This window comes from Arvicola amphibius, chromosome 14, assembly GCF_903992535.2.
Source record: "Arvicola amphibius chromosome 14, mArvAmp1.2, whole genome shotgun sequence".
NCBI lineage: Eukaryota > Metazoa > Chordata > Mammalia > Rodentia > Cricetidae > Arvicola > Arvicola amphibius.
Genome location: NC_052060.1, coordinates 16,028,157 through 16,100,245, shown reverse-complemented (window position 1 = coordinate 16,100,245; position 72,089 = coordinate 16,028,157). Strand labels below are relative to the sequence as shown.

General features: G+C 44.9%; 1 protein-coding gene across 1 annotated transcript; it reads right to left on the bottom strand.

Moving 5' to 3' along the window:
• Positions 1 to 22,721: 22,721 nt before the first annotated feature.
• On the bottom strand, positions 22,722 to 44,039 carry Slc16a1 (solute carrier family 16 member 1). Its single transcript, XM_038311430.1, has 5 exons — positions 43,905 to 44,039; positions 32,669 to 32,928; positions 28,867 to 29,010; positions 26,903 to 27,748; positions 22,722 to 24,602 (listed from the first exon to the last, which is right to left on the bottom strand). The coding sequence occupies exons 2-5, from the start codon at positions 32,883 to 32,885 to the stop codon at positions 24,328 to 24,330; spliced, it is 1,482 nt and encodes a 493-aa protein (XP_038167358.1). The 5' UTR covers positions 32,886 to 32,928; positions 43,905 to 44,039; the 3' UTR covers positions 22,722 to 24,327.
• Between the last annotated feature and the right edge of the window lie 28,050 nt (positions 44,040 to 72,089).

Genomic DNA, 72,089 nt, shown 5'->3' with positions numbered 1-72,089 from the left:
CAGCTCCAGAAACTGCTTCTCCATTTGCTCTCTGAGTTATCCCCCCCCCGTCCCCCACCACACCCCAGACCATACACGAAGCATCTAAATGGCCTGTACTTTGGCTACAGGGATGCTACCCCTGCCCCCCTCTCTCCTGCTCAAAGCCAGGAGGCTCTTGAAGAAGATGCGTTTCTTTCCTCGCTAATCTCCTGCTCGGTTGTGGTTTCTGGTAATTGACTCTCACTGGATCCTAATTAGGGAACCGACTTCATCACTCTCCATCCTTTCCCCAAAATGGCATCAAAAGAGTTTCTTCCCAACAAATGCAGCCTCCTGCTTGCTCAAGCATGCAGCATTGTGTCTTAATTGGAGTCCTGGGACCCAGATCCTTCCCCTCCCAGCACTGACCACCACCCCACCCCAGGGCAAGTCATGCTTTGTGTCCCGTGACCTTGACTTCACCTTCATCTCAGTACTCACACTGGCTTTGAAGTTGCTGAAGTCCCTGGGGTTGGGATCCAGGAACCCAGCGCAGCACTCACTCTGTAGTGAACTCACTCTGTAGACTTGACTCTAACTCCTTAGTACTCAGATTAAGGTGTGCACCCCGACATCTGGCTGATAGTCTTCTGAGGTCATCTCAGCTGGCCAGTGGCAGAGAAGCAACAGAGAGCCGATGGCCTGCCCCATGCCCTCCTCAGATCAAGTTCCAGGTGGCTAGTCTGTCCTGGGCCAGAATATCTTTTTTTATATATATCAACAGAATGTTCTGAGACATGACAGCTCTCTCTCATTCCCACCACACTGGGATTTTAGTCAAATATTAAACTCACGTTGCCTTTTTGTCCTGTTCTGAACTTCTATGTTTGAATCAAAAGGGAAAATCTCGCCCCTGTTGTGTGACCTAAAAACAGTAGGTCGTTTCTTGAGCACAGAAGAACTTGTTTGGGATGGAAGTGAGTTGTGAAAGGATCTCACTGTATAGCTCAGGCTAGTCTCAAACTCATGACTCCCATCTTAGCCTCCCACCTGCTAGGATTCCAAGTATATACCATGACGCCCAGGTTTACATAGGAACTTGTAATATAAAAAGAGAGAAATGGTCCTGGGCTCTGCTTTCCTGCCAAGTGTTCCTCTAGCCTGCATGGCTCACCTCGGGTGCAGGAGGTAGCTCCATCTCTTGGGACTAAAGAGTTGGGCTTTTCAAGTCTGAAAACACTGCTTGCCTGTCAGGAAGCCAAGACACACAGGCTGTGGTGCCATGTGAATTTACATTTATGTTTATTCAGGAGAGGCAGGAAAATGTCACTCAGGGAGGCCTGAACCTTGACCACTACATCCTGGATTCTGAAAACCACCAAGGGTGTTCTAGATCAAATCAGTAGCTCCTCCTGCTCACTGGGTGGCAACACTCCTCAGGCCTCTTGCAGAGGCCGCCTAGGGCCTAGTGGCTTGGTCTACCAGAGGAAGGCCTCCTTGGGGACACCTCTGGGTCAGGACCGGGCTAGGGACAACATGCAGTATGAGCTTATCCTACCAGCTGCTTTACAGAAGCAGTAGCTAGGCGGTTGGTTGGGTCGGGGCCATCATACTGTGCATAGATGTCCCATGACCAGGGCAAAGTGTGTGCCCTGGGCCTGCTGAAGTGGCCAAAAGCCTGAGCCCGCTCTTTGGACCCTGGCTGTCTGGATCTCCTCAGCAGAGCCTGGCACAGGTTCTGTCCGAAAAAGCTGAGTAACAGAAAAACCTGTAGCAGTCAGACAGAGCTACGTGGGCACCAGGAAGGCTGTGCTGAGGGAAGGTGGTCTCCTCACTGTCAGCACTGCCCAGGCCCAGTCCCTGGGCCTGACGCTGACCTGGGGCTGCCCTGTGGGAGGGAGATTGGCCTAGATGCCTTCTGTGAGCTGTCACTCACTTAACATGCTTCTCTTCCCACGGGTCTCTTCAGTGGAATCTCAGGTGCTACTCAGGGGAGGAGAGAGGTCTTTGTTTCTAATAGCCCAGGAACACCTTGATAGTCTTTAGTCTTTTTATTTTTTTAATTTAATTCAATTTTATTTTTTGAGACAAGGTCTCACTATGTAGCTCTGGCTGTCCTGGAACTCACTCTGTAGACCTGCCTCTAACTCCTTAGTACTCAGATTAAGGTGTGCACCCCGACATCTGGCTGATAGTCTTCTGAGGTCATCTCAGCTGGCCAGTGGCAGAGAAGCAACAGAGAGCCGATGGCCTGCCCCATGCCCTCCTCAGATCAAAGTTCCAGGTGGCAATACAGTGAAGGGTGTCCTGGGCCAGAATATCTTTTTTTTTATATATCAACAGAATGTTCTGAGACATGACAGCTCTCTCTCATTCCCACCACACTGGGATTTTAGTCAAATATTAAACTCACGTTGCCTTTTTGTCCTGTTCTGAACTTCTATGTTTGAATCAAAAGGGAAAATCTCGCCCCTGTTGTGTGACCTAAAAACAGTAGGTCGTTTCTTGAGCACAGAAGAACTTGTTTGGGATGGAAGTGAGTTGTGAAAGGATCTCACTGTATAGCTCAGGCTAGTCTCAAACTCATGACTCCCATCTTAGCCTCCCACCTGCTAGGATTCCAAGTATATACCATGACGCCCAGGTTTGCATAGGAACTTGTAATATAAAAAGAGAGAGAAGCATGGGACAGGGGGTATAGATTTTATCCCAGTCGGAACAGAAGTCACTGAGAAAATGAGTAGCAACGGAAGGCTGTGGACAGAAGGGGAACTTACCTACTGCTGGTGAGAATGTGAACACTATGGAAATCAGCGTGGAGGTTCCTCACAAAACTCAAAATAGACCTACCCTTCAGACCAGCTATCCCACTCCTGGGTATTAACCCAGAGGACTACAAGTCAGCACAGCACAGAGATGCGTGCAGATCAGTGCTTACTACGGCAAGCCACCCTTGGCAAGTTATCGAACCAACCTGGGTGGCCATCTACAGAGGAATGGGCAAAGAAACCCTGTATTGAAAAACCAAACCAAACCAAATCAAACCAAACCATAACCCCACAAAAAATAAGTTAACCTGTACAGGTTAACCCAAAGGGGATTTCCTGTCCACACTAAACTAGTCTACTTGGGATTGTAGTTATGTCTCCTTGCTTTTAATTTTATTTTGGTTTTAAGAGACAGGGTCTCTCTGTGTAGCCCTGGCTGTCCTGGAACTTGCTCTGTAAACCAGGTTGGCCTCAAACTTAGAGATCTTCGTGTCTCTGTCTCCCGAGTACTCGGATTGTAGACATGCACCACTACTGCCCTGCTCTCTTTTATTATTGTTGTTGCATTATTTTTATTGTTGTTATATTATTATTATTACTATTACTATTACTATTGTTATTATTATAGGTCGGTGAACAGCTCGGTTTTGGCTCCATAGTGTGCAGACTCAGCATGAGTGACTTACATTTTGGCTTAGTTGTGTGCCCGGTACAAGGACTCGATCCAAACCAACAGCCTCCCATAAATTTAATACTTGAAAAGCAATTCATATTCCCACCTGGGGATAAACTGTTTAAAGTTCAGTTAATGATGAGCCATTCCGGTTTTCTTGGGAACTTGTAATGTTGTTTTGCTTTCCTTTCTTTCACTTCCTAAAGGAAGGATTTCAGTGTGGGCAGGGAGACAGATGAGACAGATGAGGGAATTCACTGCAACAGAATTGCTAAGTATCTCGGGATTCCTGCTCAGGGTTCGCGTCAATGGAAACAACGGGTTATCCCAGTCTGACCCACGAAAGCCTCGGTTGGAGGAATGGGTGGAGCCCTGACATCCGGTGGGGACAGCTGGGGGAAGTGGATGGGGGAAAGAGGAATGCCCAGGTGCGCGAGGGGAATCGAGGTTAAGTGCAGAGCTGAGGTCCAGGTGGCCAGCTTGCAGGGTGACCCTGGGCCACACGAGGGCGCCCCACACTGCCACGTAAGAGCCCGAGTGGCTGTAAGGCGTTATGTCAGAGGAAAGACCTAGACGGGAAAGAGGGTGGGAAGAGACCATCCTAGGTGCCCAGCGTGCCCAGAGACAGGCCCCTCTCTTCCTGTTTCTTGAAGGCTTGAAGGTCGGCACGAGGTCTCTCTAGAGACCTCGTTCAGGTCCTGAGGAATTAATGCCTCTGTAGATCAGGTCCATCTGTGTGTGGGAGGGAGGATGTTTGCGGCTAGCTGGGCTGGGTTGTGTTGGGAATGACTGCAGGACTGGGGTGTGAGGGTGGGCGCGTTTCTACAGGGATGTAGGTGGGAGGGAGTGGACGTTTCTAACCCAGGGAGCTGAGACTAGAGTCTTCTAAGAGCAGTACTTGATGCAGAATGTAACCACCGGTAGAATCACAGGCTTTCCCATCCCTGTTGGAAACAGCAAGGATGAATGGCTGCTTTAGCCAAAATGCTGGGATAAATGCCTCCCTCCAGCCAGCATCAAGCCCCGGAGCCTGTCCAGCCGTGCAGCACAAGGACCTGGTGTCACCGAGATTTGCCCAGGAGCACAGCAGAGATCTTGTGACCCAGGAAATAACACTGGTCTTAGTTTAGATCAGGACATTTTTCCCTGAAAGCTGCGTGGGGCAGTGGCCTGGAGCCCAGACTGGAGTATGGGAGGGGCAGCTGGAGGCTTCTGCCCACAATCACCTTTGCCACCCAACAGCTACTTCACATGAATCGGCTCTGCAGGCCGTACCCTGGCCCGGAGGCTCAGCCGGGGATTTGAAGGCATTAGCTTTGGTAGATATTAAACCCAGGATGTGAGCTGCAGGTCAGTAGGCTGAGGCCCTGGACAGTGTCCCCTCACATGGGAAGAGGAAATACTGAGGACCGGGTATCAACAAGCCCCGGGGGTCCCAGATGCTGAAAAATGGGGAGAACAGACTCTGCAGGGCCCAGGAAACCTCCCAGTTGGCCAGAGAGCAACAGGAAAGGTTAGTTCCTTGACTAGACACCTCTCCGGCCCAGCCCCTTCACTCATCAGCCTGGCCCAGGCAGCTGCAATTCCTGACCAGAGGGACTGAGAAGTGAGAGGAAGCAGCTTTCTGGAGGTGGCCTCTAGGGGAAAGAGAGAACTGCAGGGAGCCAGGACCCAAGGTCATCTGGGAGTAGGCTCAAGAGTCAGGCCTGAGGGGATTGAAATTTCAGGTCAGGGTCTGGAGAGAGGGAGTATAGCAAGCATTTGCTTAGGAGGTCCTGGGCTCAAGCATGAACACCAGCAACCTTCCTCTCAGCAGACCCGCAACGGGTCATGTGACCTTGATAAACAAGAATGACTTAACCCAGCTCAACCTCAGTTTCACCAGCTGCAGAGTAACTAACTACCCTGCAGGTGTTTGAAGGGCCAGGCATCAGGAAGGGGAGAGCAGCTGATTTGTAATATGTACTGTCAGGGCATGCTGGCTAGCACCTGTGATCCCAGCACTTGAGAAGGATAAGGGAGGAGAAACAAGGAGCTTTCGGACCAGCCTGAACTACAGAGCTCCAGGTTAGCCTGAGCTAAGGTGAGCCTGCGAATAAAAGATAAAGAAAACAAAAACTCTGTTGGTTTAGTTGTTGTCTTGGCAATGCCCAGAACCCTAGGAGGGCTTGGCTTCTCTCCTTTTTAAACAGTTTGCCTGGGCTTCACAGAAAGCAGCCCTACAATTTGCCTGCATAAGTCAGATAATACGAGGTCAATAGTAAATTGGGTGTGGTGATTCACACCCAAAGTCCCTGCCTCTCGGGAGGGAGAAATGAGAGCTCAGAAGTATAAGGCCATCTTAGGCAACACCCTGAGACCGTGAAGGGAAGAGGAGATGGAAGAGAAAACATCATTAAGTGTAAGCCAGGTGTTGTATCACATGCCTGTAATCCCAACACGTCCAAGACTGAGGCAGGAGGATGTCTAATTTAAAGAGAAGCCTGGGCTACATAGTCAGATCCTGCCTCAAAAATCAAACAGGGCTAGAGAGATGGCTCAGTGGCTAAGAGCACTGGCTGCTCTTCTAGAGGATCTCAGTTCAACTCCCAGCAACCACATGGTGACTCACAACCATCTAAAACTGTAGTATCATGAATTTCAATGCTCCCTTCTGGTGTATTGATACACATGCAGACAAAGAACAATATACATACATACATACATACATACATACATACATACATAAATGAATGAATGAATCTTTAAATTTTTATTTTTTATTTTTGGTTTTTCGAGACAGAGTTTCTCTGTGTAGCTTTGGAGCTTGTTCTGGAACTCACTTTGTAGACCCCTCGAACTCACAGAGATCCGCCTGCCTCTGCCTCCCAAGTGCTGAAATTAAAGGTGTTCGCCACCACCGCCAGGCTAAATAAATACATCTTTTTTTTTTTAAGATTTATTTATTTATTATGTATACAACATTCTGCCTCCATGTATGCCCGCCCGCCAGAAGAGGGCACCAGATCTCATTACAGATGGTTGTGAGCCACCATGTGGTTGCTGGGAATTGAACTCAGGACCTTTGGAAGAACAGGCAGTGCTCTTAACCACTGAGCCATCTCTCCAGCCCCTAAATAAATCTTTAAAAAGAAAACAAGAGGACTGAAGAGAGAGCTAAGCAGTTAAGAGCACTGACTGCTCTTCCAGAGGACCTGAGTTCAAATCCCAGCACCCACATTGCCGCTCACAACTGTCTGTAACTCCAAGACCCAAAACCCTCACATAAACATAATGCAGGCCAGGCAAAACACATAAAAATAAATGAAATGTAAAAATGAAATGTAAACAACCAAGAACAGAAACAAAACAAATAAAGGAACAGAAGCAAAGGTAAAATACATTTGATGCCGAGCCAGCCTGATTTGATGCCCAGATCAATATGATAGACGAAGAAAATCAGCACTGTCAGGGTGTCCTCTGATCTCCATATGCATTCCCCCCCGCACAAGTGAATAACTGTAATTAATTTAAAAATAAATAAATGAAATATTTGCCCAGTGGGAGGCTAGGGCAGAGGATTGGAAGTTCAAAGCCTGCCTGGATGGCAGAGTGAGTTCAGTTCAGTTTGAGTAACTTAGCAAGATATCATCTTAAAATAGATAAAGGTAGAATTATTTTTTATTTATTTTTTAAAATATTTATTTATTATGTATACAATATTCTGTCTGCATCTATGCCAGAAGGCCAGAAGAGGGCACCAGATCTCATTACAGATGGCTGTGAGCCACCATGTAGTTGCTGGGAATTGAACTCAAGACCTTTGGAAGAGCAGGCAATGCTCTTAACCACTGAGCCATCTCTCCAGCCCTAGAATTATTTTTTTTTAAAAAAGAAACATTTAAAACAATATTTTTTAAATATTTATTTATTTATTATGTATACAATATTCTGTCTGTGTGTATGTCTGCTGGCCAGAAGAGGACACCAGACCTCATTACAGATGGTTGTGAGCCGCCATGTGGTTGCTGGGAATTGAACGCAGAACCTTTGGAAGAGCAGGCAATGCTCTTAACCTCTGAGCCATCTCTCGAGCCCCCAAAACACAAATTTTTTATTTTAGTTTGTGTGTATATCTGTGTTGGGGGTTACCCATGGAGACCAAAAGGCCTCTTGGAGCTGGGGCTACCAGTGAGAGTGAGCTGGGCATGGGTGCTAGGAACCGAACTTGGGTTTCCTGGAAGAAGAGCAAGCATTCTTAAGCACCATGCCATCACAAGATCTAAAGGCCTGGAAATATATCTCCATCGTAGAGCACTTTGCCTAGTGTGTGTGAGACCCTAGGGTCAATTCCCAGGGCTGCAGAAAAAAGAAAAAATAAGTGAAAGAAATTGTCCGTTTACTCTAACTTGGCTTGAAGTGCAGTTCCTGGTAGATGTGCAAGGCTCTGAGTTCAATCCCAGCAATAAAAATGAAAAGTTAAAGAAGTTGCTTCTAGGGGGCTGGAGAGATGGCTCAGTGGTTAAGAGCACTGACTGCTCTTCCAGAGGACCCGGGTTCAATTCCCAGCACCCACATGGCAGCTCACAACTGTGAAGATCCAGTTGCAGGGGATCTGACACCTTCACACCAATGCACATAAAATAAAGTTAAATAAACCATAAAATATGTTTAAAAAATAAAATAAAAAAGAAGAAGAAGAAGTTGTTGTTTCTAAGTCACCCCCGGCAATGGGGTTCTTATCTCTGGTAGCAGGAGGCTTCTGGAGAACGCCTGGGTCTGTAGGGGTGGATTCATTGGCTAGAGTCTGGGTCTAGATCACATGGGATGTGTCTCTGCTGGACCTCACCACAGGAGGACATAGGACATTCAGGTCGTCTAATCACGAAGAGGCTGGGGGCTTCCTATTACAGTGGGGCTTGAGGCGACCTCTTTGTGTTTCCATCAGGGGAGTGCAAAGCCTAGTGTCCTCTATGAAAGAGGGCCTGCCGGAAGAGCAAGGGATCACAGCTCTCTTCTCCGCGGCTCACCCTGCCCTCCCATCTTTCCTTTAGCTTCTGCTCAGCAGAACCCCACTAGGTGAATCTGGAGAGATGTCTCTTGGGCTCCTGGCTCGGAATGGCGTGGTTGGTGGGATGGAATTCCCTTCAGATTACCAAGCAGGGCGGGGTGGAGGGAAGGGGCTTTCTGTGAACCCAGTCCAGGACAGGGAGTTGTGAGTGGGCACCTCCCTGGGATCGAGTGTTGGTAGATGGGTGCCCACCCTATCAGTCGGCACCTGCTGCCTAACCTGGCAGGCACCCCGAGTTTCTACCAGACCCCACCCTTCATCCCTGCTGTTCAGCCTCCTCTATCCGCCTCAGGCTCACTCTGCCCGCCTCCCTCGCCCCCCCCCCCTCGCGCCCATCTCCCAGCCCCATCCTCCTCTAGGCTACCATTGTTTCCAGACCAGATGGCCCAATTTTAAATGAAATCTTGCACGCAGTCCTGCCTCCTGCCAGTCTGGTGCGCAAACCACTTCAGAGAGATATGGCTGAAAACAGAACGGTGTCCCACCCCACCCCCAGCTTAAAGGCCTCCCCTGGGACCCCGTTGCCCATCAGCTAAAGCCCAGGTTCTCCAGAATGACCTGCTGTGCCCCCATGTGGTCACCTTGCCCTGCTTTCCTCTCTGGCCTCATCTTGTGCCCGCTCCCTTTATCTCACTGGGCCCCCACTGAGATGGGCCTGTCCACACCTGGCAAATGTCAGGCCTCCTTGTCTTCCAGCACCGGCACACATGGATATGTCCCTGAAGGTGGAAGTGAGTATTGTCACGTTGCCACATTAGGGGTCCCTTCTTCAGGAAGGACATCATTGGCCTCCTCATCTGTCCCATTTAAGACAGGAGGCAGAGTCACCTTTAATACTGAGTATTTCAGGCTTTTATGACACCACATTTAAGCTTACTAATTTACTTTATGGTCTGCCTCCCCTTTAGCCTATATGCTACTACAACGAACGACTTATTTGCTGTCGAATCCCCTGAGCCTAGCACAGTGCTTACCCACGGCTGGCACGGAGCAGTAACAACAGGAATGTGGACAGGAGCCCACACTTACTCAGCACCTGTGGCTGAGAGCCAGGACCTGTTCAGGGTCCCTCCAGGCACAACGCTGTCCACTCTAGGCTGAGCAGCAGATCCCACCCACCCCCACCTGTTTCCTGTCTCTCCCTGACAGAAGGCTTTTCACAACCGCCCTTCCCAGGCCTTCGCTATGCAGGCCCCTACAGATAGGATCAACATGGGGACCCTCACATGGGATCTGGAAGTAGGGGGAGGGACAGAGCTAACTTCCTGCTGCTGTGGCTGGTTCTCTGGCAAGCAGGGCCAGGCAGACGTGAGTTCTGGTACCCAGTTACCACCCCGGGAGCCAGAGGGCAGTTGGCATCTGCAATGAGGCTGTGTCTTCTGGAACGCAGCCAGATGGGTGGAGCCCCGACCTCAGCGGGGCCAGTGGTAGCTTCGGACGCTCAGACAGCCCTGCCTCTGCCTCCTGCCCCACCCCTACCTCAAATCACTTTCTGTTCAAAACTCCTCCAGCGGCCGCGGGGTGCTGAGTGCCGCTGACTCGTCCCGCTCTTCTTACCCTCATTTTAGAGACCCAGAACCACGTGGCCAGGAGTGCCAGGCTTGACCCCAAGTTTTCCTGACCTCAGGGCACCAGTCCATCTTCTCACTGTATTGTGGGCTGTGCCATACTCAATGCCAAGTGACAGAAACGTCGCAAAGGGATCCTGTGCAAAGGGCTGGGCTGACCCCATAAAGGCAGGTGCCCAAGGGCACCTCCTGGGCAGCACGTTCAGCTCAGCATCCTGGGATAGTCTCCAGACTGGCCTGACCCAGATGGGATGTGTGGGGTGCCTGGGAGAGCCGGGCTGACAGGTCCTGACGTCATGCTCATGGGAGAGAGATCCCTTTGTTCGTCTCATTGTTGTTGCCTAATTGCAGTGACCCAATCTGTGTACCGTGGATGCCTTGACCACGCGGTTTAGACCTTGAAAACCTCAGGGAGACGACTACACACATCAGAAGGAGGAAGCCGACAAGGGAGAGTGTGTTTTTCAGTCTGAGTCCTCGAGAGCTAAAGCAATTGGAGCAGAAACAAACTGAAGGCCAATAACTCAGTCTACGGAAGGAAAATAAGCCTGACGAGAATTCCTGGGCTGGGGAGATGCTTGGGGGTAAGGCGTCAGCCATGCAAACAGGAGGACCGGAGTTCAGATCTCCGGCACCCGTGTAAGGAGCCAGCAGGGTCTACGGCTGCTACCGTGATACAGGAAGGCAAGCAGAGACAGGCGGGTCCCTAGAGTTCAGTGGTCAGGCAGTCTGACCAAACCTGTAAGCTCAGGGTTTAGTGACAGAGAGGAGGGAAGGAATTAGAGGGAGGGGGAGAGGGACTGAGGAAGGAGGAGGGAGAGAGACATAAACCAAATACATAAATGTAGTTACAAATAAGTAAGTAAATAAATAAAGCCAGGTGGTATCTTTAATCTGAGCACTCAGGAGGCAGAGACAGGTGGATCTCTCTGTCAGTTTGAGGCCAGCCTGGTCTAAGAGCAACATTTGATCCCTAGCACTAAACCACACACACACACACACACACACACACACACACACACGAGAGAGAGAGAGAGAGAGAGAGAGAGAGAGAGAGAGAGAGAGAGAGAGAGAGAGAGATTTTGTTCCTTTTAGGCAGATGATTTAAAAGGTTAGGAAACTGTGTGTGTCAGGGGGTGATGGTGTACACCTTTAATCCCAGAATTTGGGAGGCAGAAGCAGGTGGATCTTGGTGAATTTGAGACCAACCTGATCTACAGAGTGAGTTTCAGGACAGCTAGGGATATTACACAGAGAGACCTATCTCAAAAAACAAAACAGACCAAAAAGAAAAGGGGGGGTGGTGTTATTCCCCATAAGTCTCTTATCAAGCCAGGTAATGGTGTTGAACACCTTTAATCACAGCAGAGGTTGGAGGATTTCTGTGAGTCCAAGGCCAACCTGGTCTACAGATCGAGTTCCAGGACAGTGGGGCCTACATAGAGAAACCCAGTGTCAAAAAAACAGCCAGAAAAAGAAACCTCTTATTAATACTTCAAGGAAACTATCGGTTACCAAATCATTGTTATCTGTATGTGTAAAATATGCATGTACATGTGTGTATGAGTATGAACACGTGCATATTGAGGTCAGAAGACAATGTCAAGTGTCTTCTTCAATATTTGTTCTTCTTTAGACTAGGGTCTCTCTACCTTCTCTAATCTATGCTTTATTTTATGATTTTTTTTACATGCAGAATCTCAAGTATCAGATACTGACCTTGAACTCGCTATGCAGCTGAAGGTGACCTTGAATTCCTGATCATTTTGCCTCGAGAGTGTTGGCATCACAGGTGTGTACTGCCACACCTGGTTTATGTTGCGAGATGGAACCCAGGTGTTGTGGACTATTAGTTGAAGATGTGTTACATTTGTTTCTGCGGTGGAACATTTGTTTAATGATACAAAGATGTGTTGCATTCTTTTATGTTACATTTGTTTAACTGTGTTACTTTGCCTGTCTAAAACACCTGATTGTTCTAATAGAGTTTAACGGCCAATAGCTAGGCAGGAGAGAGAAACAGGTGGGGCTGGCAGGCGGAGAGAATAAATAGGAGGAGAACTCTGGGAAGATCAAGGAGCAAGAGAAGGCAGAGGGGAGGACTTCAGGGGCCAGCCACCCAGCTACGCAGCAAGTCATGGAGTAAGTTAAGAAACATCCATAGAATAGAGAAAGACAAAAGAAGTAGACAGGATCATTTAAGTTAAGAAAAGCTGGCTAGAAACAAGCCAAGCTGAGGTAGGGCATTCATAAGCAAGAATAAGCCTCCATGTATTTATTTGGGAACTGGGTTACAGGCCCCCCAAAAAAGCAAAAAGTCAAAGGAGAGGGGGAAAACCCCAAAAATAAACAAAACCCTACATCCAGTTATTCCTGCACACTAGCTAAACTCTCGACCAACTGAGCTATATCCCAATCCCAGCCGCCTAATTCTAGATTTGACATTAAGACTTTAAAAACCGAGCTGGATACAGTGACATACCTTTAATCCCAACACTAGGGAGGCAAAAGGAGGTGAATCTCTGTAAATTCAAGGACACTCTGTTTTCCATCAAGAGCGCCAGGCCAGGCTAGCCAGAGCCACATAGTAAGACTTTGTCTCAAAATAACAGCAACAAGCCTGTGACTTATCTTTTCAAAGCCACCAGGCTGTCACAGGATAAGTAGATGATCAGGAGAGCCACATGAACCTCTTTCTCCTCGTCCAGATCCAGGTCACCTGGGGTCACAGGGAGCCCATGACCTGAAAGTCTAGCAGAGCAAAGAAGAAATTGCTGCATCCGCCCACCCAAGGCATCTCACTGGGCCTCTGCTGAGGATGCGTCTGTGGGAGCCACTGTCCTTCTCAGAACAGCTTTCCGCAGAGAGAGAAAAGCATCCCTGACCTTCAGAGAACCAGACACACCTGGATTTTCACTTCTGTGAAGCAACAGAAGGAGGTATCAGAAGTAAACCAAAAAAGATAAAATAATTCCAGAGGAGCAGGCAGGAGAAACTGTCGCTAAGAGGCATATGGAATTCATGTCTCCAAGAAAGAAAAATGAAGGAGATAAAATAAACAGCTGAAGCCTGGGAAGGACTGGAGACCTAACAGGGCCATTGAGTAAGGAAGTGAATGAGATTCTGATCGGGAGGCACAGCCACGTGCGATCGTAGAAATGCGTCATCAACTTCTGTGGCAGAAGAACTGTTGCTAGCACTTGGGAAATAGTTGCTAGGAAATATGTCGAAAATCTGACTCATGGACACCACCTACCAATTCCTTCTTGGCAGATACTAAACTCTGGGAGGCTCAGACTCTGCTGCTACAACCGAATGTTCACCTAGAATAATTCTTTTCAAGCAACAATTGTTTTTATTAACTTCAGATTATGTTATATGTAATCCATGTACAATGCCATAAAAGATTATACAAGACCTAAATGAAATGGTACTATAAGGGACTGACTTGCTTTTGAAGCAAGATTGTATACAAAATATTTTACTTAACTATTTAAGATACATTATTTTTGTTTGTTTCTTTTCAAGACAGGGTTTCTCTGTGTAACAGCTCTGGCTGTCCTGAAACTCACTCTGTAGACCAGGTTGGCCTTAAACTCAAGCGATCTGCCTGCCTCGGCCTCCTGAGTGCTGGAATTAAAGGCATGTGCCACCATTCCCTGGCTATAAGATACATTCTTAAAACAAACAAACAAACAAACCCCACTTTGTAATAACAATCATATGTGCATGCATGTGCATTCATGCATGTAGAGGCCAGAAGCTGATGTCAGAATCTTTATGGGTTTTTTTGTTTTGTTTTGTTTTGTTTGTTTGTTTTTTGAGACAGGGTTTCTCAGTAACTATGGAACCAGTCCTGGAACTCATTCTGAAGACCAGGCTGGTCTCAGCCTCATAGAGATCCGCCTGCCTCTGCCTCCCGAGTGTTGGAATTAAAGGTGTGCACCACCACTGTCTACTTGAGAGGCAGAGGCAGGTGTATCTCTGTGAGTTCGAAACCAGCCTGGTCTACAGAGCAAGTTCCAGGACAGCCAGGGGCTATACAGAGAAACCCTGTCTCAAAACAGAACAATAAAACCAAAACATTATTTCTTCTGTATATTTTACATGCTGAGTTCTTTACTGTTTTTAATAGTTTTTAAATACTATTTATTAATTAGAATTCCTATTTATTTAGCTGGTTTTGAGGCAGGGTCTCACTGTGTAGTCCTGACTGTCCTGGAATTCAATATGTAAACCAGGCTGAGTATGAACTCAGAGATCTACCTGACTCCTCCTCCCTTCAGCCCTAACTTCCTCCCTCCCCCAGGACTGGGATTAAAGGCGTGCACCACTCCACCACACTGCCTCTTAATATTTTTGTTTGTTTTTTGTTTATTTGTTTGTTTTCAAGAAAGGTTTTACTCCGTAACCCTGGCTGTCCTGGAACTCACACTATAGACCAGGCTGGCCTCAGACTCACAGAGACCCACCTGCCTCTGCTGGGATTACCACCACTACCCAACTATTAATATTCTTGACATATATGCTTGAATAGCTCATGAAAATTGAGAGACATTAAATGAACCTCGCCAACAGTTTAAGTTAATTTGGTTTTGGTGCCCAATCCATCCAGTATTAGAAATTCCACAGATGTGTGCCTGAGGATGCAGGCTCAGTTGGTAGAGTGCTTGCCCAGCCCTCACGGCATGAACGAGGTGTGATAGAACACTGGGCAAGCTCAGCAACCAGAGGTGGTGAGAGGAGCACGCCACATTTAACACGTGTAGGCAGCAATGACCCTCCTTCCCCTCCTAGTCTTGGGGCCGCAGTGCACACCACTGTACCTGACCTTGGCAGGGATGACGATCAACCCAGCACTTCATGCTCGCTAGTCCGGCACTCTGACAACTGCGCAACATCCCCAGACAGTCAAAACATTGTCTCTATCAAGAGCAAGCATGAGTTTAAACCCTAACTACAGGCTGGGATGTGACAAAACCACAGGGCTCCATCCCTAGAACTGCTGGGAAGGATGGAGGGGAGGTGGGAGAGGAAGGGGAGAATAAAAACATTTCCACCTAGGGTAGGAAAGTGATTAAAAAAGCAAACATAGTTGATCTGAGGACTTAGCTGACATGGGATGTCCTTCTGTATATGTATTGGTTGATGAATAAGGTTTTTTTTTTTTTTTTTTTTTTTTTTTTTTTTTTTTTTTTTTTTGGCCAATAGCTTGGCAGAGTAAAGCCAGGTGGGAAATCTGAACAGAGACAGAGAAAGTAGGTGGAGTCAGAGAGACGCCATGTAGTTGCTGAAGAAGAAAGATGCATGAACCTTACCAGTAGACCGCAGCCTCGTGGTGATACACAGATTAATAGAAATGAGTTAATGTAAGATATAAGAGCTAGCTAGGAATACGCCTAAGCTATTGACCAAGCAGTGCTGTAATTAATATAGTTTCTGTGTGATTATTCGGGTCTGGGCGGCGGGGAAACAAACATGCAGCCTCCACTAACACTTAGCTTTTGGATTCAACCCAGGACCTTACCCATTTGAGATGAGCACTCCATCTCCAGCCAGCAGGCTCTTTCTTTTCCTACTTCCCTATTCTGTTCTTCCTCACACTTCCTCCCCCACCCTCCCTGGTTGGCTTCAAATGACCTCTCCACCCCCACCCCAGAGCTAGGACTAGGCAGCTGGGGCTAGAGCTACAGCTCCATTACCTAGCCGCTCTAGGGGTTCAGGGTGAGTAGGTCAACTGGGAAAATTCATTTTTTTCCAGCCAAATTAGTTGCATAAACTTTTCGTTTATCTTTTGGAAGAAGTCTCAAGTAGGCTTTCTTGAGGTCTTTTTAGGAGCTTCCTCACGACCAAAAACAGGCCTCTAACTTGGGAGCATTTACTGTTACCTCTTTCTGTCTCTCTCTTGTCAATCAGAGAAGTTGAGGGTAAGCCTACCACCTACAGTGGACTCTCAGGCCGTGGGTCTATACAGTAGCTGGTGTGGGGAATAAGTTCTTTGCAGGACTCCAATTGGAAATATGGGGAAAAGGAACTCCACATATTTGGTCAGAGTCATTTTGTATTGAGTATGAACATGCAGAACTATAGTCTGTTTTTCCTATGGAGCAGCCCACAAGCCTCCAGCAACTCGTTGATCTGTCCATGGCTCTCACTGCTTGTTGAGTTTGGCCTATGTAGACTTTATGGTCCTCACCATGCAGTTTTGTGGTCATTTCCTTTTATTGCTCCCCACAGACTGAAAGCTGCTGCAGAACAGAGACCAGGCTAGCCCAGGGTATAGCCTCTGAGTAGCGGATTTGCCAATCACTTCCACTACTGGTCTACACTTGATTGCTCTGCAAGCTTTTCTCTTGCCTGTTGTTGGAGGCCGAGTTCGTTCCCCGCCTCTTAGACCCGAAATAATCACTCAGAAACTATATTATTTGCAATAGTTTGTCCAATAGCTTAACCGTATTGCTAGCTAGCTCTTACATTTAGAATTAACCAATTTCTATTTTATATTTTATCATGAGGCTTGTGGCCTACCAGCAAGGTTCCAACTAGACTTGCGTCTTTCCCCTCTGGCGGTTCCATGGTGTCTCTTGACTCCGCCTTCTTTCTCCCAGCATTCAGTTTAGTCGTCCCCCCACCCCTCCAGCACTACTCTACAAAGCCACTGGCCGAAACAGCTTCTGTATTCACCAATGGTATTCACAGCATACAGAGGGGAATCCCACATCTCCTGCCTTTTCTGTAAGCATGACCCTCCTGCAGAAACCTCCTTAGACTCTAAAAACCAAAAAGCAACTCTCATTTTGCATGTTGTTCCTTGCTCCTCATCTCAGGCTGGTCCGGTAGAGATCTGGTGGTTCACCTTGCAGCACCAGCAAAGGGCACACTGGAGGTGTTGTGGGACAGAGGGCAGGGCGTTCTGGAACAGGTCTTGTGGAATGGGGCAGTTAGGGTGGAGAACAGGCTAAGGATTGGCACTGGAATACGGCCAGTAGACAGGAGCTATCAGGGAGGGGCCCTATGGAGCGGGCCAAGGAGTTTGGACTTTATCCTCAAGCAGTAGGGTTTTATTTAGGTAGAGGAGTGACATGATTTTTATTATTTTTATCTTTATTGCATTTGTTTAAAGTTATAAAAGTTGAATAGTTTTTTTAAAACATTTTAATTTAAAGTAACAATGCTAAGAAATGTCCTTTTAGAAAAAATCTTTTTGGCAACGGTGTTGGAAGGGGATAAAGTACAGAGTTAGGAGGAGTTGGGGAGGTTATTAGGAAGCAGGCCAACTGCGGGGAGAGCAGATGGGGTGGGCTATCAAACCTGGAAGATGATAGGTATGTGGGGGCGGTTAGGGGAGATAAGGCTTTAGGGAGCTTCTGCTGCAGGCCTGTGAACTTACCCAAACCATTTGAGAAACAAAATAGTACGTAGAGTTTTATTTACTTGTTTATTTTTGAGATAGGGACTCATTTTGTAGCTCTGGTTGTCCTAGAACTCTGTAAAACAGGCTGGCCTCAAACTCACAGAGATCTGCCTGCCTTTGCCTCTCAAGTACTGGGACTAAGGAGAACTTAGTTTTGTAAATTTACATTTATTGTGTGTGTGTGTGTGTGGTGTGTATGTGTATGAGAAAGAGAGACACACACACACACACAGAGAGAGAGAGAGAGAGAGAGAGAGAGAGAGAGAGATGTGTGGAGGTCAGAGGACAATTTACAATTATTTTCGGGAATCAGTTCTGTCCTACCGTGTGGGTTCTGGGATTTGAACTCAGGTTGTCAGGCTGGGCAAGCACCTTCACCAACTGAGCCACCTCACTGGCCCAGCACTTGGAATTTAAAAGGAAAAATGTTATCTACCACCCCGAGTCTCCCATTCTAAAAGCCCATACAAACAGCCTGGTGAAAGCACCCAGGCCTTAAAGAGGAATGAGAGAGGTAAGGGAAGATAAACCAAGAGCCACAGCAATCACAGGCCTCTTAATAATTATAACATCCAGTCTGTGAGCACACCAGGGAACATACAGACTGTGAGCACACCAGATGACATACAGAGTGAACACACCAGGTAACATACAGACTGTGAGCACACCAGGGGACACAAAGACTGTGAGCACACCAGGTGACACAGACTGTGAGCACACCAGGGGACATACAGACTGAACACACCAAGTGACATACAGATTGTCAGCATACCAGGTGACTTTTAATCCCAGTCCAGTTTCTCCTTGGTTCTCTTAATGGCTTCTAGCTATTTCCTCTTGGGATCTGGCCAGCATAAGCTCAGGAAATGCTAAGTTTTAATTCTGGAATCAGCAAAGCATATTAGCAAAGGAAATCCACAAATAAAAAACAATCACATCATGAATTTCAAAGCCAAGGGAAAGGATCACAAACCAGTCTGTGAATTGCTGGGGACAGAAGTCACTTCATTCTTTGTGTGGGGTGCTTAAGATTGGCCCTGGATCCCCAGGATTTGGCCCCTCTTGTTCCTGTTTATTTCCAGAACCTCTGGCACAACCTTTGGCTCTTGTTCTGGCCTCTTCTGACAAGGGAGATGCTTGACTGGGATGCAGACTCGGCACTTTTCAGAGGGTGAATAGATTTGGAAAGCCATTGCTAACCAATGAGCTTCACCCTTACCAGCTGCTCTTTATTCATTGCTGCTACCCTGCCCTGCAGAATATCCAAGCACATTCCGATTTACATATACTTTTTCTCCCTTCCTTTTTTAAAGGAATGATTGTTTTGTGTATGGGGTAAGCACCCATGCACGTGGATGCCCGGACAGCCTCAAGCAGCATCCTCAGGAACACCATCTCCTCTTGAGATAGGGTCTCTCATGAGCCTTCACCAGGCTGCGAGCCCAGGGATCCTCCTGTCTCTGCCTCCCAGGCACTGCAGATTACAAACAGGCCAGTAGGGATGTTCTGGGGCTCAAACTCTGGTCCTATTTGCGAGGCAAGCACTTCAATAATTTTATTCTGCAGCTTCCTGGCTTCAAACTGATGAAAATCCTCCACACAAAACCTCCTAAATGCTGGATTTACAGGCATGAGTCATCGTGCCCAGCACCTAGATTTGTAAAACTTCCTTACACTCGACATGCGTTCACACTCCTCCCAGCAATATCCTGTTTGGGCGACTTTGCTCAAAAGCACCTTTGGGCAGATATAGCTCAGTCGGTAGAGTGCTAACCCAGCACCTCTCAGGTTCTGGGTTCAAACCCCAGTGCTACCTAAACCAGACATAGCAAATGCCTGTAATCCAGGTAAGGATTAGAGAAAGGAAGATCTGAAGTTCCAAGGTTAACCTCAACTACACAGTGAATTTGAGTTCACCAGCCTGTGATACATGAGATCCTCTCACAATTTAAAAAAAAAAAAAAAAAAAAAAAAAGGGCGGGAGTAGGCTGTAGGATACCGGTGAAGATATTTGTTTGTCCTAGGGACTGGGCCCGTCGCCTGCTGCATGCAAGGAAGGCATGCAACTCTATCACCGACTGAGCTATTCTCAGCCCTACCCTTGTGTCATTAGTGTTTATTTCTGACGCTGATCTCAGGATAGTGACGCTGATCTCCACACCAGCTCTGTGAGGGGGTGAGTGTGGGCCTCTGGCTTCCTGAGTTAATCATTCAACTGGGCTGGCTGCTCAGAAAGGAAGCACAGGAATGCAGCCTCTAAGACATCAGCCTGCAGGAAGGAGGCCTTGGGGTTGGTAATACACTCAACTCCACAGCCTTCATCCATTCCAGCAATGTGCTGTCCTGAGTAACATGTTCACCTCCATCTCCCCAGACTGCAATTCCTGAAGTAGGGAAACACCCCGACTGAGTTCCAGGACAGCTAGGGCTGCAGGGTTTTATGTAGCCTAGGCTGACCTCTAGCTTTTCTCTTCAATACAGGATTTTTCTGTGTAGCCCAAGGCTGTCCTGGAACTCAGTCGGGGAGATCTGCCTGCCTCTGCCTCCCAAGTGTTGTGATTAAAGCCAGTGCCTGGCTGATCTCCAGCTTTTTAGTATTTTATTTTAAATTATGTATTATAAGTACAAGTGCCCTCAGAACCAGAAGTGTAGGCTATCCCCTGGACCTGGAGTTAAAGAGTTATGAGCTACCGGACCTGGGTGCTGGGAACCAAACCTGGAATCTCAAAGCGCATAAGCGTTTTTTAGCCCTGAGCTATCTCTTTAGTTCCCCTGCTCAAACTCTTTATCCCCCTTCTCCTGCCTCAAGCACACTCAGTTCTGGCTTCATTTGCCCAGAGACAACGGTTTTCTTGTTGCAAATGCATTAGTTTTCTTCTTTTTAATCCCCTCTTGAAAGTGAGGGCCATTTAAGGGTAGGATTAGTGCACAGTGATAAACATGCAAAACCAACCAACCTCCACGCTATATACCCACAGATGCTACTGTTTGCGATTTAAGTTTGTCATCAAAGTCCAGAGTATGAAGTAAACAGTCACTGAATCTAAAGTTCCATGGCAAAGCCTTTAATCTCAAAGCAGGTATCGCTGTGATTTTAAGGCCAGCCTGGTCTGACTACATGGGGACCCTGTGTCGCAGAGTAATGTACTTAAGCTGCATGCCTGCACGCCACCCCCAATCACTTTAGCCCAGATACAGCCTGGCTTCGGGCCAGGCAAGCGTGGGCTGTCATTTCCCATAAGTACTCAAACATTCAGTTACCCAAGTCTATCATTAACTTCTTTCTTCACGTCTTCCAGGCACTCTGCCTGACTTGATTTGTTGTAAGCTACGTGCTGGGGAGGGTGAAACTCAGACACTCGGGTTTTCAGATAGACGTGCAGCCAATACCTAGTTAGTTGCTCTGACGTTCAGCACAAGATGGTGTACACTCTACTGTCAGCACTCGGGAGGCAGATCTGAGTTCCTGGACATGCCTGTCTACATAGTGCGACTCTGGTCTACAAGGACACCACACGAATGTGGAAGAGCACAAGAACTGGCTATTCAATACCGAATGGTCACCCATGTAAACAAAGACTGTTTTGTTTTCCAGCCACCCAGACATGAATAATCACACAGAAACTATATTCATTACAACACTGGTTGGCCAATGGCTCAGGCATGTTACTCCTAAGGAGGCTACATGGCATCTCCTCAACTCCACCTACTCTCTCGCTCTTTCTGTTTGGATTTCCCGCCTGGCTTTTTACTCTGATAAGTCATTGGCCAAAACAGCTTTATTCATCAACCAATACAAGCAACACATATACAGAAGGACATCTCACATCACGTCTCATTCTGAGAACTCCTGGAGGCAGAATTGCCATTTTCAGACTGAGATAGAGGTAAGAGCCAGTGGCTGGCTGTTTTGCTTTTCTGGTCTTCAGTTGAACCCCAGGACCTGTCTCTGAGCTTTTATTAACCATGCTATGTGCAAGTAACATCATATGGACTGAGAAGTTTGCATTTGTATTTAGGCACTCACATACACATCTAACAGTTATAAAGAAGAGGCCATGAATTTGAATGAGAACAAGGAAGGATGTATAAGGGAAGGCTGGAGGACGAAAGGGGAAAAATGATTTAACTGTAAGCTAAAAAACCCAAAAACCATAATTTTGTGCAAACTATTCATCTCAGTCAGCTGGTGAAGATATTCTCAATTTCCAACAGACATGACCTGAGTGTGATCCTGATCGTGCGGTTTATTTACAATATTAAAATTGTTCAAACTATCGGTTTCTTAACCAATGTTCCCACTGTATTGCATGTGAGGTTTCACATACAATAGATGTGCTTGTACTCACATCTCTCACCAAGCAGCCCAAATAACCACAATGAACTAAAATAAAACTTCAAATGAAGTTAGTGTCAAAAGGAGTAATGGACAAGGATCGGAGCGCACTGCCCCAGGACTCATCCACAGCACAGCCGACAAAGCAGCAAACCCATGGGAAACGAGGAAGGGACAGACGAGGGCTGCACAGCCGTCACACAGGCTTTACCACACTTACGCTACAGCCCAGGGACAGAACTGAGCAGTGAGCAAAAAGTTTAGTTGCAAGTTTTAGTCTGATGGCAGCTTTGGCGTGCCTATAAACTCAGAACACGCATCATAAATTCTGGTTCCACCGAGCACAGGCAGCACACTTGTCTGGCAAATGCAGCTTCAGCATCTGAGATGGGACAGACGGGACTCCTTTACATACACATGGCTTAAATTCTGCCATCAGAAACTCATCTTTTTGTTTGTTTTTTCAAGATAGGGTTTCTCTGTAGCTTTTGGAGCTTGTCCTGAAACTAACTCTTGTAGACCAGGCTGGCCTTGAACTCACAGAGATCTGCCTGCCTCTGCCGATCTAATTTAATCCTGAGTGCTGGGATTAAAGGCGTGCACCACCACTGCCTGGCTGAAACTTTCATTTTTATAGGATACAAATTCATAAGGGTTCGACATGGTTTCACAGAAGGTGACAGAGTCCAAACTGGAATGATGTCTGCCAAGGTTTCCTCTCTAAATCCCACCACAACATACATTGCAAGGCAGTTCTCCATTGTGTCTTAGGCTAACTGCATCAGGTGACAGAAGTTTAAGACATGTGGGTTTAAAATCCTCCCCTGCTTGTGTTAAAAGTGAAAACTCCACAAGTCTCAAGGCATATAAACCAGATTCAGTATTAGCAAAGGTCAAAATAAAAATAAAAATGAAAACGCAATTGTCTCTCAAATAAACATGTGGAAGAACTGTTTTCTAAAAATAAAATAAATGTTTTATTTGGAAAAAGTTGGCTTCTTACACAGGTTTTAAATCTCTATTTTCACCCTGTCAATTACAATGGTATTTTAAATGCATTGAGAACAATTCAGTGTCTTATCTTCTCTGCCTCTATTTAGAAGATAACGGGTTAAAAAAAAAATACAATTCAAATCAGGTTCATTCTTCCTCCCATCCTTACCCGGAACCCATTTCCTCCATTTCTGGTAACTGAAAATGGCCACGAAAGCTAAGGTTTGTAGAGGTAAGACTATGCCCAATAATTCTAAGCATGATAGAAGTTTCTCCTTAAGCCTTGGTGTATGTGGCAGGAAGGTGGGTACTTACTGAGCCAAGTGAATTCATTAAACTCCCTCCCTCCCTATTTTATCTTTATTGGCTTCCCTGGAGCCAAACTCTGGCCCTCTTGGTTTTGCAAATACTGAAAAACAATGTAAAAAAACAAATAGCACACATTCAGTTCGTACTGAGTATCTCAATATAGTTCTAAACTAGAATATAAATGGAACTATCAAAAATCAAAGAAAAAGGGTCTAAGGAGGATTCCAGGGTGCTGGTGGGATGTGGCTCAGTGGTACAGCATGTTCTTAGCATGCCTGTGTCCCTGGGTTCAATCCTCAGAACCACCAAATCCCCCCAAACCCACACATACTTGAAGATAACAAAAGTTTCAAACCATAACTAGGGTCTTGGAAAACCCAAGTTGAAGTCAGCTGATGCCTGTCTATATTAAATCAGACTGTGTTGAATAATGTTTTATAGATTTTAATACTAACCTTTTTGCAGTAGAATTCAAAAATGGCAATGACTTCTAACCACTCAATGTCTCTGAACAGGAGCGAAGGTAGCAATTTAGTGACACTCTAGCACTAGGCTTGTAGTAAGCATCTGAGAGAAAGCACCCAGCAGGTGACAGACAGACTGTGGCTATGACAGCCAAGATGTTTCCAGAATTTCATGCTTTAGATTTCTTAAATATATACCCAGCAGGCCCCTACGCCAGGCAACTATGATGCTAGAAAAATACTTTAGTCAGTTTTTTTTATAAACCTCCAACTTTTTAACTATTATTTCTGTCCATAAATGTTCCAGTAGCAATTCTGACAAAGCATTACAAACAACAACAAAACAAGATTAAGGTTAAAGTTACCTCAAGCAAGTTAGTTGTTATTTTTCCTTTTAAAACAACATTTAAAATAGATGAATTCAGCAGAATGGTTTTAAAAGTTAAGGCTCTCTAAAGAGTTCTAAAACTAAAACTTAAGGCACATTATAATCTCCATGACACTGTTAAAAGCTAAGATTAAAACAAAACAAAACAAGAAAAATCCCTACTTCTTTCCCATATCCTTTGCCAACCACTCCCTACCTGAAGCATAGTAAATTTTAAATTCCGGCATTGGTGAGGAGTGAACAAAAACAAAACAAAACAAAACAAAAAAATTCCACCAATGAACACCTGGTAGGTTTTCCGCACAAATGTCCACTGTCTGCATTGAGCACCACTGGTAGACTAGAGGCCAGCAGAACGGTTTCAGATGTCTTGGGTTGCACACTGCTCAATTCTTGCTTCAGTTCAGACAGGACTCTCCTCCTCTGCGGGATCTCCGGAGCTGTTCTGCTGCGGGGATGGTGCTTCTTTTGTTATTTCCTTTGGCTTCTCATCAACATCTGTGCTGGTCTCGTCCTCTTTACTTTCCTTTTTCTGCTTCTCCTCTGCTTTCTGTTCTTTGGCCACAAGTCGATAATTGATGCCCATGCCAATGAAGAGATAGATACCTGCGATGATGAGGATCACACCACAAGCCCAGTACGTGTACTTGTAGTCTCCATACATGTCGTTGAGGCGGCCTAAAGATGTAAAAGACAAGGCTACATGAGTAAGAGCAAACAAGGACACCTTTCCCCAGAGTATAAACATCCTCTCAGAAAGATGCCAAACCAAACTTCAAAGACCCATAAATGACACATTAGCACAAAAATGAATTTCTAAACTTTCTATTTATAATGTCTCTGATTTTGACTGGCCATGTATTTTCTATTTTCAAATTGGAAACAAACTCTTGGCAAATCTGAACGAGAAGACAGGAATTATAATCCATTTTCTTAACATACAATGAAAAACTAATTCAAAGGAAGTTTGAGGGTGTCCAAGGCCACAAAGAGCTACTCCAGTCACCAAGGCCACAAAGAGCTACTCCAGTCACCAAGGCCAAAGTTCTTTATCGGCACTTCCAGAGAACACTTAGCTCTGTAGCCAACAGTACCCTCTCAGCACCAAATTCCCAATGTATCTTCCAGTAGTTACAGAAATTCAAGTACAGTGATGTTAAGTAACTTCTTCAAGGTCATAAAGCTAGTAAGGGAACACAAAGAGTCTCAGTTGGGGCCTGCACCTGCCACCTCTGTGCTACAAGGAAGCCTCTCTACTTACTGTTTCAACACTAAATCAATTTGGAAAATTGCATCACAACCTCTCCCAAAAGTTTGTGATGTCTGATGGCAATGAAACCTCCCCACCTGACCAATGTGACTGGAACTCCACAGGGCTAACTACTGCACAAACTGACAAGAGCTACAGGGAGGGCTCTGGACCAGAACATGGGTGGTGGAGACCAGCGAGTGGGCGAGCAATGCTGCTGCTTTTGAAGCATCACACGGAGCTGAGACAGTAGGAAGATAGACCTGTCCAGGAAAAGAGGGTGGAGAGGATCCAGGCGGAACAGCCAGTGCAAAGGCACAGGGCTGTGAGCAGGAAAGCAAGGGCTGGGTCCTAAAGCAGAGAGCAAGAGGCCAAGGGTGGAAAGCAAAGTTGGAGAGACAGGGCTAAGCTCTGCAAACTTGGAAATCAATTAGGGAATAGGATACTGAAGCAAGACAGAGGAGTGTGTAAAAGGGTGGTGGTCATGATCGAGTGGGGGATGACAACTGACATGATTACGTGATTAAGCAACTCAGTGGGGAGGAGCTGGAAAGGAGCACCCTCCAAATCCATTTATAAGTTTGGGGGCACCTGCCTATAATCCCAGCACTTGAGGGGAGAACACAGTCGGGTGAGGAGGTCCAGGCAATCTTTGGCTATACAAGTTTAAAGTCAATGGGTTGAGTAAGATCCCATCTCCAAAATAAATCACCACGAACACCCAAAAGGAGTTGGGACAATTGTGGAGACAGTTATCTGAAGATCTGGTTGTATGGCCAATGCTGATCTTGAAGCCACAATCAACCTGCCTCAGCCTCCAAGTATGAAATAACAGGTGTGTACCACCAGCCCAACATGGGACGTAAGCCTTTAATCTCAGCACTTGGGAAGCAGGCAGGCAGATCTGAGTTTGAGGCCAGCCTGATCTACAGAGCGAGTTCCAGGACAGTCACAACTACAGAGACCTTGCTTTGAAAAACAAAAACAAAACACATGAGTTCAGTAACCTTAGTTCTCAAATTCTATAATGACTGTTAACTAATGTAGCTGAGTCCAATTATCCCACCTCTTAAAGCTTTTGACTTCACTTATGAAACGGCTACTAAAATAATCTTAGATCCAAGATGCACACAGTGGTTAGGATAGCTGCCGATGTACTCTGACCTTAAGAAAGATCTACTCAGCCGGGAGGTGGTGGCGCACGCCTTTAATCCCAGCACTCGGGAGGCAGAGGCAGAGGCAGGTGGATCTCTGTGAGTTCGAGGCCAGCCTGGTCTACAAGAGCTAGTTCCAGGCCAGGCTCTAAAAAAGCTGCAGAGAAACCCTGTCTCGAAAAACCGAAAAAAAAAAAAGAAAAAAGGAAAAAAAAAAAAAAAGAAGAAGAAAGATCTACTCTTCTGCCTATTACCAAAATGTTTCTTTTTTTTTAATATTTATTTATTTATTATGTATACAATATTTTTTCTGTGTGTATGCCTGAAGGCCAGAAGAGGGCACCAGACATCATTACAGATGGTTGTGAACCACCATGTGGTTGCTGGGAATTGAACTCAGGACCTTTGGAAGAGCAGGCAATGCTCTTAACCACTGAGCCATCTCTCCAGCCCCCGACCAAAATGTTTCTTATTACTAAAACGCATTATATTGTCCATTTGTGCTTTAAAGGTAGAGCTCCTTTCTACATATTACTTTTATAACCAGGACAGAATCATGTAGGGATATACTATACCTAAAAGTGGTGGCCCTAGGAGGACAGGACAGCATTCCACAATGGTCACCAAGCCCACAGCACTGGAGAACCTCTGGGGTCCAACGAGGTCCATCAATGTTTCAAATAATACAGAGCTGAGCCAACCAAAGGCAAATCCAAAGACTCCCGCGTAGATGCAGAAGCCGACGTAGCTTGTAGACAAGGGGGCTAGCAAATGGCAGATTCCATTTGCAACAACAGAAGCAGCAAAGAAGTACTGGATCCGAGGTCTGACCCACTTGGTGTTGGCGGCAAGTCCCATGGAAGGTCTGGCTACCATATCAACAAAGGCCAGAATGGAGAGGAGGAAGGCTGACTTCTCGCTGGAATAGTGTTGACTCTTACCGTAATTACTAAGAAAGACCAAAGGAGTAAAGAGTCCAAAAAACATGACCACATTTCCAGACAGGTACAGCAAAAAGCCTCTGTGGGCAAACAGGGAGAGATCCAGGAACTTATTAACTGTTTGCAAGAATGATCGCTTTTCTCCTTTGGGGCTTCCTCCAATGAGATCTGTGTTTGCATCGGATTTTCCAGCTTCCTGAAGAGATTCTTTGGACTTTAGTTTCTCTACCTTGCCTGGCTTAGGGCCTATTGGTCGCATCAGGGAACCAGCTACACAACAGTTTAGCAGGAGGCCCCCAAGGATTAGAAAGCTTCCTCTCCAGCCAAAAATACCAAAGAAAGCCTGATTAAGTGGAGCCAGGGTAGAGAGGAACACAGGACTGCCTGCCATGGCCAGCCCATTGGCCAGTGGTCGCTTCTTGTAGAAATACTTGCCAATCATGGTCAGAGCTGGGTTCAAGTTGAAAGCAAGCCCAAGACCTAGGAAAGGAACAAAGACAACACTGTCATAAATAGAAGTTATTTTTGAAATTACCTACCAAGCAAAGACAAGAATAAATGAGGCTGAAAAGATGGCCCAGTGGCTAAGGGCATGTACTGCTCTTGCAGAGGACCTGCGTTGGATTCCCAGCATCCATAGGGAAGCTCAGGGAATCTGATGCATGTTGTCTCATATAATGAATGACATGAGAAGCTGATCATAATACACAGCAGACAGAAAATGATAAAAATAAACAAAATTTCATCCTTTTTGGTGTAAACAAAAAAAAGGTTTGTACACTGAAGAAACAGTATGGCAGGCCATACATTTGAATGTCGTAATATTCAACAGTTCATTTTTTTTTCTTTTGGTCTGTGCTATCCAAGTAACACTTCTGAAATGAGCCTAGAGGTGGTGGCACACGCCTTTAATTAAGCACTCAGGAGGCAGAGGCAGGTGGATCTCTGAGTTCCAGGACAGCCAGGGCTACAAGAAGAAACCCAGCCTTGAAAAAAAAACCAAAAACCAAAACCAAAACAAAACTATTCTTGGGAAAAAGAGAAAAACCAATGAATACCCTTCCATGAATCACTGCATAAATTTATCTTTCCCTGTTTATTCTTTTTTCTGGTTTTGAGTTTGGCTCTTCACAAACTCACAGATATCTGCCTGCCTCTGTCTCTTGTAGTGGGATTAAAGGTGTGCACCACCTTGCACTGCTACCATTGTCTATTCCTAAGAATGCAATTGTCTCACAATTAAATTAACAATAACTACATATTGTATGGCAAGAGTTTAACTTTATAAAGTCATTTTGGTCTACAAAGCGAGTTCTAGGGCAATTAGAGAAACTGTCTCGGAAAACCAAAAGAAAGAAAGAAACAACAACAACAACATGCATGTGCATGTCTGTGCCATGGTGAGAGTGCAGGCCACCCCTGTGGAGCTAGTTCGTTCCTGACACCATGTGGATCCAGGGAAAGACAGGTTCTTCCTTGACCCACTGAGCCATCTCACTAGTACTGAGTGAATCGGCAGCTCTCTAAAATAACATTTATCAAGCGCATTATCAAATAGTGACAATAAATAAATACGAAACTAATCAGTAGCTACTCACCTCCAATGACACCAATACACAGGTAAAGTTCCTGCACTGTGTTACAGAAAGAAGCTGCAATCAAGCCACAACCAGACAAACAGCCGCCAGCGATCATTACTGGACGGCTGCCATATTTATTCACCAGGATACTGCTGATGGGACCTAGGAGAGAATTTAAAAAAATGTAGTAGTATAAACTCTCATATTCAAGAAAAGACAAACCGGAAAAAAATTTCCCCGTATATCTAGCTGTCTGAGGTACTGAGTTGAATAAAATGACTTGGTTCTAATCCTGCGCGGTCCCAATGTGAAGAAATGCTTGATGGAGGATGGCTAGTGGCACAAGGCTGTCAATGCATGGCAAGCAATACTCCTATGATCATAGCAGTATGAAGGTGACAAAACCAGTCACCCTCATCTATGCGGCAAGTTCAAGGCCAAACTAGGCTATGAGTCCCTGCCTCAAAAACCAGGAACTTACAGCAAGTCAAGTCAGGCACCAGTCAACTCAAGCTTGATCTAGCCACTCAAGGGGATAGGAATGAATGAAATGATAGGCTAGGTGAGCAGATTAAATGGGATTTTAAAGCTGTCATTTTTTAGTGTTGGAGAATTCTAACTATCACATATGCTGGGCAAGGACTCTACCATTAAGTCACATCCCCCTTCCTACGACACAGTTCCTAATAAAACTAACGATGTCCATCTTCCCATGGTTCATAAACATAACTGCATTTTATGCTGTTGTGTGAAAACTTTGCCATGGTGTTGGTGCTTTGCTTATCTTATATAAACAACAAAAAGAAAAGCTAATAATTTTGCTGATTATAAAATGAGTGATATTCAACTTTTTTATAATTATTAAAACATTTGAGTTTCACACTTCATAACAAAGGACTTGTGGAAAGAATGACTGCAGGACCCGGTAAACCTCCCTGGTTACAGGAGATGACCACAAATAAGCAAGGCTCTGGGCTCCATTTTCACATGGAGGGAAAACATTCATGTTAAAACTCAGCCCAAAAGCAAGGGTATTGACAGCCAGGAACTTCAGGAAAAAATTAGGTCAGAGTCTCAGAAATCTATGTCTTTATAATTCTAAAATAAATATTGCCATACTGTTGTTCCATGAAGTTTAAGTTATAATATTTGAAATATCAAAAAAATGGAAAAATGACAAAAGCACTAAGATCTTTTCTCCTTGGCCAGCTATGGTGGCTCACATTTTTAATCTTAATCTTTGGGAGGCAGAGGAGAGAGGAGGAAGGACATTTGTGACTTTAAGATCATCCTGGTCCATATTGACCCTGCTTCAACAAATAAACAAAAAATCCAAGTGCACGGTTTAAAGGACTGACAGTTGTATAGTGATGAAAGTTCTTAGGGGAATTATTTAGAAAACAACCAAATAGAATAGCCATTCAATAAGAATCCTGCCAAAGTTCATGAGATGTAATCTTTCAGTTACTTTAGAAAAAAATGGTCCTAATTAGCTATCTTCAAAAACAGAAAGAGGAGCTAATAGGCCCACTGTCACACAAATTAGAGAAACATGCTAGTTAACTCACTAACTGGGCGAGGACAAAGGAATCTTCCCCAAAGGAGGGTATCATGTGCAATTAGTGCAACTGACATCACTGACTTTTGAGGAAAATCTGGCAGCTAACATATGAATGACGTTCTGGTTTGCAGTCTGCTTAAACATGCAAACATTGACTGGAGTATCTCTGGATGTTTAATCAAAATCTGTTTATAGAGATCAGGGAAGATTAAAGCTCAAGCCCTAAAGACTACTGTCGCCTGAAAGATGTCTGGGAACAGAGAGATGGCAAAGTGACTAAGAGCACTTGCTCTTTGAGAAGACCTGAGTTCAGTTTCCAGCACCTACAGTAGGCAGCTTCCAACTGTCTACGTCTCCAATGTCATGGGATTCAATGATATCTTCTGGCCTCTGGCCACTACATTCACATGCACAAAAACCAGACACAGATACACATAAATAAAAATCTTAAGGTGACATAATTTAGCCCTGAAAATTTATTTTGAAACATATTTAAATAGCCCAAACAGAACAGTGTTAGCAATGTTAAAGACAAGAGTGAAACAAACAGGGTTTTAATCCCAGCGTCCAGGAGACAGAGGCAGGAAGATCTGTGAGGCTGGCCAGGTTATCCCGAAGGCTCTATGTAGAGCGACTCTATAGAGAGACCCTTGTCAAAAAAACCAAACAACCAACCAAGAAAGAGGGAGGGAGGACTGCTGGAGAGCGCGCAACTGTCAGAGCTCTGGCTTCTTTTTGAGAACCTGGGTTTGGTTCCTAGCACCAATGGAAGCCAGAGCCAAAGGATTTGAAGCCTGGCCTGCAGGGTCACCAGGCAGACATATGATACACAGGCACACATACAGGCAAAACACCCACGCGCATAAAATAATTTTTTCAAGTTAAAGACAAAAATATACAGGAGGAAAAAGGTCTTCAAACTGCTGCTTCTGTCCATTTATCCCTCTTCAAATCAACCAACTTAATAATGTTTAATTAAATTATGACCTCAACTAACGACACAGTGCTGTTTTTGTGGGCTTATTAATAACATCAAAAAGAATCCCAGATGTAGAGTTCTCTATCACTCAAAACTGTACTCAAGGAGCTTAGGAAAGACTGCTGAATCTACTACCAACTAAGTTATTCACCACTGAAACGCAGAACAGAATCTTCATAAACATCTTGTTAGATCGCTAACAACACAGAACACTGTCCACCAGGTTAAATAAATTTGCTCCAGAATTCCTACTAAACAACCTCAAGCTTTTACGTTTAATTGTAGTTTGATGTCTCCAGGTAAGATATACTGCTTTAAATAAGCAATTTACTTTTTTTGTGTGTGGGGGTGTTCAGATAGGGTTTCCCTGTGTAACAGTCCTAGCTGTCCTGGACTAGCTCTTGTAAACCAGGCTGGATTTGAACTCACAGGGATCCGCCTGCCTCTGCCTCCCGAGTGCTGGGATTAAAGGCATGCGCCACCACTGCCCGGCCCTCAATTTACTTTTACATAGCCTCCACACCATGTCAAAGTAAATAAAAGGGGGAAAAATGATAAAATTCAAGTTTAAGTTCAACCAAAATGCTTTTATAACTCATAACATAGGAACAAGGGGACATTTTATTTAGTCTTTGTTTTTTGGTATGTGTGCGCGTGTGTACATGTGTGCATGCCAGCCATGAGGGGTGTCAGTTGTCTTCACCTCTTTGTGCGTATGGGACAGGCCCCACCCTAAATTACAGATTTTACCTGAGGCTTTGAACTATTATTCCAGACATTTGAGTAACTTTTTAATATCTTGCAACTCATTACTTAAAGATGTTTACTTTCCAAGTGTCTGGCATAGAGCAAGAGGAACAAGGTTTACACAGTCATTTTATGAGAGCTTTCAAAGCACAGCTAATACTCGAGCTCCTCACGCTTTCAATTCTGTTCCAAAAAGCCATAATGGAATGAAGGGAGTAAGAGATGCCAGTTACCAGGGATAGAAAACATGCTCCTCAGTACAAAACTTCAGCAAGTGCAACCTCAAAGAACTTCAATGAGTAAGATATTAAAATATACAGACTCAGCAGGTGGTAGTAGCTTTAATCCTAGCACTCAGGAGGCAGAGGCAGGTGGATCTCTGAGTTCGAGGCCAGACCAATCTACAGAGGTGTCCCAGGATAGCCAGGGCCACACAGAGAAACCCTGTCTTGAAAAACAAAACAAAAACAACCCAAAAGTACAAACTCTGGCTGCCTAATGAGTTAAACGAGCAGGCCATAGTGGGTACTCACCTCCAGCATACATGACAGCCAGCATAATGGATGATATCCATGACACTTCACTGGTAGTAGCGTTGAATATACCTTCAATTTCTTTAAAGAAGACAGTGATGGATTTGGGAAACGCGTAAGAGAAGCCAATAGAAATGAAAGCTCCAACTACCACTGCCCACCCCCAGCCTCCATCTGGGGGGGTATATCCAACTGGTCCTCCAATTGCAGGTGGCATTTTAAGTGAAGATGAATCCCAAACTTCAGTACAAATCTAGTATCTGAAAGATATGAAATGGGGGGAAATGTCAACAACAAAACAGCGTCCACATCCTTTTTCTGCAGTAACAGACACAGTTGCTTGGCTCTTGACACAGAGCCACACTGAATAACGGCTTTAATCACCTGAGTGACAAAGAAAATAATCTTGCTGGGTTTTGTTGTTTCAGGTCAGGGAAGGAAGGGTACACAGTGAAACCCTGCCTGTCACCCCCATAATCCAATGGACCTACTCTCTTCCTCTTCTGTTTGGTTTCCAACCTTTTGTTTCTTTGGACTTTATTCTACATGATTCTCTTTTTAATGGCTCTTTAGCAGCATTGGGCAGTGAACATTTAACCAATTCACTCTATGGAAAATAAACACCACATACTCTAAAATTGCCAGTTCCTCTAACGAAGCAAGTAAAACAGATTTCAACTGCAGTAAATGTGCAGATACCACTTGTGTAACAACACCCAGTCTAACTAGGGAAAGAGAATAAGGTTAGTGGCCTTTCCAGTATCTTTTTTTAAAAAAATTGGTTGCTTTGAGGATTCAGCTCAGGCTGACTTCAAATTCTTTTTTTTTTTTTTTAAAGATGTATTTATTTATTGTATACACAATGTTAAGCCCCCTTGTATGCATGCAGGCCAGAAGAGGGCACCAGATCATATTACAGATGGTTGTGAGCCACCATGTGGTTGCTGGGAATTGAACTCAGGGCCTCTGGAAGATCAGCCAGTACTCTTAACCTCTGAGCCATCTCTCCAGCCCCTGACTTCAAATTCTTATGTGGCTGAAACTGGCTTCAATATCCTGATTCTGCACCTACCTTACAAGTGCTGGAGTTATAGGTTTTGTTCCCCTACACGCCCAGTTTGTTGTTAGTGTACAAAGTGAGTTTCACTGACATCCAAACGACTGCCCACAGTTGCACCCAGCCCCTTCTCAAGCGTAACAACTACGACAACGAATTCACCTCCACTCTGCCCCATGCTTTACACACACATACGTGTCTGTGAAGAATCCAGCTAAAGCCAGGCAGTGGTGGCGCACGCCTTTAATCCCAGCACTCGGGAGGCAGAGGCAGGTGGATCTCTGTGAGTTTGAGACCAGCCTGGTCTATAAGAGCTAGCTCCAGGACAGGCTCGAAAGCTGCAGAGAAACCCTGTCTCGAAAAACCAAAAAAGAATCCAGCTAAGAGAAAACATGAGATCTGCCTTCCTCCCCTCTCTCCCTCCAGAGTCCTGGCCTAGATCTATGCACCAAGTTTTTCCTTCCTTTGGGACCCCAGGTCTTTACTCCAGTGAGACATGTGACGAGTAAGCTGCACATTTCTTCTGTAACAGAGTGGGTCAAGAAAGACCACAGGGAGCCACCCTGAGAAAATCATTTAAAAGTCCAACCTGAATGTAAGTCTCTAGATTATTCTTTTAAAAAACAGCCTAGAGGAAAAGTTTTTGTTGTAGGGCATTTCACTCATACCAACTAAAAACATTTTTACAAGCTAAGGTTTCTTAAAAATTGAGGCAGGCAGATCTGAGTTCGAAGCCAGCCTGATCTACAGAGCAAGTTCCAGGACAGCCAGGGCCACACAGAGAAACCTTGTCTTGAAAAACAAAAAGCAAATCGTACCTGACTGAATAATAAAAAGCTGCTTAACATGCTCATGGATTTAAATCTGCTAAGTATGGGTGCTCCAAGCATTAATTCTTTTTCCTTTATCTAAGCATAAAAATTTCCAAAGAACTACTAAAAAGATGAATTCAAGAAGAGTATTTACATATACAGAATAACACCTACACACATAACACATCAAGCCCTGACTAGAACAGCAATACGTGTTGGACGTGATTAAACTTTGTGCTTAGCTGCCAGCTAGGATTTGTCAATTAAAAAGCAGTTCTAATTTTTAGTCACGAAGACTTGCCTCATCAAGTTAATAATACCTTTTCTACAGAATCTAGATTTAACTTGAGTAACTTTAAGATTCACAAGTAAACGAGTGTCCAAAATAGCACGGGGGGGGGGGGGGGGAATTAAAAACCCCAGAAACAGATTCAACATAATTTTATCACAACCATTATGCTATAACTAACATAAAAATCCTGATTAAAAAAACCCCAACCCTCTGTTTTACACCAGCAGTTCTCTTCCACCACAGACGGCCTCGCCCCAAAGGAGATGCAGGACCAGACATACACACTTCACGTGTAAAAATTCAAGTTAAATGACAGAACAGAAGTTCTCAAGATTTTAATCTTACAGTGTACAGTAGCCCCACCAGCTTAAAGGTTATAACCTTAAAAAGTAACGGGGGATTAAAAAACACATGAAGGAGTGATGAGAAAATGTGCCTTCTAAGAACACAGAAGCCAAGCACAATGGGGCATGGCAGAAACACCAGCACTCAGGAGGTGCAGGCCTGGGAGAGCAGGTCACACACACACACACACACACACACACACACACACACACACACACACAGAGAAGGAGGGAGGGAGGGAGGGAGGGAGGGAGGGAGGGAGGGAAAATGGAAGTGAATCTCAGTAGCAGAATGTTTAACTTAGCATGCACAAGGCCCAGCCCTGGGTTTAGTCTCCTGCAGTTACCACCCCACCCCCAAGAAAGGGGGGGGGGGTAAAGCATCTATAAAAAGTAAAATTCTGACTGCTGAACCCAACTAACACAACACTCAGCAATTATAAAATGTATAATTTTCATACTACATAAACACCACAAAGTGTAAACTGGCCTCTACAAACTTCTGAATACAGGGATTATAAAAGCACAGGACACCTCGCTCAGCTGATATTGTTGATAGGACAAATTCAGACTACAACTGCCATTTGATCCAACCATCGTTCTTCTGGGAGCACACTTCTAAGAACGGGAATCTGGGGTCAAGGACACATCTGTACTTCCCTGTGCTTTGCAGTGTTAGTAAAAAACAAAGGCAAGACTTGGGCTGGTGAGTGGCTCGGTGGGTGAAGATACTTTCCAGCAAGTCTGCCCATCCCAGTTGATCCCTGGAATCTTCAAAAGGTAAGAGAGATGACTTGCAAACTGTCCTCTGCCTTCCCTTCCTGTACAAACACATCTATACAAATAACCTAAAAAATTAAAAGAGGCAGACATAAAAGCAATCTAAACATCCACCAATGGTACTACATGTAGTTACTAAACTCCAGATCCAGAAAGATAGCTTCTGCAGTGATACTGTCCTATCTCGTGAGTAGCTTTTTGTAGAGCACTTATTGCTAAACACACTGAACCCTAGGCAAGCACTCAACCACTGAACCACATGCCCAGCTTTAAATAGCTTTCCTAATTGCTGATGATACAAACCTTACACTATGTTGCCATTAAAATAATTACTGGATCTTTTATTAGGAATATACAATTTCCAAATGAGTACTTGATTTTCCTCAAATTAGAGTAATTATTAAACCACCTGCCTCCCTCCTGCTCGACTGATGTCTAGGTGACAGTGCTAACAGAGTAAGTACTAATGTTATAATCACAAGAGGCTGAAGTAATAATCTGCAAGAATTTCAGACCTGAGGTTCAATGACCTCTTTAGAGGTTCTTCTAACTGAGCTGCTGAAGACAAACTTTGAATGAATTTGAAGTATATTTACTGATGTGAACCTATTAGAAAACAGGGCCAGAAAATTCAAATCAAATTAAGATACCCATTTAATTGCTGGCACATACACTTTCTAAAAAGTATTCTGCCTGAATTTGTGGAAATCTCTACATGGCCAAAGATTCACTTAACCTGTGATATCACAATTACATAATCCAATGACAACAAGATCTATCTGCTGTGTAGGATTATGGTCTCTGGCTAGCTCAATCTCACACAAGAGTAATGGAACCAGGAGGAATCCTTTCCCTCAGGAATGTCAGATTCCTGTGGCAGTTTGATAATACCTGTGGGACTCATCAGAATACATTTTTAAACTGGGTATTGGTGTGGGATTTCCCTCTGTATGCTGTGATTACCATTAATGAATAAAGAAACTGCTTTGGACATAGCAGGGCAGAACTTAGCTAGGTGGGAAAAACTAAGCTGAATGCTGGAGGGAAGAAGGGTGGAGTCGGAGAGAAGCCATGGATCTGCCACCTGAGACAGACACTGGGAACTTAAGCTGGTAAACCACTACCACGTGGCGATACACAGATTAATAGAGATGGGTTAAATTAAAATGTAAGAGCTAGCCAGTAAGAAGTTAAGAGCGAATAGGCCAAACACTGATTTAAATAATAGTTTCTGTGGATTATTTTGGGTCTAAGCTAGCTGGGCAGCCAGGAAGAACAAGCGGCCCCTCTTCCTACAGGGTATGTATGGCAGGGCACACCCGTAATTCCAATCTCAGGAGGCTGAGGTAATCTGCATATTGTGTTGACATAGTGTGTCAAAGTGACCCCATCCTTAATAAAACAAAACAAAAGAGTAAATGCATAGTGCACAAAATGAAACTCAAAAGTAGACCTGCCAAAATACTTTAATTGGATCCTGTGAGGTATTGGTGCACTAACCACAGTAATTTTAAAATGGTGAAAACGTTCAGTCTGTGTCTAACAACTGACAAAGTAGGAGTCTTGCTAGTATTTCTAAGTCACAGGTACTGCTTACAACCACGGCTGAAATTCCAACAAATTAACAAACCCTACTGAATCCCACACACCTTGGAGATTAATCCTCCAGACTATAAATTTAAAACGTGATATGACAGAGAGGAAACCCTTCCCATGGGAAAACAGAAGAGAAAAATCAGGTAAAAAGCATTGCTTTGGTTCTTAAAACTAAGGAACTGGGCTGACAAGATGACTCAGCAGGTAAAGGCACTTGCCACTAAGCCTGATAACCTGAGTTTAATGCTGAGATCAACTCTTCAAGCTGTTCTGTCCTCCATAGGAACCTCCAGCACACACACACACACTCCACACACACAGACACACACACACTCCCTTCTCTCTAAAGAAATAAATTTAAAATAATTTTAGACATTTAAAAAAAAAAGAAAACCTTAGCAGGGAGGTAGTGACATGTACCTTTAATCCCAGCACTGGGGAGGCAGAGGCAGGGGGACTTCTGAGTTCAAGGCTAGCCAGGTTTATACAATGTTCCAGGACAGCCAGGGATACAAAGAAAAACATAAAAAAAAAAGGAAAGAAAAGCCCACTCCATTTCACTAAGTTAAAAGACCTTCACTCTCCAGACAGTTTACAAACAACACAGTGTCAAGTTTTCTCTTAGTTTTTTTTTTTTAATTTACTTAAAGAGAAAGAATGTACATGTATAAAGGTATGTGGACACACTCCATGGAGGTCAGAGGAACTGTCCAGAGCTGGGTTCTCTCCTGCCACCTTGTGGACCCAGAAATCGGGCCTGCAAAGAACTGCCTCTACCAGAAGGCCCAAGAGTCCATTCATTCAGTTATGTATTGGGCTCTATCCTGCTATGGTTTGGAAGCAAACGGTTTCCCACAGGTTCATTATCTGAACACTTGGTCCCCAGCTGGTGGCACTGTTCTGGGGGGTTGAGGAATTCTTAGGCGGTGAGGCCTATCTGGAGGAAGGTGAGTCCTTAGGGGAAGTTTCAGGCCTGGCGGTCTGTAACCCAACTCTGCTTCTTGACTAGCCCAGATGCGAGCAAGCAGCCTGTGTTTCTGCCACCAGGTTCCTGTCACCATGCCTTTCCCACCATGATGTAATACTCAAAACCTGAGCTTAAATAAAGCCTTCTTCCCTTAAGTTGTTTTCTGTCAGACACCTCGTCACAACTGTGAGCAAATCTAATACATACCCCCAGCACCCAACCCCCCGACACGCCCAGAGGATTCCTGCAGGTTAAACAGAATTGGGAACACAGTTTTCAACCACCAGTTATGCAACTTAGAATATCGGAACATTTTTAAGTTATTTTCTCTGCAAAGGCTAAATCTGTCAAATCAAATTGAATATTATGGGTTGTAATCAGCAACAGGGTAGTGTGAAAATAAACAGAACTGGATCCTGCTTATGTATTTATGGTCAGTGATACCCACTAAAGGCTCAGCCTTTGAAGCCCTTCTTGATACTATGGTCAAGGTAAGCTCATTCTGTGACCATGTGAACGCCGACCTTTGAAACCCTTCTTTGCATGATACTAGGGTTCACTCTCTACAATACAGATTGGCTGTAAGATCTGACCTTTCACTATCCCCTAAAAGAAAAAAATTACAGGGAAGAAAATGACACTTTATTAGGTAAGTTGAAGAGCATACAGAATTGTAAAAGATTAGTGAGAGCAATATGCTTAAGATGATTCAATTTGCCAAGCATGGTGGTACACACCTTTGATCCCAACCCTCGGGACGCAGAGTTAGGTGGATCTCCTGGCGCCAGACTGTGCTGCACCGTGAGACCTTGACTCAAAAAGACTTAGTTCTACTCAGACAAATTAAGATGATAGAAAGTGGGAAACCATGAAAATGTGTGTTTACACATGCAAGCAGGTGCACGTTGCTGTGGAAGCCAGGTCTGCACGGTTTCTGCTGAGACAAGGTCTCTCATTTTGCAGGGAGCTTGCTCAGGTTGGGCAGCCTGAAGAGAGAGAGCCTCAAGGGTCTCAAACTTCCCCTCTCTCCAGAATGGAACTGAAGTGTGCACCACCCCAGTTTGTTCTCAATTTGTTTGTTTGTCTGTTTTTGAGACAGGGTCTCTATATGTAACCCTGGCTGTCCTGAAACTTACTATGAAGACCATGCTGGCCTCAAACTCATAGATCTGCCTGCCTCTACCTTCTGAGTGCTGGGATTAAAGGCTCTAAGGGAGGGAGGGTTTCAAACACACACGTGCTATACAGTGGTGGCCCTACTCACTGTGCTTTAATGTCCCTTCCTTCAAACTACACCTTTAGTAAAGGTGTTCTGGCTAGTAAATTAAGGACGAATGGTAAAAATTAAAGTGCAATTAAATTACTGTCTCTTAAAACCAGAGTGAGATGATAGAATAGGTTGTGAATACATCAGGAAGAGGAAAACCCCATCAGTCTCCAAGTAGAAGTGGCAAACATGAAATATACTTATCTCTCTCCTAAACCTTTATTCAGAAGTAAAAACCCCGACTGCTCGTCAAGTCTTCAAATGGGTTCCCAACTAGAGGAAATACAAAAGACAGCAGGATGTGCAAAACTAGGACATATTAAAACTATGCCACGAGGACAAATTCATCAAAATCCCAAATGGGGAAAACAAGGAGGCCTGTTTCCTTCAAATCAATTACGTAGATGAGGAACCTAAAGATTTCACAGATATCAACTAAATAGAACATATAACCTTGTTTGTATCCTTGATCAAAGGAACCAATTATTAAAAAACAAGATCAATGAATAAATATAAATACAATTTGGGAAAATCTGAATATTGATGGGTATTTGATGATGTTAATTTTTAAAGGTAGGATAATGGGATAATGTGACTGTGGATTTCTGAAGACTATCTTTCAGATAGATAACTATGAATATAAAGTTGGGGTTTTTTTTGTTTGTTTTTTTTTTTGGGGGGGGGACAGGGTTTCTCTGTGTAACAGTCCTAGCTGTCCTGAAACTCAGAGATCCTCCTGCCTCTGCCCTCCACCGAGTGCTGGGATTAAAGGCGGCACACCACTGCCTGGTTTAAAGTTGGGTTTGATCCAAAGCACTGCATAAACTGGGTGTGGTGGTGCACACCTGTGTCCCAGAGAGGCAGGAGGTCAGGAGTTCAAGGTCACCCTTTGGTACAGTGAGTTCCAGGCCAGCCTGGGATACATGAGTCCCTAGATCTAAAAATAATTTAGTAAATTAAAAAAATATCTCTTTTATGCCAGGCAAGTGGTGGCACATGCCTTTTAGTCACAGCACTCTGAAGGCAGAGGCAGGCTGATCTGAATTTGAGGCCAGCCTGTTCTACAGAGCAAGTTCTAAGACTACACAGTTCTAAGGCTGCATAGTGAAAAGTCTGTCCTGAAAAACCAATAATAATAAATGAGTGAATAAATAAACTTCTCTTTTAGAACTATGTACCAATATATTTAGAAATGAAATAATTTAATCTAGGATTTGCTTAATTCACAACAACCAAGCAGAAACTGGGGAAAGTTGGACAGGGATAGCAATGATCAACTTCTTGTGATTAAAGTTTTCACACTAAACTGTAGAGAAAGGTAAAGAGGAAACAAAAAATTTCAACTTTACCAATAAAAAGACAAGAGCAGAAAGAGCTTTGAATTTTATCTACAAGTTTTATAAGTTGGACAGTTCTGGTGGAGGAGCCACACTACCTCAGAACTCCCACTGGTTAAAATGAAAATAAAGCTTGTATTTGCTCCAGCTATCAACCTGTGCTATAACCTTAACTCAAAACCTGTGTTTCCCTTTCGAAGCTTCCCACCAGGTATTCTCATATGGCCACTCTGAAGCCCCTTTAACCCTTTTTTCCACAGTATCCAAAATGATACTCCTAAAATGCAAATCTGCTCAGCCACATCCTTAAACAGCTTTCAAACAACTTCAAAAGTACAATTCCAAACTGTTCAGTCTTTTCCTGAGTCTTTAAAACGACTGAAGGCCCTCCATTAGCGGGCCGTCTGCCCCTCCCTCCTTTCTGACCTCTCTGCTTTAGACTCTGGTGAAGTTCTTTCAGCTTCTGCACAGCCTGGCACTGTCTTCAGTACTCTGCAATGCCCTTTCAACCCATCACCACCTATGCCTGCCTTGCTCCTCCCTTGTCAAGCCTCAGATAAATAGTATTTCCTCAGAAAGACACCGCCGGCGTTTCCTCACACTGAGCATCTTCTCTCACATACACAATACAGTATTTGTCCCCATGGTAACTTACTGTCTCCCGTAAAACTCAGTAACTCTTTGCTAAGAGAACTTAGCTGTATCTCCATCCCAGCTAGATTACAAACCCCAAGGGTAAGTAAGTGCTAGAGTCCACTCACTGCTGAACCCTAAATTTCTCAATTCACAACTTTCCATTTTCCTTGTGCTCAAGTCCTCACCGGCAACAAAAACAGCCAAGTGGGCAATATACAAGGATCAGGACCCTAGATGGAAGGCATGCTAGGAAATGAACTGGAGCGTAGCGGGGATGACGGGTGTAACAAGTTGGAAAATATTAATTAATACTATTTTTTGCTGGAGTTGAGGTGTTCATAATCACACACCCCCACATCCCTGCCCTTAATCTGTTTAGGGATTATTATATAAACCCACAGCTAAATCTTTAAAAAGCTTAAAATGCTCCTCAAACTAAGAATTTGCATAGTTAACAAGGTCACTGTAATCTGATAAACAGCACCTACTTGAACCTACAATGAAATTACTGAAATCCACTCATTTAAAAAAGTAATTCTAGGAAGGGTGTGGCGTTGCACACCTTCAATCCCAGCACCGGGGAGGCAGAGGCAGACCTATCTCTGCCTGCGAGGCCAGTCTGGTCTAGAGAACCAATTCCAGGACAGCCAGAGAGATTACAGAGAAAGCCTGTCTCTGATCCCCCACCTAACACGCCAAAATAAAACAAACCCCACAATTACAGTTTATTTTTACTTCGTTAAATGACAAGGGTTTCACTATGTGGAGCCTATACCTCCTACCTGCACACCGTGGATTTAATTTATGAGAGACTAAATCCACAAAGTGAGACCCTATCTCTCTCTCTCACACACACACACATATATACCGCCAAAGACTTAGATTCAGAATCACCATTTAGCAACCAACTAAAATAAGTAAGCAAAAACGAGATACAGTCTTTCTTGCCGTATTCAGCTGGCAACTGAGATAAAAAAAAAAAGAACCCTGCTTGACTTAGCTCCTATCCACCCTTGCTCCAACTCTCGTACAATTACTAATCTCACACGTCAGCATGCACTCATTTTGTTACAAAATCAGAGGTTTTTTTATGGTCAATGCTGGTGATCAAATTTTGGGGCCTCAGGCATGGTAGGCCAGGCAGGTACTCTACCACTGAGCTAACACATCCCCAGCCTAAGTCGAATATGCCTGAAGATTTCAAAATCAATTACGGTTAATTAAGAAAAAAAAGCAGATTGTCACTGTGTAACCACTAGCAGGAGACGCCGGGTTTATAATGAGCCAGTGGAAAACGGGAAAAGACTGAAGTAGTAACACGTGCGTTTCCTGGTTGAGCGGATCAGAAACTAGTTTTCGCAACTGCTGGTTGCACCAAATACGCCACCATCAAGAAAGGTTAAAAATGCACTCGGAAAAAGGATGTACTTGGCACAGAAGGCAAGCACCTAGCCAAATGTAACGCTATTTCAGTCTTCTCTCCAGGGATGCCTCGCGACCCCCGTGCCCGCCGGCAGACGCACCGAAGCCACAGGTTGGACCACAAAGAGCCCCTATCCCAACCTCCCGCCCCTTCCTCAAAGTTCACCCGAAGCCCGCAGTCTAGTCGCGGCGGTCGGCAAGGCAGCTCCTCACACCACTCTAGCGAGTCACCAGGTGGGACACCGATTGGCAGGCGGGGGAGGCTGGGCGGGCATGCCACGAGTCCTAAATAACTCCCGCCCCAGTCGGTCCCTTCCCTCCGAGCCGAAGGCGGCAGGAGTGCACCACGTGAACCGGCCTCAGGTCGTCCCTCTTCCGAGCTAAGCATCTCTCCAGGCGCCCGCTGGAGACCGGGCTGGAAGCGTCTCCCAAGGTCACCGGGCACCGTGACCCGACTCCCGCAGCCCGGCGGCCACACCTGACCGCGGGGCCCGCGCGGTCCGGCCGGGCGAGACGCTGTGCCCAGCGCCTGAAGGTCCCCTTCACCCACGCCGCGTGCCGGGGCCACGCGGCTCCCGCGCGCCCAGGATGCCCTCTGCCGGGGCCGCCCTCCTGACCCGCGGACGGGAAGTCTCCGCGTGCCCCGGCGGACCGGGCGACCCCACCAGGGCACCAAGGGCACCGCAGAGTCCGTGTGGCGCGCTGCCCGCTCAGCCCCGGACTAACCGTTATGTGTGTCTGGCGGCTCCCGGAGTGTGCGTGACGCGGCGGCGCGGGCCGCAGTTCCTCCGAACCCGGAGTCCAGCTCGCGTCCCTTGCCGCCGCCGCCGGGCTCGTTGGCTGCAGCACCCACACGACCGACCAGTCACGTCGCAGCTCGCCACTTTGTCTGGCGGGGCAGGCGCGGCTGCTTTATAACCCGCGGGGGCCGGAGCATGCGCACAGGGGGTGGAGTCAGCCTTCCCGGCCGCCGCCCCCTCCCTGCCATACATACTCCCTGCTCTGCATCTCGCGCCTCCACACGCCGTCGGCTGCGCGCGCCCGCCCGCTCGGCCGCGCGCGCCGGCGCCCCCTTCCCCGCCACGTGACCCGGCGCCGGGGCCGGGAGACCCCGCACCGACCGCTCTGAGGGCTGTTTTAGCGATGGGAAGGGTTGCTGCATTTCGCGCGTGCCCGGGACGCCATCACGGGCCTCACTCCTCAGGCTCTGCGGGAGAAAAGGGAAAAGCTGCCCTGAGGCCGACCCTGAGGTGCGGAGGATGATGGACGGGCGGAGTTTGAATGGATGCGGTGCTGCTCGGACCCTGGTGGGCTCCAATGTGGGCCTGGAACGCGGGCTTGGAGCCCCGGGGAAGTTGCTGGAACGCTCCGGGCCTGTTTCCTCGTGCTAAGTCAGCAGCGGTGGAGGCGTTAGGAAGTTTAATGTGCAATTTTACGCCAGGTGTCTCGTCACAGAGCCTGACCTGTGGCATTTGATGAACGCTGAGTTTAAGGACGAGTTGGTCCGGAGAGCCTGGCCCTGGGGCAGAGGGTGCGCACGTCGGAAAACGCGGACGTGAGCGTGCTCTCAGGCCAGATTTTTACAGTCTCTATGGATTTGGGGGACGGGATGGAATTATAGCTAGTAGAGTTGGGACCGTTGCATCCTAAGCACTGCACCAGAATTGACTTGTATGATTCTCACAACCTTTGGAGGTTTAGGGTCTACCTAAGAAGATTTTGTAAATAAGAAACCTTGGGCTTCACGAGGTGAAGACGTCACCAAGCTAGGAAGTGACCAGTGTTTAAAAATCAAAACTCAAGAGCCTATCTCTGTGAGTTCGAGGCCAGCCTGGTCTACAAGAGCTAGTTCCAGGACAGGCTCTAAAAAAGCTTCAGAGAAACCCTGTCTCAAAAAACCAAAAAAAAAAAAAAAAAAAAACTCAAGAGCCTGATGTGTCACGAGAGCCATTTTTGGTTCTTGATTCACCCCAGTTACCAAAATCGGTTGAAGTGATAAATTGCTATTTTTGAGGGGGTAAGGGAAGTTTGTAGACAAGGTTTCTCTGTGTAGCCCTGGCTGTCCTGGAACTCTGTAGACCAGGCTGGCTTCAAACTCAGGAGATCCTCCTGCTTCTGCCTCGGGAATGCAGCCATTTAACGGCGTGCGCCACCACACCTGGTGAGGAAATTATCTGATGAGGGCTGGCCGGCAGTCTTCCTCTAGATGCTTGCTGCATTCCACATCCGTGCCTTCCAGCCTCTCCTCGGCTGCACTCAACTTTCCAACGCTCTGAAATAGGCCCTATAATTCTCCTCTGTGAATGAAGACCTAGAGATTGAAGAGAAGGCCTTTTGCCTCTTTTCAGTAGGCGTTCATCATGTTAGCAGGCTCCAATATGAAGTCCACCAAGTACTGCTTATGAGCAATAATTTGCCTTTTATATCCGATAAAAGGGAAACTCTCTTCAGATCATTGGGGTGGTCGGAACTTCAAACAGCTATGCTTTAGGATTGTTAGTGTAAGCCTGGGTTGTTCAGTGGTACCATATTTAGTTTTCAGGAGTCTGGCCCTGGGTTTGATATTCAGCATCACAGAAAGAAAGGGGCAGGGGGAAGTACTTGGAACATTCTGGTGATAACAGTGTTCAGGGAGATGGTAATTGGGAGCTGGAGACAGGTGGATCTTTGTGAGTTCGAGGCCGCCTGGTCTACAAGAGCTAGTTCCAGAACAGGCTCCAAAGCTACAGAGAAACCCTGTCTCGAAAAAACGAAAAAAGAAAAGAAAAGGTGAGCTAGAGACATGAGAAAAATCTGGTTTAGAATCTGGAATTTTTTTTTTCTTGAGGTAGGGTCTCATTCACCCTGTGCTGGCCTCAAACCTTACCTGTGTGGCTGAGGATGCTTTTAGACCTGTGATTCTCTCTACCTCCCCACACTGGGACTGCAGGTATACACCGATTTCAGCTGTGAGTTTATAAGGGTATGCACTGAATGTGTTGGCAAACAGTGATAAATTCACAATGCAAACCTGGGGCCAGGTTTCCTGAGTTCTACCTTTGATATTTGACAACTCACTTGTAAGTCAAGCCTCATTCTCTGCTCTATACAAGAAAGGTAGTACCCACCTCATAATCTACCTCATAGGGTTACTATGACAATACAGCTAAACAATATTACAGACCTCCTCCCCCACCCCCACTGCTGGAGATAAGTACTCCACTACTGAGCTTCATCTCCTGCCCATCTTTTCTTATTTTATTTCTTTATTTTTTTAAAAGAGAAAACTTTTTAACTAATTAGTGATTTTATTAGCTACATACAGTGTTCTGCCTGCATGCCAGAATAGGGCACCAGATCTTATGGTAGATGGTTGTGAGCCAGCATGTGGTTGCTGGGAATTGAACTCCAGACCTCTGGGAGAGCAACCAGTGCTCTTACCTCTGAGCCATGTCTCTAACCTTCTTTTTTTCATTAAAAAAAATAATAATCTTTTGGAAAAAAAATAATCTTTTGAAAAATCTGGGGTTTTTTTTTGTTTGTTTGTATTTTTAGGGCCATGAATGGAGCTTAGAGAACAGTGCTTGTCTAATGTGCATGAGGCCCAGAGTTGGATCCCTAGCACCACTAAAAAAAGAGGGAAAGAAAAATAGGTGTGGTGGCGTACACCTTTGATGTCTCCAGCACTCTGGAAACAGAGGTAGGCAGATCTGTTTGAGTTCTAGGCCTGCCTGATCTATATAGTGAGTTCCACGCCCAGGCCAGCTAAGCCTAAACGGTGAGACCCTGTCTCAAACAAACAAACAAATAAATAAAATGCTCAGAATCCATGCTCACCAGAAGCAAAACTAATTAAATGCAGTGGGGCAAAAACAACATAAAGACAGGAAAGTAGGAGAGGGTCTTGTTATGAAGAAAGGTTCAACAGGAGGCGCTAAGGTTGGAGAAGGGGGAATATGGTCAGAAGTACATTGTACATGACTTTATAAAAGAATAAAAAGTTTTTTTTTCCCATAAAACTAACCCTAAACCCGGAAGAGCCCTCACTTGAGTAGCCCCCATTCCGAGGCACTGACCCCGATCATATTCTTATTATATAATTTTGGTTTTTGAGAGAAACAACAAAATTCTAGGTAACTCAGACCCTGTAGAACCTGGATAGGGACTTAATGTAAGTAGAATGCAGGCTTTGGAGTCACCTCTGACTCACAACTGATCTCTGGGCAATTCATTAACTGAACTCTGGCTCTAAGTCCCTTCCCAAAGTAAGTTAAAGATAAATATTGAGAAGCCTGAGCTCTTGTGATAATCAATGAGATAGTATTTGCAAAAGTGATTAGTAATTCTTTGAAAGTCCTCCATAAGTTTTATGAATTAATTTTTTGGGGGGGTTGTTTTTTGGGTTTTTGTTTTGTTTTGTTTTGCGTGTTTTTTTTTTTTTTCTGGTTTTTTGAGACAGGGTTTCTCTGTAGCTTTGGTGCCTGTCCTGGAACTAGCTCTTGTAGACCAGGCTGGCCTTGACCTCAGAGATACACTTGCCTCTGCCTCCCAAGTGTTGGGATTAAAGGCGTGCGTGACCACCCCCTGGCCTCATGAATTAATATTTTTATTTTTAACTAAACATGTTTAGTGTGTGCGTATGGAGGTTAGGGAACAACTTTTGGGAATCAGTTCTCTCCGTTCACTATGTGAGACCTGGTATTGAACTCGGTTTGTCGGGCTCGGCAACAAATTTCTTTATCTCCTGAGCCATCTTTCTGGGCCATGAATTAATATTATTGTTTACAAGATGCATAGGCAGGAAAGATCAAAAGAACTACAGGAGGCTGGACAAGTAGCTCTGTGGTAGCGCACTTGTGCATCACGCTGAAGGGCTTTAATGTGATAGCCAGCACTCCAAACAACAACCAAAAAAAAAAAAGGCAAAGCAAACAATAGGGCAGGTGATTTGGAGAAAACAATGGGATAGTACCAATTAAAGTCCTTGTTCTAATTTAAGCCTCGACATATTGAGGAAATAAACTCAGAAGCAGATTCAAAAATTTAAAGCTCAAGAACACTGCGACACACTTCCTCCAGACGCAGGTGGCTCCCAGGCTGAGCCTCTGCCTCACCGGGAAACTAATATTCCTGTGGGATCAAAGAATTTTATAAGGACATGATGGATGGAGAGGACAAAGCCCATGGTGGTTGTGGAGGCCTTGACATCATGTCTGACAAATTAATACTGTCTGTTGGTCATTCAGCTATTGTAGAAAAAGGGAACATACTCTTACGTCAGGACCAGTAAAGGCCTGCTGAGTGGGAGAGGTCGGTTTTAGAGAGACCCCTTAACACGTGCTATCTAAAGTACCCGTGTATTTGACTTACATTTACAGCACCGAGATTCCAGAATTGCTAACTGCTCTGGAACTGATCATAATTGTGAATTTATTAGATTGTTAAATATATTATAGTAACCTAATTGTTTTCAGTATTTTTTTTTTAACCATTGCCTGGCATGGTAGTTCTCCTCTTTAATCCCAACACTTGGGAGACAGGAAAAAGTTTGTGCTATGTAATGAGTCCCTAATCTCAAGAAAAAGAAAAGAACCGGGTGGCGGTGGTGCACACCTTTTATCCCAGTACTCTGGTGGCAGAGGCAGGTGGAGCTCTGTGAGTTTAAGGCCAGCCTGGTCTACAGAGCGAGTTCCAGGACAACCAGGGCTACACACACACACTCACACACACACACACACACAAACCCTTTCTCAGAAAACAAAACCTTCAGGCTGTGAAGTGGAAGATGACAGTATACCTCCATAGACACTTAACACAGATGGAAGTCAAGGGGCTGTGCGAAGTGGCTCACTTCTATGATTCTAACACTGGGAAAGCTAAGGCAGGAAGATCGCATGAATTCAAGATAGGCCTGGACTAGATACTACCAGACTGATCTGCCAAACACAGCAAGACACTCTCTCAAAAAGAAAATAAACCGGGCGGTGGTGGCGCACGCCTTTAATCCCACCACTCGGGAGGCAGAGGCAGGAAGATCTCTGTGAGTTCCAGGCCAGCCTGGTCTACAAGAAGAGCTGGTTCCAGGACAGGCACCAAAGCTACACAGAAACCCTGTCTTCGAAAAACCAAAATAATAATAATAAAACAAATAAATAGGGGCTGGAGAGATGGCTCAGCGGTTAAGAGCATTGCCTGCTCTTCCAAAGGTCCTGAGTTCAATTTCCAGCAACCACATGGTGGCTCACAACCATCTGTGATGAGGCCTGCAGGAAGAATACTGTCTACATAATAAATAAATAAAATTTTTTAAAAAACAAATAAATAAAATGGGTTCAAAGAAGCTAAAAGATTTTCTGAGGGCGTGATCAGAAGAACCAGAATATCCGAGCACTCCTTGAGAGTAGATTATTTTCTCATGGAGTCTTACAGAGTCATGACAGTGAGGCGGAGGACCAGTAATGTTCTCCATAACTTAGCTTTAGAGCAAGTTTCTCAGAATCTGCATCTATTTTAAGTGTAGTAAACTGGGTGGTGTTTGGATTCTGCCTCAGGGAATTTGTACTGTTTGCAAACTTGTCAGAGTGAACAAACTAATAATATTTCAAGGTAAGAGTTACAACTTTATAAATTAGTGACAGTGCAAAATTGAAAAATACTGACTATACTATATCTGGGAAGGAAAAAAATCACAGCATTTTCCTCTGGAAATTTGGAACTACTTATATCCCTCAATTCTATCACCTTTTTGATATAGAAAACAGGAAGTTCCTATTATCCCCATTTTAATAGCAATACAATAAAGAATTCTTTGTTTGTATTTTGAGACAGGGTTTCTGTGTAGCTTTGGAGCCTGTCCTGGAACCAGCTCTTGTAGCCCAGGCTGGCCTCGAACTCACAGAGATCTTCCTGCCTCTGCCTCCCGAGTGGTGGGATTAAAGGGTGCACCAACACAGCCCAGCTTAATAAAAGATTCTTTTAAACACAATTTATTCAGTCAAGAACACACCCCTCACATAGAATTAACGTGGAATATGGAAAATGAAGTTTGCAAGTACCAGGCCATATTGGCAATCCAGTGGACCATATTTACAAAAGTGATTGGTAATCTTAGAAACATTGACAAGTACTTGTGAATAAACATTATTTGTCTTTGTAACAGTACGTAAGAGGGAGAGATGGAAAGGGGCAGAGCTTGGAGTCTAATAGAACTGAGCCGTGTATGAAACAAGTGCTGGCTAAGCAAACACCGAAAGTGCAGTTCCTGAAGACCCTCTTTAAAGTGGAGAGCACTCGCTCCAAGCATCCTCATCTAGATGCTTGTGAGTCAGCTCTGGTCCTGCTGCTTCCTGAAGTCTTCGTCTGAATCTCTAAAAGTTTTGAAGGGTAACCCAGTAACGATGAGGGGTGCTCCAGGCCCTCTCTGAGCTCTTTCTCCTTGGCTCTTGCTATTTTGAACTTTTTATCACCAGCCTGCACCAGTTTAGCATCCTGATCTGCCGCTTCCCTGGCTTCCTGCTCGCAGGAGATAATTTGGTCAAAATGGTTTGACAGAAAACAAATTGCTTGCAATAAAAATTTTTTTCAGTGCAAAAAGTAGTAAACAGTTACTTAACAACACTTTTTAGTATATGTGCCTGGGCAGAAACATTTTGTCTGTGTGGTAGGGGTTGTGGTGGGGTAGGGGAAGAGGGAGTATGCCCATATATTGATTCGTTTTTCAAAGAATCATTGTGTCTGTTTTCTGCTTTTTTTTACATTTAGACAAAACACCCATATACATACAAAAATAATTTTACAAATTATAAAAAATGCATGAGTATAAGTTGCTTTATGTAGCTATTAATACCAGAGGAGAAAATGCAGAGTTTGGGGCCATCTTAGTCAGCTTCTTGGTAGAGCCAAACAACCATTATGAAAGGCGTTGACCATGAAATCTGTCTTTAACACCAGAAAGTCACTGTTGGCTACTGCCTCGTCTCCATCTGCATTAGGAGTAGTGCGAGTCTAGGCAGCCAAGTTGGATGGAGGTAGAGATGTTGGACATGGATTTTGAACTTGATTTTAAGGTCCCTTGTGGAGTTGAGGTATGACACAGTAATAGAACACTTGCCTAACATTTATGAGGCCCTGTGTTCCATCCCCAGAACCACAATAAATAAAACTATTTGAGGTGACGAGTGAGAACCCCAAATCTTCCCTGAGGTCTGGCATAGCATATTGCCTGTAACGTGTGTAGATGAGGTCCAGAAGCTACAAACCTACAGTGTAGTCTTCCCTGCCTCTACATTTTGCACAAGCCCTGCGTTGTAGCCAAGCATGTACTGCACACCTATGAACCCAGCATTCTTGGAAGCAGGCACAGGATATTACAGCACCTGAGCTACAGGTGGGACCTGTATCTATAAATAAATAGCTTCAGATGTTGTGCCTTTATTTGCTTTGATGTGGGTACCTTTTTGTGGTCTTGTAGTACAGCATCCCTCTTTGGGTAAAAATGTAAAGGTTTCCCCATTATAGTAAATACTCTTGTCATTCAGAGAGTAATTGTCACACAGAACAGCTTGGGACGTGGAAGGTGGCACTTTATGGTGCTGATTTAAAGGAAGTATGAACTGGGGAGAGGGTCCAGCCAGAAGGCTCAGTGAGTGAATCGCTTGCTGTGGAGGGTCTGGCCACTCAAATTAATCCTCAGAAACTGTTAAGGTGGCAGGAGAGAATCCTCTCCACAACGTTGTCCTCTGGCCTGCACATTCATGCCACGGCACCCCACGCTCCCCTTACACACACACACACACACACACACACACATACACACACACACACACTATACTTACCCTCAATGGAAAGCTGGGGGGGCTAAGTGGGCAAAGTGCTGCTGTCCGTGTATGAGGACCTAAGCTTAGATCTCCAGCACCCATGTAGCGGGGTGTGGTTTTGGACACGCTTGTAGTCCCAGCACTGGGGAGGCAGAGATGGCATGATCCCTGGACCTTGTTGGCCACCTACTCTTGCTCAATTAGAAGCTCAGGTGGAGAGCAGCAGAGAAGACAGCCAGTTTTGTCTTCTGGCTTCACTCAGCACACATGTACACATACAAAAAATTCAGGGCCTGCCTCACTGATGGGAAAAGGGCCTCTGCCACAGTACTGCCTATTCCTGAGAGCAAGCATGTTGGGTATGTGTCAGTGCATGACTTATCCCTAAACTTTAAGTGTCCAAACAAAAGCCTGAAGGACCAAGAAAAAAATTTCTTCAACCCAGTATAAGATAATGATATGTGAACAGTGTGGGGAGGGAGAGCCCACTAAACCGTCTAGGCATCCAAATTCAGATGTTTAAAAGACTCTACGTGAAGCCCACGACCTATCTAATGATTTTTCAAAAAAAATTTAAAAAGATAGCACTTGAGAGGTAGAGGCTGAGATCAAGAGTTCCAAAGAGGGAGACCAGTGAGCCAGCTCAGCATGGCAAGAGCATGTTGCCAAGTCTGACAACCTGATTTTAATCCTCAGGAACCCACAGGGTGGAAGGAAAGAACAGACTCCTGTATCTTTTTTTTTTTTTTTTTTTTTTTTTTTGGTTTTTTTTCGAGACAGGGTTTCCCTGTAGTTTCTAGAGTCTGTCCTGGAACTAGCTCTTGTAGACCAGGCTGGCCTCGAACTCAGAGATCCACCTGCCTCTGCCTCCCGAGTGCTGGGATTAAAGGTGTGCGCCACCACCGCCCGGCTAGACTCCTGTAAATTCTTATGACCCCTGCATGCTAAATAAATGTTTAACAAGGTTTTGTTTTTCAAAATAAAAAACCCATAAACTTATAAGACTTAGTTTTGTTTTGTTTTTAACTTTGCTTTTTTGATACAGTGTTTCTCTGTGTATCCCTGGTTGTTCTGGAACTTGCTTTGTAGACCAAGCTGGCCTTGAACTCAGAGATCTGCCTGCCTCTGCCTCCTGAGTGCTGGGATTGAAGGTGTGTGTCACCATGCCTGGCCCATGTTTTTGATCAGTATAAAGGAGAAACCCAATGCAGGATGTTGGTCTGTGTGTGTATGGGGTGGGGGGTGTAGAATGAGAAATGAGAAAGCACTTTCGGAGAGTGGGCCAAACAGTATTTCCGTAGACTGGTTTATTCCAGCGAGGTCTTTATGCGGGGTTTAGAAGGCAGACAAAAAGGTGCTTCCTCTGCCAGATGTCTTCAGTAGTACCTGTGGTGACTTGAAAGGTCTCCAGGAGAAGCCTGATCTGAGAACAGGGATCATAGTAACAGACTTGGCAATCCTTCCTTCCCACGTGGAGAGCTTTTCATTGTCACCTTTGGCAGAGCAGAGCTCCCCTTAAAAAGACTCATGCTTCCTTTGGTCACCATGGCTACACTTCATCTTTTGCACTAGAATGACCCAGACTCTGACTCCATAGCCAAAGGGACATTTTTTTTTGTTCTCTCCCTGGTGTCTGAGAACACTTGGTCCCAGGCTGGAGACTCAAGGGGAGCTGTTTGGTGTCCTGTAGAAGTGCACATTCCTCCTACTGTCTACCACTTTTTTTTTTCCAGGTAGGGTCTTATGTATCCCTGGCTGGCCTTAAGCTCAGTATGTTGCCAGATGTGATCTAGAACAGCAGTTCTCATTCTGTGGGTCTTGACCCCTTTCGGAGGTCGAATAACCCCTTTCACAAGGGGTTACCTTAGACCATTGAAAAACATATTTACATTATGATTCATAACAGTAGCAAAATTACAGTTATGAAGTAGCAACAAAAAATAATTTTGCGGTTGGAGGTCACCACAGCATGAGGAACTGTATCAAAGGGTCACAGCATTAGGAAGGCTGAGATTCACCTACCTAGAATTTCTGATTGCCCTGCCTCTATCTCCTAAATGGATAGATTACAGGCACGCACCACTGTATCCAGTTGTTTTTTTTTTTTTTTAACCACCTCTAATTTAACAGGAAGAGGCTGGGATATCTTGTAGTAGGGGAACTCCCTTTGTTCTGTGTGCTACCTACAGCTCGTCCACTCCCAGCCTAAAGCATAATTAATCTCCAAGCTCAGCATACTTTGGCCAGAGTTACTATTTTTCACCACTCCCGAATTCCACCCATATGCACACATCCCTCATTATTTTGCCTTAGTGCACTAGCCACAGCAGGTACTAGAATTAAATTCTGGAGAAATTACATACTGTGCCGGGGGCCAGTGAGAGGTACAGAGCCATGAGTTGCGGAGGAACGGTGAGAATGAGCGTCCGAGTAGAGCACTGGGCATGACCGTCTCGGGCTGCATCAGGCTCAGACAGGTTAGCTAATAGCTCTTTAGTTTTATTTTCAATGAAAAAAGATGAGTAAAAGTGGAACTTTCTATCATCTGTCCCCTTTCTGTTTCAGTAGTCATTTTATCAGCTCAGACAAGACCACACCATGAAGCAGCCAAATCTGTTTTAACTACAGTCCCAATAGCACATAACTCAGGTTGTGGTCACTACCAAGACTCCTGACAGTCAGTGGAATGAAGGATGGATGGCAGGAGCTACTCAGGGAACCCCCAGTCCCACAGCCGTAAAGCTGAATAAAGGCCTTCTACAGAATATTCTATTCTAGGGCAATCCTGTCCTCCAAGGGTCATAGGTGTATCACCAAGTAGTCTTACGCTTAATCATAAATTGAATAATTTTTAAGGAAAATGCTGTAGAGGGGAGATTTAAACAGCCCTCCTTGACTACTCAGTTTATACGAGGCTATTATTTTATTTTGAAACAGCCTTGCCCTGTAACCCGAGTTTATCTTGAACTCGTTTCCTGCCCCAGCCTCCTGAGTGAGATTAGGATTATGTACCACCAGTAAGGTGTTTGTTTTTTTTTTTAAATATTGCTGCTGGGCGTGGTAGCACATACCTTTAATTCCAGCACTTGGGAGGCAGAAGCAGGTGGATTTCTGTGAGTTTGAGGCCACCCATATAGCAAATATGAGTCAGAACTTCAAAAAAATACCAGTAATAACAATGATATAAAAACAGTGTTGCTATGTAACTGGGCTAGCCTGAAAATTGCTCTTTTTTGTACAGATTCCTCCAATTTGGGGACCACAAGTGTCTACCACCACAATCCCCCCCACATACACAGGGTTTCTCATTGTAACAATTCTAGCTGTCTTGGAACTCACTTTGTGTACCAGGCTGGCCTTGAACTCACTGAGATCCACCTGCCTCTACCTCCCAAGTGCTAGGATTAAAGGCATGCACCACAACCTCCCGGCTACAGTTAGCTATTTTTATTCATTTATTTTGTTCAAGTTCCTTGTCACAGGAAGAAATGGAGATTTGGAATCCTCAGCCTTTGGGCCTCCATGTGTTCAGTTTCTTTGCAAAGAGCTCTCCCTAGATCAAGGTGTAGCCCAGTGTTGTGGTGGTTAGTGTTGTCAAGCTGACTTGCTCTGGATTCACCTGGATAAAGAATCACTATGTCAGGTCACGCTGGTCTGTGGAGAGGTGGGAAGACCTGCCCACTGTGGGCGGCACCATTCCTGGGCAAGGGACAGGAAAAGAGAGCTGAGCCCCAGCTTGTGTGCATTCGTTCCCAGTTCTCTGCTCTTGACTGTGGACGTGATGTGACCAGCTGTTTCCAGTTCCTGTCATCTCAGCTTCCCACAGTGATGGACAGTCACCTGGAATTGTGAGGCAAATAAACCCTTTCTCCCTTAATCATCTTTTGTCAGAGTATTCTATCAGAGTAACAGGCAATGAAACTTAGACAATGGTTGGGCCCTTACCCAACCCATGTGAGGTCCTGAGCTCAGTTCTGAGCAAAGGGTGTGGTACCTCTTCCTTCTACCTGGTAAACTGAGAGATGGAAGAGAGATAGGTAGATTAACAAGGAAGTCTCCGTGATTCTATTATATAATTCAAAGCTCTTATTTCAATTTAGCTTTCCCACTGATTATTGTGAATTAATGAGATTTCATAGTTTATATATTTGCCAATGAGGTTCTTCTACATAATTGCTTTTTAATCCTCTAATAAAAAGCATAGGAAGACCACCTCCAAATCCAAGCTATTTTCAGTGTTTCATTTCCTATTTCCTTAGCAGGAGTGGATAATTATTTTAGATAAAAGGTTAGCTTGCAAATTAAAGTCCTTCCTGTTCTTCCTCCTGTAAGACATGCATCTCTTTCTTGTTGGTTTAGTCCTTGTTGGTTTGTTTGTTTCTGAGATAGTCTTACTACGTAACCCAGACTGGTCTTGAATTTCCACATCTCTTGTCTCAGCCTCCTGAATGCTGGGAGTTTATAGGCCTTACCATCAGGTCTATATGTTTTGGTTTTTTTTTTTTTTAATTTGTTTTGTTTTGTTACGTGTGTGTGTGTGTGTGTGTGTGTGTGTGTGTGCGTGCGTGCGCGTGCGTGCTGTATATATGTACCTGTGGGTGCTGGTGCCTGTGAACACCAAAAGAGGATCCCCTGGAACTGGAGTTTCAGGTGGTTGTGAGCCACCCCATGTGGATGCTGGGGCTCGAACTCTGGTCTTTTGCAAGAGCAGGAAGTGCTCTTAACCTCTAAGACATCTCTCCCGCCCCCCTGCCTGGTTTTCTCTTTGTTTTGGTTTGGTTTTTAACATTACATATTTATAAGCTTTGCCATTCTGCAAACCTGCTGTCACCAGGAGAACAACCCTCATGAAGGTAGAAGAGAGAACTGACTCCTGCAAATTGTCTTCTGACTTTTACACCCATGCCCTCCCCCATAAATAAATATAAATGTCAGTAAATAAAGAGCCCACGATGGTGGCACACACTTATAGTCCAAGCTACTGAAGAGACCGAGGCAGGACGATGTTTGAAGCTAACGTTGGAAATTTAGCCGAACTCTATGTTAAAAGAACTTTTTATTATCATTTTTAAAAGATTTATTTAAAAAAATAAAGCTGGGTGGTGGCGAATGCTTTCTACATAGGTAGGTGTGGTTACTAAACATTCATTGGTTATTCCCAAGTGTGGGTTCAGTGTCGTATAGTAAAGACACACAGCGGTTAACATTAGCAATGCCTCTGTCCCAGGCACTGTTAGATACAATTTACCTAGAACTGCTCAGTGGGCGAGCACTTTTATCTGCTTCTCTGCCCACCCTCCCACCCACCCCCGCCACACACACAACCAATGCTAGGGGATCTGATCCCCTCTTCTGGACTATACAGGCACTCACATGCACACATCCCTACACACACACACACACACACACACACACACACACACACATTTTTTTAAAGTCCTCTTTAAAGGAATTTTTAAATTGAAAAGATATCCATTAAAGTTTGGGCATGGAAGCACATTCTAACATAAAATTTGAAAGTGTTTTTTTAGTGATAGGGCTGTAGACAAAATTTACCTTGTTTTTATTTGGGTTTCTTAGGTAACTTGTTGGCTTCCCTCATTCCCCCAATAGGATCTTATGTAGCCCAGATTGGCCTTGAATTGACAGTATAGCTCAGGATAACCTTGAATTGCTGGCCCTTCTGCTTCTACCTCCCACATTCTGGGATTACCTGTGTATACCACTAAGGCCATCTGTTTGTTTGCTTGGTTGGTTAGCTTTGTTTATTTGTAATTTTTTAAAGTGGTACCATGGTGATCTGAGAGGAAAAGGGTAGACATTCTACAGAGATGACTATTTTATGTTAAGCATCTGCAGTAAATGATTTTTAAAAAATTCTGTGTATGATGGTGCATGCCTTTAATTTCAGCACTCTGGAAGGAAAGGTGGTAGGACCTCTGTAAATGCAAGGCCAAGCAAAGCTACCTGGAACTTTGTCTTAAGAAAGAAAGAAAGAAAGAAAGAAAGAAAGAAAGAAAGAAAGAAAGAAAGAAAGAAAGGAGGGAGGGAGGGAGGGAGGGAGGGAGGGAGGGAGGGAGGGAGGGAGGGAGGGAGGGAGGGAGGGAGGGAGGGAGGGAGGGAGGGAGAAAAAGGAAGAAAAAGAAAGAAAAAAAGGGAAGAAAGAAAGCACAAAATAATTGTTTCACATATATATGCAAAACCAAGGATGAACTCAAAGAACCCTGGAAACATTGTAACCAAGACCTGTTACTCTCTAGATGGGAAAGTTTGAGTTTATCCAAGGCCATGCATGCAGGGCAGCGCTTCCAACCCAAACAACTCATTGTTTAATTCCCAGGCTCTTCAGCACATCCTTTTTTCCCTTCCTACTTATGGATAATGCTGTAGCTGGAAACAGCAGCTGTGACTCTGAAAAGAGGAGTAGAAAATTTAAAGATAAAAACAGCAACTTTTTAAGTAACGTTGTAACACAGCTTTCTGTTTTGAATTGATAGCTGGAAAAAGAGAAGGGGAAAAAATACATGCTTCATGGTTATGGGCAGAAGAGCTCATTTGAAAACAAAGCCTCATGATCTGGTTTAACTATCACCCTCTGATAGCTCCCTCTGCAACTAGTACTACCAATATCCCTGAAGTACAGAGACTACAAGAAATAAAACTTCACTTCCCAGAGCCAGTGAGAGAGCTCAGTGGTGAAGGTGCTCCCTGCCAGACCTGGTTTCCATCCTTCGGATCTTCGTGGTAGAAGAAGAGAACTGACTCTCCCAGGCTGTTTTCTGGCCTATCACGGCCATGGCACACACTTGCCTACACACACTACACACAGAGAGAATAAATTAAGAACAGTAATAAACGTCATGTGCACTTTTTGATAGATTCAGTCATTCAACCAGTATTTATTTATTGAGCTCCTGTCACGAAGCTGGCTCTGTGCTCTCTACTCTGAGATTCTCTGCTCAGGTGTTACTTCATGAGGCTGCTTCCATCAGTGTCTAATCAGTACAATGCATGGAATAGGTTTTCCCGGAATACTTGTGGACAAAAGGAGTTTTATCATGGCTTGCTTTGTGATGAGCTAAGTAGTTACCACCTCAGACATACATTTTGGGAGATGGAGAAATAATGTAGACTAACCAGCTCTGATGTGACCTTTCTCTTAATTTTAGCATGTGCCTTCCCATTCAATCTATAATCCAAATAACCTACAACTAGGTCTAATGTCTGGCTATGAAAAGATTCCTGACACAAAATTCATTTGAATATGGTCAACGGATGACAAAGCTTTGGTGCTCAGCTGCTGCTGTCATTTAGATGTGGACAGATTGTCGTCATGGTTACAATTTTGCTCTTTAAAAAGGAAACACTTTGGTATTTACTATAGTTATCATAGTTTGCATGAGATAATTTGGGGATATAATTAGAGAGGTTACGTGACTGAGCAGTTTTGGAAGTTTCAGATTCCAACACCAATACTTAACATACATCTTGAAAATTGCATGTATACATTTGTATTAGACTTATTTCTTTATTCTATATATATTTCTGCAGTGCTGAGACTTGACCTTAGAGTTTCATGTGTGCTAGGCAAGCATTCTACCAGTGAGCTTTATTCCAGCCCAGGGGTATGTGTGTGTGTATGTGTGTGTATGTATGTGTTTATGTGTGTGTGTGTATTTTTAAAGAATTCTTATTTTATATGTATGACTGTTTTGCCAGCACATATGTGCATGCATTATGTATGTGTCTGAAGCCATAAGAGAGTGTTGGATTCTCTAGAATTGAGATATAGATGTCTGTGAGCCACTGTGTTGGTGCTGGAAACTGAACCTAGGTTCTTTGCAAGAGCAGAAAGTGCCCTTAACTGCTGCTGAGTAGTCTCTTCAGCCTGAGGAATCTTTTTTTTTTCCCTTTGAGACAAGGTTTCTATGTGTAACAACAGCACTGGATGTCCTGGAAGTCTGTAGACCAGGCTGGCCTCAAACTCACAGAGATCCTCCTGCCTCTGCCTCCGGAGTGCTGGGATTAAAGGCGTGCGCCACCACCACCTGCAGAGTAGTAAATTTTAGAATGATGTGGATACTGGGAGTTTTAACAGTTGTGGAGACCAAGTGATATTCAGCTATGCCTTTTCAGTGAAACTGGATCAAATCTTTTTATGTGCTTTTTTCTGTTCTCTCCCTTAAAGAACAATAGATTCTAATGCTTTAATTTGTCAGAAAAAGTAAGCACAAGTCCAGTCCCCTTAGTAGATAAAGCAGTGCCACTTGGAACTTCCGAGTGTTATAGCGTCTATTGTGTCTTCTAAAAGAAAGGAATACTGTCCTCTGACCTGGGAAGACAGTGGCGGCATGTAGTGTGGGACCTTATTCTCTGACAGGATTCTGGTGCCTGTGTGGGCTTTTTTTTTTTTTTTTCAATAGCTTATACTTTCTTGCTTTTTAGCAGATACAGAGACAAGGCACCTGGCATCTGAAACTCAGCCAATCCCCAGGTTTCCTAACCTTGAAGGCAGAAGAAAGGAATCTCAATATCATTGCACTTTTAGGTGGTCCTAAGATCCCAGCTGATGAGCTCACGCCAGCCAGTGGAAAAAATACACGAGCTTGGGTCTCAAAGGGTATGTACTCTGAAAATGAAATCATAAACGAGGACATCTAATGTGCGTCTCATACACAATGAGCAAGGGGAGGCTGCTGACGGAAATGTCACCCGCAGCTGCTTGGAGAGCTCCGCTCTCCCCCTGTGCCGCTCCGCCCCGCCCCGCCCCGCCCTCTTCCTGCGTGCGTGCGAGTCATTTGGGGCTCGCTGTTCTCATCCTGCGTGCTTTGAAGCGGGCTGTGTAAATTGATAGCTGTTACTGCAGTCTCTTCATGGTTGGTTGATGTGCCTGATGGGGCTATAAGAAAAACTGGCTCAGCTACAGTTTGAGTCACGGAGGAAGATTTACCTCTGGAGAGACTTGCCTGCAGTGCCCCGAACAGTTAAAAGTGCCGCCTGTGGTTCCCATTACACTCGGTTCATCAATGTACTCAGAACAAACTGTTTTCTCCTACGACTTCCTCAGTTGTACATCTAAAGCCTGCAGCCGTGTGAATTAATGGGTTGGGGGAACAGGCTGTTTCCTCCAACCCTGAGCTCTCTTCCCTCTACTCTTCCATCACTCAGCCCTCCTTTTTTGGATTTAAGTTGAGAAACTTGCACATTTTGAAGACATCTTTCCTGAACCCACTGCTTAAAACGAGGATGACTCCCTATGCCCCTCTGTAGCACTCAGTCTTGGTCTTTACAACCGATGTTAGGCTTACTTCCTAAGAATTGTTCGGCGTTTATCTTCGCTATCCGATTGTGAGTTCGTTCCATGAAGGGTGAAATTGTGCCTGTCTGCATCTTGACTCTCCAGCACCATGTACCGTGGGTCACCCAAATTCGTTCGGTGAATAAATGAGTGATAAATTATATCTCATAATCACTTTGAGATTCCTTTGTTGAAAACTTTCTGTGCTGTACTAACCATGCAGGTAAAATTAAGAGCAGGTGTTGAACAAGAGCCAAAAGGAATCCTGCTTATTGAATGGCTCTCCTTGCCCTGACTATTTCTTATCTTTCTGTATCAATACAATCTAAATTCTCCTGTCATGGGAACTGTTCTCTCTAAGCAACCATGTCTTAGAAGACTGTGGTCTATTTTTATATGAGAACAGAAATCGCTGGGTACCCCCACCTGCACAACCTCCCTGGGGAATAGCCATTCTATTACGCTTTCTTTGGGGCCACCAACCAGCTCCCAAATCATGGCATGGAGACTTCTGTGTTATGAATGTGTGGCCGTAGTTTAGGCTTGTCCCACTAGCTCTTATAACTTAATTTAACCTGTTTCTCTTCATCTACGTTTTGCCTTGGGGCTGTTTACCTTTCTTAGTCCTACTCTGTGTCTGCCTGGTTGGCTCTGGGCATCTCTCTTTCTCTTCTCTCTTCTCTCCAGCCTAGATTCCTTCTCCTCCTTATTCTCTCTGCCTGCCAGCCCCACAGGTTATCCCCTCTACTGCCTAGCTGACAGCTTTTTATTAGACCAATCAGGTGCCTTAGTCAGGTAAAGCAGACATCTTTACATCGTTAAACAAACGCAACATGAACAAGTGTAACAATCTTTACCTGGTTAAAGTAATGTTCTGCAACATAAACAAATGTAATGCACTTTACCTAAAGTAATGTTTCGCAACAGGAGGAGATGAGGGGAAAGGAAGGGAGGGATACAGTAAAAACAAAAACAAACCATCAGGTTACTAAAGAAAATATTTCATATCATTTGTAGTGATATTTGAGAATGAGTTCACTGACTTCAATAAACCTTTTTGTTTTGTTTTTGTTGTTTCATTTTGTTTATGTTTTTTCAAGACAGGGTTTCTCTGTGTAGCTTTGGAAACTGTCCTGGATGGAACTCACTCTGTAGACCAGGCTGGTCTTGAACTCACAGAGATTCACCTGCCTCTGCCTCCGGAGTGCTGGGGTTAAAGGCGTGTACCACCACTGCCTGACTTGACTTCAGTAAATCTTTACTAAAATAACTTATTAGCTCTAGGTGCTTCTGAAATATCAACCTGAACTCATTCAATTTTTGTTTTGTTGTTGTTGCAGTAATGTCTTACCCCATAGCCCAGACTGACGTGAGACTCACTGTGTAGTCCAAGCTGCCTTTGAGTTCCCTGGAGTCCTCCTGCCTCAATCTCTTGAGTGCTGAGACCACAGGTATGAGACACTACTATACTCATTGAGTATCTTGTTCTAGTTGGAAATGTCTTAGAATAGACTCATGACTGAAAGGGAAAATTCATTAATTCGTTGACTATTGACTGAACAATTGTTAACAAACACGACCAGTCAAGCGCTTCTCTAGGTATTTGGAAATGTCAGTAAGAGCAGGCATGGTGGAGCATGCCTTTAACTCCAGCAGAAGCAGGCTAGACCTTGTGAGTTCTAGGCCAGCCAGGGCTACACAGTGAATTCTGGCTCCTGGCTTCCCACAGCCTCTCCTGCAGTTAGGTTAGGCTCCTGTGACTCTAGCTGGCTTATGGCCTCTGAGAGGATACCATGTACAGTTTTCAGGCAGAGGAAGGGATCGGTTCGTGTGCTTCTCCTCTGACACAGCGTCTCCGTGCCCGTGTTTTTCAAGATAGAGTCTGAGCCTCCGTGGTCTCTGTTTGCTCATGCATCTGTCATGAAACACCTGAGGCTAGATTGGCCATAGGGGACACACCTGTGATTTTAGCACTTTCAAGGTGGAGATGGGTATTCCAAGATGAAAGCTAACCTGGGTTATAGAGTGAGAAACTGTTTCAAAAATAAAAAACTTTAGCCTGGGTAACTTACAAATAATAAACATTTATTTCTCTAAGTGCTCACAGCTGTCAAGTTCAAGATAAGATAAGGGAGGGTTGGCATTCAGTGAGGGGATCTTCCGGAGGGGATGAGGACTGTGACCTCACCTGTACAAAGGCAGCAGAGGAATGCACCTGCTCCCCCAAGCCCTTTTATGGGGCCCTAATCCACTAATGATTGATAAGTCACAGACTAAGTTCCTCAAGGCCCCACTTCTTAATATTGTAATGGGAATTAAGTTTAAACGTGAATTTTGGAGAAAATAAACATTTGAACCATAATATTCTATTCCTGATCCTTTACAATCTCTAGCCTTCTCCCAGGGGAGATACCTTCTTCCCATCTCAACGGTCCCTTGCATCTGAACTTGGCACCAATCAACTTTAAACCAAGTCCAAAGTCTCATCCAAATGCAGCCTAAATCCGATAGTGCTCAAGGTACAATTCGTCTTAAGACAAGTAGAGAACAGACAACATTCCCACTCCAAAAAGTAGCAGGAGGCCAGAAGGACTATGTAACAGCTCTTAAGTAGATCTAAAACCCAGCAAGAAAATAACCTTAAACCTTGAGCCTGAGGCTGGGAGTTGATTCTTGACTTTCTGTCCTACTTTCCAGACATGCACTGGAGCAGAGGTTAGGCCCTGGGCAACTCCACCTCCACAGCTTCTCAGGGAGCAGCGGCTTGGAGTTGAGCTCCTGTGTCTCTCCCAGCCTCGGTGACCCCCTAGACACAGAGCCTATCTGTAAGGGCCCTAACCTCCCTGTTCTACTGAGCGCCATACCCCTCTGGAAGCTCTTTGCCTGGACCTTAAGGCTTTCTAGGAACAGCTTGGGCCACGTAGGATGAAACGGTGTCTCCACAGCTCTTGGTCTGTGCACACCTACAAGGCTGGCCCTAGAGAACACTGCCAAAGTGTATGTGCTTTCTAAGGGGTCATGATGAGCCACTCCACTCCTGGGCCCATTGGAGTCCCAGCCCGGGTGGCCAAGGAGTGCTACATTGGAATGTGAGTAGAGACGAGGCTGTACTGGGCAGTGACCCTTGAGATCTCATTGTTAAGTATTCTGCCCTTAAGGCCCTAGCTCTCTGGACAGGGCTAGGACTAGCAAGCAGGAAGGGTTTCTGAAGTGCCTCTCTATTGTTCTTCGTAGGCCTACTCCTAGCCAAACTAACCCTCCTTATCAAATGATTGCTCGGACCACACCCTGGTATCCTCCCAGCTGCTGCTTACAGTCTGGTCAAGTTCTGTTCCCTCTTAATTATAAAGTCCATCTTTAATTTGGTTTTGTCTTCTCACATTTTACACATAAGTAGTCAAAAGAAGCCATGCAGCCTGGCAACGTGGCGCACACCTTTAATCTCAACCCCCAGGAGGCGGAGGCAGGCAGATCTCCTGCGTTTGAGGCCAGCCTGGTTACAGGCCAGCCAGGGCTAACTACATAGAGAGACCCTGTCTCTAAAAAAGCAAACAAAAAACAAAAATTTAACAAAAGAAGCCATGTAAGCCTCCTCAGTACTTTGCTTAGATGCTTTTTCCATCAAATATTTTAGTTCAGGCTGACAAGATGGCTTGATGGGTAATGGGGCTTACCACCAAGTCTGACAACCTGAGTTTGATCCTTAGGACCCATCTAGTGGAAAGAGAGACTGACTTTCACAGTTCTCTGACCTCTGCAAATGTGCCTTCACACACACACACACACACACACACACACACACACACGAGAGTGCATAATTTACATGTGTACAAATGTAATAAAACAATCTTGTGGGGCAGTGGTAGTGCACACCTTTAATCCCAGCACTTGGGAAGCAGGTAGGGAGACCTCGGTGAGTTCAAGGCCAGTCTGGTCTACAGAGTGAATTCCAGGACAGCCATGACTACACAGAGAAACCCTGTCTCAAAAAAACAAAACAAAACAAAAATCTAGTTGATTGCTTGTAAATTCTGCCTTACATGAAGCATGGGGCAAGGACACAATTCAGCCGAATTCTTTGTCACTTTGTAACAATGCTCTTTGCTCCAGTCTCCAGTACCTTGTTCCTCATTTCCATCTGAGACCTCATCAAAATACCTTTCCCTGCCAACTTTGCTACCAGCATTCGGATTACAACCACTTAAGCAATGTCTAAGGTTTAGATTCTGACTTTGGTCTTCCGGCCTGCACCAGGATTGCCCTTCGCGCCCCTTTCACAGCAGGCTGGGCTTTTTCTGATCTGTACCTCCCAGCTCTTCCAGCCTCTGCTTGTCAGGCAGCCTCTGTCCATCTCCCACTTCTTAGCTGGGCCCCCATTTCCAAATATCTTTTGGAAGCATTCAATAACAACTTGCCGCTAAATGGATTTGTGCTGTTATTTAGCTTTTGTTTCTTATTTTATTATATATATATCTATGAATATTTTGTCGGCGTGCACATATGTGTACCACATGAATGCCTGTTGGGGCCCTTGGATTGTGAGCGACTATGTGGGTGTTGGGAATCAAATCTGTGTTACCCTACAAGAATGAAAAGTGCTCTTAACCACTAAGCCATCTTCCCAGCCCTTTGGACTATTACTTAAAAATAAATAAATACAATGCTAGATGTGGGTGCTGGAGAAATGGCTCATTAATTAAGAGTATAATACTTTTGCAGAGAATCCACATCCAGTTTCCAATACTCCTGTACTCCAGCTCCAGGGGATCTCCCACCCCCTTCTGGTCTCCACTATCACCTGCATGCCTGTACACACACACACACACACACACACACACACACACACAAATAAATCTTTAGAAAAAAAGCAAGGTATAGTTTTTGTACACACGTGTAATCTTAACCCTTGGAAGGCTGTACTGGCTAGATTTATGTCAACTTGACACAAACTGTAGTCATCTGAGAGGAGGGAACCTCAATTGAGAAAATCCTTCCATAAGATCAGGCTACAAGAGCTGGAAGGATGGCTCAGCTGTTAAAGGCTTGGCTCACAACCAAAAATATAAGATCAGGCTGCAGATAAGGCTGTAGAACATTTTCTTAATTGATTGATGGGGGAGGCCCAGCCCATTGTGTGTGGTGCTGATGGTCCTGGGTTCTATAAAAGAGCTGAACAAGTCATGGGAGCAAGCTAGTAAGCGGCACTTTATTCTCCATGGGCTCTGCATCAGTTCCTGCCTCTAGGTTCCTATCCTGTTTGAGTTCCTGTCCTGACTTCCTTCAGTGATGAACTGTGATGTGGAAATGTAAGAGGAGTGAGTCCTTTCCTCCCCAGCTTGCTTGTTTGGTCATGGTGTTTCATTGCAGCAACAGAAACCCTAATTAAGACAGAGGCAGAGGCAAGAGAATGGTCCAGAAATTTAAGGCCAGCCTGGGCTATATAGTAAAACTTTGTCTCAAAGAGACAAAAGAAGCCAGCGTTGGTGGCATATGCCTTTAATTCTAGTCCTCAGAAGGCAGAGGCAGGCAGATCTCTGTGAGTTAAAGGCCAACTTGTCTAAAGACTGAATCCCAGGACAGTCAGGGCTGTTAGGCAGAGAAATTCCATCTCAAAAAAACCAAAACAAAAAGACCAAAGAAAAAGGGGCCTTTGAAATGCGTTGGTGGATAAACATGCTAGCCACACAAGACTGAATTATCCTCTAACCTCCACGTATGTTGTGACTTGTACACAGCATACACACGATTTCCATAACACTAACAAGTGAATGAAGCAGCCGAGACAGAGCCATTTATACAGAATGGAAATGACCCGTCACAGCCGTGGAGACGGAGAAGTGTGAGAGCAAGGTGCCCAAGAGCTGGGTGTCTATCAAGAGCCAGGTCTCTGCTCCTAAGACGATTCCTTGTGCTGACAAAATAGAAAGAGTGTACGGGGAACGAAGAAATACGGTGTGAAGCCGCTTTCATCCACAAAGGCACTGTCTTCCATGCTCATGATGAAACCCCCTCCTATAGCCCACCTCTGTTTTGTTTTGTTTTGTTTTTCTGAAACAGGGTCTCTCTGTGTAGCCCTGGCTGTCCTGGAACTAGCTCTTGTAGACCAGGCTGGCCTCAAACTCACAGAGATCCACCTGCCTCTGCCTCCACAGTGCTGGGATTAAAGTTGTGCGCCACTACACCCAGCTACAAGCCCACCTCTTAATATTATAGATCTCGATGCATATTAATTTCTCAAGTTGTAACCATGACTCAGAGGAGCCGAGCAACGTTCGACCTGCTCTGATTGCTGGCCCCGGGCTAGATGGATGACGTGTGGAGTACACACTTCTATTGTTCAGGATGCTGAGAATTCAGCTGTGACTGCTGGGATGGCCAGCATTCTCTGCCCTGAGTGCAGCCCCAACACTTACAATTCCTTTTCATGTGCTCGGCGCAGTGCTAGGCTATAAGTACTGGTGATTTATTATTGTGAAAGCCATGAAAGTCACTTTGCTTGCCAAAGGAGACATATTCAATATTCATCATGAGCTGTTACTCCTCTCTTGCCAGCTACCCTTCTCTCTGCTTTCTTTTTAATAACCATTCTAAGATTGATGCAAATCCTGACATTTTAGAGAGAAAACGAAAGATTGGGAGGTTTTACTCTAAAAAGACAGAGATCCATGAGTCGTTCAGATCCCGAGTCTGTGGCTTTAGAGCAGCGTATTCAATTGGAGATAATATTTTGCTACTCATAGCACGAGTTTATGATAATCTAAACGAGCTAACTGAGTAACTGAAACACTGAACGGGAGACATTACCTGCGAAGTGCAGCCACGAGCTACTCAAACTGAGAAGCATTGCAGGCTAAAGGATGACTTCATGTTTTCTCCTCACTCAGCCTGTATTGACAGGCCTTGCTTAGCCCTATTTACATACATCGACATTGTTCTTTTTCTTTTTCGTGATACCGAGAATTAAACCCAGGAGCTTCAGCGTGCTGAGTGCACGCTGAGTGATAGCCTCAGGCCTATATATATATTGGCCTTTATCGTACACTGTGCTTCTGCATTGACAAAGCAAAATACAAAAGAAATAACTCAGCTGAGGTAATTCAGAATGCCTCCCAGCCAGCCTGTCTTCTGAGCCACTTTTGTTTCTGAGTCACTGACATCTCTATTTCAGCCAGTGCCACCCATACCATCAGGAATATGGTGGATGCAGCCTTCCTCAGGCAGGTCTCCACTGTTTTTATTTTTGCTGTTATTTTGTTTCTTTTTTTTTTTCCCTGTTTGTTGTTTTATTTTGTTTTTTGAGACAGCTTTTCTCAGTGTAGCCTTGACTGTCCTGGAACTCAGAGCCGGGCTTGCCTCTGCCTCCATGGTGCTGGGATTCAAGTGTGGGATTAACCTGGCCTGAGGTTGTTTTTTGAGACAGAGTATCACTATGTAGCATGGGGTCTTATGCATGCTAGGCCTGTAGCCTACCAAGTAAGATGCATTTCTACCTAGAAGGGTTATACTTATGGGAAAACAAAAGAGAAAACAGCAACAAAAACAAACTGCAGTGACTCCATTGTATCTTCCGTCCTTCTGTGTGTACTAGTAAGGAGTAGGCCTGTAGCATACCTCCGCCTGCACTACAAGATGGTTCACATTCGTGAGCCAGGCTAGGGCCTGGAGATTTAAACACACAAAGACCCCCAGAGACACAGGTCTTCCTTGAAACAAGAATGCCCCTTTTATTGTGTTCAGGGGTAGCTTATATAGTGCTTTGGCCATGCCCCATCTCTCAGGATCTTTCAACTGCAAGCCACCAGAAACCACTTCCCCGCCATCAGGGTCTCATGCTCAGAGCAGCTGCAGGCTGCTCAGAGCAGAGGAAAACAAGCTATTAGGGGAAATTCAGGGTCTGGTGGTCTGCAGTCCCCAACTCTCCATGATTCAGGATGCTGACCTAAAGGCCTTTAAATAATTTATAAAATGATAAATGAACACAAAATGTTGGTGACCATAAAATACTGGCCGTAGAGCCAGGCACAGTGGCACATGCCTTTAGTCCTATCACTTGGGAGGCAGAGGCAGGAGACTCTGTGCCTTTAAGGACAGCCTGGTTGACAGAGCAAGTTTCAGGAAAGTCAGGGCTACACAGAGAAACCAAAAAAAAAAAAAAAAAAAAAAAAAAAAGTAAGTCTACTCATAGGGAAAATTACTGACAAGAAATACTGTACCAGAACCAGAAGTCAGAGCAGAGCTCTCCCTCCTCACACACCAGGAGTCTGACTGCCTTTGAGATGCCTTCTGCAGCAAGTACCTGTCTCCTCTTTCTCGCTGCGTGTCAGTTTCCTCTGTAATTAAAACCTTCCGTTTTGGGCTGGAGAGATGGCTCAGCGGTTAAGAGCACTGACTGCTCTTCCAGAGGACCCGGGTTCAATTCCCAGCACCCACATGGCAGCTCACAACTGTCTGAAAATGCAGTTCCACAGGATCTGACACCTTCACACCAATGTACATAAAGTTAAGTAAATCATTAAAAAAAAAATTAAAAAAAAAACCTTCCGTTTTAAACCAGGTGGTGGCGCACGCCTTTAATCCCAGCACTCTGGAGGCAGAGGCAGGCGGATCTCTGAGTTCGAGACCAGCCTGGTCTACAGAGCTAGTTTCAGATCATCTAGGGCCACACAGAGAAACTTTGATCAAAATAAAGTAAAATAAAATAAAAATAAAATCTCCCTTGTTGGAGGGAAGCTCATTAAGACACAGGATGTTAAAAGGGAGGTCAAACAGTCCCTTAGACAGGAAGCTCTTTAAGCTCAGGAAACCATCCAATGGCTTCAGAGAGACCCTGAGAGTTATCCTTACTTTGTTCTGTCCTCCGTTCCCTATCTGGGGTCAGTGAACATTTTCTCATGTCGATCCAGAAAGGCTGTCACATAATTTTTTTCTTCTAGAAGAAAAAAAAATGGACTCCAAAGACCCATCTTAAGACTGCCTTCTTTAGGACACTCTTGCCAGACTTTTAATCTCTGTGACAACTGTCTAAGAGGAACAGTTAAAGGAAGGAAGGGTTTACTATGGCTGGCAGTTTCGGTGGTTCCAGCCCGCAGTCAGCCAGCTTTCAGATCCAAGGCAGCATAGGTGCATCACGCTGGAAGGGGAGGCAGAGGCGGAGGCAGAGCACTGGCTCACTCATGGCTGCCAGGAAGTAGAGAGACGGGAGAAAGCCTGGGGAAAGGTAATCCTTCCTAAGGCATGACTCCAGTAACCTGCTTCTTCTAACTTGGCCGCACTGCTAACATCTCCACCTCGGATAATGTCACTGAATTATGAGCCCATTAGTATTGTAATCCATGGACTAGTCAGAGCGCTCAAGCTCCAAACACCTGTCAGTGCTTAGATTCACTAGCTGGGTTCCAAACCTTTACCGCATGAGCCTTTTAGGATAGCCAGACTTCTTCAGCGACAATATGGTAATATTTAATTTGTAACTGACTTCAACTTTCCGGTTATTTTATCCATAGGCATACCAACTCCTTATGGAGATCCGTATGCATTTGTGCACTTGCTCAAACACGTATGTGCATGTGCACAAGTGTCCGTGTCAGTGCACATAGGTGGTACGCATGCATATGAGGCCAGAAGTTGACACTGGGTAGCTTTTACTATCAACTCTTCACCTTATCCTTCTGACAGAGAGCCTGCCGGACCGTGGTGCTCGCTAGTTGGCTGCAGTAGCGGACCGTGGTGCTCGCTAATTGGCTGCAGTAGCGGACCGTGGTGCTCGCTAATTGGCTGCAGTAGCGGCCACTGGCCTCTTAGGACCTATCTGTTTCCACTCTTCTTCCGATCACCCAATGATCGGAGTTACAGAAAAGTGTGGCCACCCAGAATTTGCATGGGTTCTGGAGATCTGAACTCAAGTCCTCATGCTTACACAGCAAGCATGCTCAACCGAGCCATCTCTCCAACCCCTCAGTGGGACAAAACAATTGAATAAACTCTGTGTGCGCAGTGTAGCGTAATGCCCTGTAACAGAAAGGAAACTAACTTGGCCTCTTCCTATTTAGACCTGGAGGAGATACATAGTACGTGTTGTCTGTAAAGGTGATAGCCTAGATTACTTTTCAAAGAACTGAGCCACTCCAGAAAAATCCATTTTATTTGCAGAACTGTTGTGTAACCCAGCCCTCCTCTACTTCAGTGGAATGCTCCTGTCATTGCCAAATGTTGCTTGCCTCGTGGAGATTCTTGGCTAGACCTATGGATCGCCAGACCTTGCAGCTGTTTACCCTTGAAGGCCAAGTCTCCTATCACACCAAACCCAACGACATTTCCTAATGACCTAGCGAGAGTGGTCTCCGAGCTAGTTGCCAGTGAGGATGAGATGTCACTATTGCTACCCTCAAGCGGTACAGGACCGATATAAAAACAAGCATCTGAATGTCAAAATAGTAAATACAGACTTAAGTGGCAACTAGGAATAATAGAGATCGCTAAGACACAACACAAAGAAAAAAGCTGTCTGTGTTATCAACATGTGTTTTCTGCTCCTAGAACATTGTGCATATTATTTCTACACATCCCTATCTTTCTGCCTAAAATGTGGCTTTCCCGGGACCACCTTTTCTTTTGGCTTTGTCTAACACAGTGCAGTAAGTACAGCTGAGGATAGTGGGACTTGCCTGTCTTTCCAGTATTCAGAAGGAAGAGACAAGCAGATCTGGAGTTCATGGCCAGCCTTTGTTGCATATTGAAACCTTGTCTCAAAAATGCAAAAACCAAAGCCAGTGTGAACAGAAAAGTTGGGTAGCCACTGCCTCCTCTTCCCCTCCTGCT

Excerpts from the sequence above, each read along its gene's own strand:
- Slc16a1 (XM_038311430.1), bottom strand. The coding sequence starts at position 32,885 with ATGCCACCTGCAATTGGAGGACCAGTTGGATATACCCCCCCAGATGGA. Across the intron at positions 29,011-32,668 it reads GGCTGTCATGTATGCTGGAG|GTCCCATCAGCAGTATCCTG; the intron begins GTGAGTACCCAC and ends ATTCTCTCCTAG. Across the intron at positions 24,603-26,902 it reads CCTAGGGCCACCACTTTTAG|GCCGCCTCAACGACATGTAT; the intron begins GTATAGTATATC and ends TTACATCTTTAG.